This window comes from Dreissena polymorpha, chromosome 11 (genome assembly GCF_020536995.1).
Source record: "Dreissena polymorpha isolate Duluth1 chromosome 11, UMN_Dpol_1.0, whole genome shotgun sequence".
NCBI lineage: Eukaryota > Metazoa > Mollusca > Bivalvia > Myida > Dreissenidae > Dreissena > Dreissena polymorpha.
The window spans coordinates 52076057-52137781 of NC_068365.1; the positions used below are offsets into that span (position 1 = coordinate 52076057).

At 33.9% G+C, this 61725-nt stretch overlaps 1 protein-coding gene and 2 long non-coding RNA genes across 5 annotated transcripts; 2 read left to right on the top strand and 1 right to left on the bottom strand.

Annotated features, from left to right (window-relative positions):
• The first annotated feature begins 11837 nt into the window (after positions 1-11837).
• On the top strand, positions 11838-14763 carry LOC127850101 (uncharacterized). Its single transcript, XR_008035056.1, has 2 exons — positions 11838-11969; positions 13001-14763. It is a non-coding gene; the product is annotated as an uncharacterized LOC127850101 (long non-coding RNA).
• Positions 14764-17519: 2756 nt separating this feature from the next.
• Positions 17520-27011, top strand: LOC127850100 (uncharacterized). Its single transcript, XR_008035055.1, has 2 exons — positions 17520-17648; positions 24416-27011. It is a non-coding gene; the product is annotated as an uncharacterized LOC127850100 (long non-coding RNA).
• Positions 27012-27890: 879 nt separating this feature from the next.
• On the bottom strand, positions 27891-49198 carry LOC127850099 (uncharacterized). Of its 3 annotated transcripts, XM_052382874.1 has the most exons (4): positions 49084-49190; positions 48522-48716; positions 32117-32221; positions 27891-29399 (listed from the first exon to the last, which is right to left on the bottom strand). In XM_052382874.1, the coding sequence occupies exons 1-4, from the start codon at positions 49097-49099 to the stop codon at positions 29110-29112; spliced, it is 606 nt and encodes a 201-aa protein (XP_052238834.1). In that variant the 5' UTR covers positions 49100-49190; the 3' UTR covers positions 27891-29109. The 3 variants fall into 3 exon arrangements, with proteins under 3 accessions (XP_052238834.1, XP_052238835.1, XP_052238836.1); XM_052382875.1 differs by having other exon boundaries at positions 48522-49198; XM_052382876.1 differs by lacking the exons at positions 48522-48716; positions 49084-49190 and adding an exon at positions 42027-42400.
• Between the last annotated feature and the right edge of the window lie 12527 nt (positions 49199-61725).

Genomic DNA, 61725 nt, shown 5'->3' on the forward strand with positions numbered 1-61725 from the left:
TCCACCTCTTTAAATGATTAAAATATGTACTTTGAATGTAAAAGGGCTTAATAACACAAATAAACGAATAAAAATATTGAAATGGTTAGACGAAAAAAAAAATATAGTGTATGCCTACTACAAGAATGTCACTTGACACATACTCTTGAACAAACCTTAAAAGATGAATGGGACGGAGACATCTATCTCAGTGGACAGCATAATAATAAACAAGGCATTGCCGTTCTAATTAAAAACAATATAGGGATCACAGTCGAATCTTTTAACAAAATAATAATTGGCAGACTAGCAAGTATAGATATCAAAATACATGAAACACAATTAACATTAATCAACATCTATGGTCCTAACATAGATGATTCCACATTTTACGAAACATTACAATCCTTTATAATTAATAACCAAGATAAAAACATTATAATCGGTGGTGATTTCAATACTGTCCTGAACCCATTAATAGATAAAAAGAAAGGAAACCTTTATACCCATCCTAAAAATAGAATCATTTTAAATAACATAATTGAAAACTACAATATGATAGACATCTGGCGCACAGTATATTCAAATGAAAGCAAATTCACCTGGCACTCAAACACAAAACCAACAATATTTTGTAGATTAGACTATTTTTTAATTTCTGAGTCTCTTTGCAACATTATTGACACATGTAACATAAAACCAGGATTTATGACTGACCACTCTCTAGTTGAACTTAAACTGCACAATATACAACCTGAAAGAGGCCCAGTATACTTAAAAATTAACAACAGCATCTTATTAGATACACAATATCAAACACAAATAAAACAGGAAATATTGAATACAGTTCAAAATAATAAAGATGCAAACCCAAACACCTTATGGGAAGTAATTAAAGGAAATATACGTAACACAACAATTAGATACACATCATTTAAACAAAAAGAAACACATAAACTTGAAACTGAAACCATCAAAACCATTGAAACACTTGAAAAACAATTGCATCAAACAAACACAAATGATACCACCGACATTGAAAATGAAATAACATTAAAAAAACAAATATTAGATGGAATCTATCATACACAACTCAATGGAATACTACTAAGAGCGCGTGCACAGCATGTTGAACACAATGAAAAAAACACAAAATACTTCGCAAACATTGAAAAACGTAGAAGTGAACAAAAAACTGTACACAAATTAGTAGTCAATGGCAAAGATATAACAAACAGAACTGAAATACTAGAAGAACAACGTTTATTTTTCGAAACCCTCTATAAACGAAAAAATGTTGAAAATAACACCCTTTTTAAAAATACACAACACGCTTTAAATCAAGAAGAAAAACTATTGTGTGACGGATTACTAAATGAATATGAATGTGGATTAGCACTAAAAGAAATGCAAAATAACAAAAGTCCAGGTTTTGATGGTATCACCATTGAGTTTTATAAAATATTTTGGAATGATATCAAAACACATTTAATTAATTCACTAAACTATTCATATAATAATGAAAACTTAACTACGCTTCAAAAACAAGGTATAATATCACCCATTCCAAAACCTGGAAAAAACTTAGAATCCTTATCGAACTGGCGCCCAATTAGTTTACTAAACAATGATTATAAAATTGCAACTAAAAGTATAGCAAACTGAGTTAAAAAAATATTACCATCAATCATTTCAAAATCTCAATCTGGTTTCATAAAACGACGTTATATTGGTGAAAACGTTCGTCTTATCCAAGAATGCATAAACTATTTCAACAATTCAAATAATCCTGGTCTAATATTCTTTGCAGACTTTGAAAAGGCATTCGATTCGCTTGATCACTCATTTATGTTCTCTTGCTTAGAAAATATGAACTTTGGTGAAAGTCTCATTCAATGGGTCAAACTATTCTATACCGATATTAACAGTATAATCATTAACAATGGCTTCTTTTCAAACAGTTTTAACATCGAACGAGGGGTTCGACAAGGATGTCCACTCTCATCATCGCTATTTATTATTTGCATCGAGTATCTATCACATCACATTCAATCAAATAAAAACATAAAAGGCATATCACTAGAACCTGACGAAGAAATCAAACAGTCCCTATTTGCTGACGATGCAACTTATTTTTTAAACGACAATTACGATTCTTTCCATAACCTAATAGAGTCGCTAACCCTTTACGGAATGACATCAGGTCTTAAACTAAACAAAAGTAAATGTACTGTGCTACGAGTAGGTAAATTAAAACAAAGTAATGTCCAATATAAAAAAGAAATGAAATTTAATTAGACATCCGATGAAGCCACAACGTTAGGAATTACTTTCACAAATAATGAAAAGGATACAGTTCTTAAAAACATACTTCCTAAATTACAGAATTTTAAAAACTGCTTAAAATCATGGCATCACCGTAAACTTACACTAATCGGAAAAAACACAGTATTAAAAACGTTTGCACTTCCTAAATTAATTTATGTATTAACAGTTCTCCCAAATCCACCAAATGAGGTTATTAACGATATAATATCAGCAATATTTAATTTCATATGGGACGGTAAGCCTGACAAAATAAAACGAACTCAGTTAATTCAATCCGTAGAAAATGGAGGTATCCAATTAACGAACATTGAATCATTCTTGAAGGCAATCAAATGCAGCTGGGTCAAAAGATACCTAGATAATACCAATACGAGTAAATGGAAATTATTCTACCAGAAAATCCTAAAAAAATATGGTGACTCCTTACTCTTTGAATTTAACATCAGCAATACTATCTTACACGAAATTGCAAACGAAAACATATTTCTGTCTGATGTTCTATCAGCATGGAGTGATGTCACTCATAACCTAGAAACCAAAACCAGCAGTAAAACTATTTTATGGAACAATAAAGACATAACTTCAAACAATAAGACGTTTTTCTATAAAGATTGGTTTGAACGAAGCATTAAATATGTCGACCAATTATATGACTTCAGAATTAAGGATTTTTACTCTTTTGATGATATATGCTACATATACGGAATAACTCCAAATAATTTCCTGAAGTATTACACACTAATCAAAAGCATACCCATACATATTAAATCTGAAATCAATACAAATAATACACCATGTACCCAAACAAAATTCGTAGAAAACATACTTGGAAGAAAAAACAGAACAAATAAAATATTTTACACACTACAAATTAAAAACCCTACAGAAAACTCCAAAACCCAAAATAAATGGCAAGTCCTTTTCGGAGTACATGAACTTAATTGGAAACACATATTTACCATGCCATATAAAGCAACTGTTGAAAGCACACTGAGAAATTTTCAATATAAATACATCCATAGAATTATAGCTACAAATAAATATCTCTTTAAGTGCAAATTATCTAATTCAAATCTGTGTGACTTCTGCAGTGAAAACATCGAAACTATAGAACATCTTTTTTGGGAGTGCAAACACATCCAGCCTATTTGGAATCAATTAGCATTTTTTCTTGAACAACAGCAACTAAACGTAAAACTATCTTTCTTAAATGTAAGTTTCGGAATTAACTCATTGAAATCAATAGCCTGTAATAATATTGTTAATTTTATTCTTATAATGATGAAATATTTTATCTTTATTATGAAGTACAAAAAACAAGTACCAAATTTTAATTGTTTTGTCCATAGTCTTAAACTAAAAATCAAGATTGAGAAAGAAATAGCCCTCAGTAATGACAGATTACAAATCTTTTAACAAAAATGGAATCGGATTAAATTCTCATAATGTTTGTCCACTTATATACATTTCACTCTTATGTTGATTTATCTTTCTAATATATATATATATTCAATCTTATAAGATCAGTGTGAATGTACAACAAAACACACAAGTCCAGTATGCTTTCTTCCGACTTTATACAACTCATCATTTTTCATAACTATTCTTCTGTTGTTCTTTCCTTTTCTCTTTGAAAAAAATATATACATATTAGCATATCTTGTATAACATGTCTGAATTTATTGCTTTGTACAATCACTATACTATGTTGTATGATCATATACATGTATACATGGTATGTATTATATTGAATAAAAAAAAAAGTTAAATTCAATCAAATCTTCTATTCTGACTTTTATTTGGGATGGGCAGAGTAAAATAAAGTTTTCAACAATTATAAAGGAGTTTTGTGAAGGAGGTTTTAAAATGATAAATTTGGATGCATTTATTCTTGTATTGAAACTTACCTGGTTGCAAAAAATTCAATCCTTAAGAGGAAATTGGATATATATATCACAACTGTACTTTGATACTTATAAACTTTTTAATTGCAGTTATCATTATGCTTTAAATATATCTAACAGAGTTTCAAACCCTTTTTGGGTAGATGTTTTAAAAAGTTTCTCACTTTATTGAAGTAAATTAGATGTAAAAGCAGATGAATTGTTGAATTATCCACTTTTTTATAATCCGGATCTATTGATAGGAAATAAAAGTTTTTTCTTTAAGTCATGGTTTGACGCTGGAATTAACCCTATAGGTAATATATTCGAAAATGGAACCTGTATTTATGTTGATGATTTGAGTGAAACATACAATTTAAAAACCAATTTTATTAATTATATTGGGGCAATAAGAGCAATAGAAAAAATTGTTAAAAAATATTGTGTACCCTGTCCCACTCAACACATGATTAAACCTTTTTTGCCCCCATTATTACAACTAATATTAAACAAGAGCACCGCCTTGCGGGTGCAGACCGCTCATCTATTTTCTTTTTAAAGGTGAACGGACTCTCATTTTCAATCACAAAGCAGGGAGGAGTGGAGTGAAGAGGGGTGTATAGTGTGGGGGTGTGGAAATTTATTACCTTATCTTCCAAAAATGCGGGGGGGGAAGGGGGGGATTCTTTGGTGCGATGGTTGGACTGTATTTCAAACATAAAATAATAAAAATAAATATTTGTGTTTTTAACCGTTTCAAAAAAAAATGTGGGATGAGGTGGGGGGGGGTATAGTGTGAGGGTGTGGTGGTAATTTGTGAGATGATCTTACAAAAAAAAAATAGATGGAGATTCGGGTGGGGAAAGGGGGGGTGGGGGGTGGATTCTTGGGTGCGATGGTTGGACGTCATTTCAAACATAAAATAATAAAAATAAATAGTTGAGTTTTTTAACCCTTTAAAAAAAAATGGGGGGGTGCGGGGGGTATAGTGTGAGGGTGTGGTGGTCATTTGTGAGATGATCTTTAAAAAAAAAAAAAAATAGGGGGGGGGGATTCGGGGGGGGGGGGTGGTTTGGGTGGAGTCTATTGTGGTATGTCAGGTAAGAGTAGTTTTGTCAAAGTATCAATCAAATCTAATCATAAATAAAGAAGTTATGGCAATTTTAGAAAAAATTAATAATTTGACCTTGAGAGTCAAGGTCATTCAAAGGTCAAGGTAAAATTCAACTTGCCAGGTACAGTAACCTCATGATAGCTTGAAAGTATTTGAAGTTTGAAAGCAATAGCCTTGATACTGTAGGAATAAAGTGGACCTAAACACAAAACTTAACCAAATTTTCAATTTTCTAAGTATAAAAAAGGCACATAATTCTGTCAAAATGCCAGTCAGAGTTACATTACTTTGCCTGCACAGTCCCCTTATGATAGTTAATTAGTGTTGCAAGTATGAAAGCAATAGCTTTGATACTTAAAGAATAAAATGGACCTAAACACAAAACTTAACCAAAATTTTCAATTTTCTAAGTATAAAAAGGGCACATAATTCTGTCAAAATGCACGCAAGAGTTATCTTACTTTGCCTGCCCAGTCCCCTCATGATAGTAAGTAAGTGTACCAAGTTTGAATGCAATAGCATTGATACTTTCTGAAAAAAGTGGACCTAAACGCAAAACTTAACCAAAATTTTCAATTTTCTAAGTATAAAAAGGGCACATAATTCAGTCAAAATGCACGCCAGAGTTATCTAACTTTTCCTGCCCAGTCCCCTCATGATAGTAAGTAAGTGTACCAAGTTTGAATGCAATAGCATTGATACTTTCTGAGAAAAGTGGACCTAAACGCAAAACTTAACCGGACGCCGACGTCGACGCAGACGCCGACGCCGACGCAGACGCCGACGCCGACGCCAAGGTGATGACAATAGCTCATATTTTTTTTTCAAAAAATAGATGAGCTAAAAAGGAATCCGGTGCTAAAACACTATACAATATTGTAAATAGAAACAATGAACAACCTTCAGTTATGGGGTATAAAACTCAATACCATAATTAATGAAAATGAATGATACTGTATTTTTTAACTTCCCTTTTTAATAACAAATGATGTGAAGGTTCAGTGGTTCCAATACAGACTAATTCATAGGATTCTTGGAACAAATGGTCTATTGAACAAAATGAAAATGACTGATGACCCATTATGTTCTTTTTGCAAACAAAGTGAGGAAAATTTAGAACATTTATTCTGGGAATGTCAGATTTCTAAAGCAATAATTAATGATATATTACGAGAACATCTATTTCCTTTCATGAATAAGAAAACTTTCTCCTTGGGTATTTAACAAAGGCAGCTAGAGTCCTAAATAATGTTATTTTGTTTATTAAACTATACTTATACAAGTGTAAAATGAGAAAAATAATTCCAATCTGTACAGGAGCCAAAAATACATTAAGTATGAATATGATAATTTAAGACAAATAGCAATTTCAAAAAATAATTCAGAATCCTTTGTCAGTGAATGGGAATTGTTTACTACCATTGTAGAGCAAACTTAGTATTACAATTTTATGTTTGCTATTGTTGTCTTGTTTACAACTTTGTACAAATACTAGGTTTTAATTCAAAGAACCAAGTGGTAATCTTATAGGTAGGTTAATCACAATTACATGTACCTATTTTTGTTTGTCTACTCCTTTATCTTTTGAATATGCAAATTCTATTTGCTTGTTACATTTAATACATATTTGTATACATTCTGGAAAATGTTTTTTTTATTAATGGTACCTATTATTGCTTACTATGCTTTTTTTTCATCATTCCTTTTATCTTTTGAATATGCAAATTCTATTTGCTTGTTACATTTAATACATATTTGTATACATTCTGGGAAATGTTTTTTATTAAAGGTACCTATTATTGCTTACTATGCTATTTTTTCATCTGTAAATGCATATCCTATCTGCCTATTACAACTTATAAATACTTTAGTTATGTATACATACTGGAAAATAACTTTTTTTTAATTCTGTTCTTATAAAAACTTTTTTTAGTGTTTTTCCAACACAAAATTACATGAAACTCACTTTTCAGAACATTTCAGAAGATGAAAACAGCAGCCATCAGGAAAAGTTCCCTTTAATTCGGGTTAATTGTTTGTGAAGACAGGGATAAGCACCGACACGATGTGACGTTTATATTAAGAATGATATTCATTACCAAACAACACAATGGTTTTTATGAGAGCGTTCTAGTAGATTAAGGAAAACAAGTGCAACTGTCTAAACAGTGTATAAGAGCCGACGAACCATGTATAAGCGTATGAACTATAATTGAACAAGTCAAACAAGCTGAAAAACTAAACGACATCTCGTTTAAAATTATTTGTATTTGACTGACTAATACTTAATCGCAATCGATTCAATAATAAAGCCTTCGTAAAGTTTTTCAGCGCTTATTTAAAAAACATATAACATTAATAGCATTAAAAATACAATTACGTCATCTAGTTACAAACCTGACTAGTCAAATGCTTGCACGTAAGATCCTTGTGAAAAGCCGGTAAAGATAATGTTTTTTTTTCAACGAATACTCATTCTATCATAATTATTAAAAATTATTCATTATATCAAAACATACGAATTTTTATGTCCCAATAAGATCATACTATAAGTCATAATATCATAATGACGACGTGGTAGATTTTGATCTTTCTTTCTTTTTCACTTTACTTTTGTACTATTTTAAGGATGTTTAGCCATTTTCAACGAACATTTTCTGCTTATAGGATAGCAAATATAAAGCGGGAGGGCGTTTTTCCGCGAAGATGGTAAGGCGAGCGGGCGGGAGGGAGGGCGGTTGGGCTCGAAGGCTTTTGGTTGGGCGGGAGGGCGGATTGATTAGCGGCCTTATTGACGTCGTGAACAATTTTACATTTTCAATTACATGTTCATGACATTTTACAGAATTATTTCATAGACGGACACAACATATACGTATGAGTACGTATCGTTTTACCATATAGCTGCTTTAGCTAAAATTGTGTAGAAACGCCTTTTGTCTAACCCTTAATCAGATTAGAAAGTTTACACAAATATTCCATTGCCAAAAACTATTCCAAAGAGGGTTTGCTCTATTGCAATAAATGACTGCTTGAAATAAACACAATTCACAGAGGCTTTGTACATTTGCCAAATTTTCCAAAGCTCTTGCCGAATTTTTATCAAATGCGCGTTTCTCGGGGGCAATTCGCTTCACTGCATAACATGACATTCTTATTTCGAAATAAAAAAATATTTAGAAGCCAAGTTAATAATTTTAGCTCCAAGTTGGACATGCACGTTAATTGGCTACATAACAATACCGACTTTGTTAGTTTCGCACTGTTCTCTTGTTGTTTATGTAAAGCTTTATGTATATTGATTGTATATTAACTTATGGCAACAGTTTTAACTAGTTCGTGTGACGTATAATTGTAAAAGTTGTAAAATTGAATATTGTAAATTCGTGTATATACGTGTTGTAAATATTACTTAACATGTCGTATTACTGGTATAAATGTATATTTCTCTTGATATGTTCATGTTATTTAAAGCATAATCTCTATATATAGTTTAAAGTATCATTAAATATTTATTACATTATCGTTTAATGCTGCATCTTTATATAGAAACAATGTTATTTCTTCCAGTATAAGTGTCAAATAAAAAATGGATCGAGATATTTAACTTGTATACATCGATTCAAATATTATTAATCTATTAATATTAATATAAAGGACATTTTATGTTGCTCTTCGGAAAATCGCCTACAAAGCCACGTGATGTATAGTACACAAGAAGTAAAACTGCTAAACGATGTGTAAGTGAAACATTTGGGTAATTGAAAATTTATCCAAAGATTACTGTTTTTCCGAGTCGGTTATAATCACATTTCTCTATCATTCGAACATTAGTGTACGAATTCCACTAATATTTCAATGAGTTGTTTGTCTATGCTTAAATTGTAAACATTTGTACCAGCTTTATTCATATATATGGGGTTTGTGCTTGGTTTTTGGTAATTTGTCTTACTTGTTGTTGCGGTTGAAGTTTGCTTTTTATATTTGGTGCGTTTAATCACGTTTATTGTTTGGTTTCTTCACGTATTATGGATTCTATGTATAGATATAACATTTCTTAAAGTAAACAAAATAATACATGTGTTGGCTTTAATTTGTGAAAAACGTGTATAGAAATCTCTAGACAACCAAAACATTATTGTTAACAATGAATGTATCACATGTATATAATAAGATTCATTATAACCAATTGTTAGTTTTTAAAAGTAACTATTTAACTTGCAGTTTTTATTGTTGTTACTGAAGGCTTATTGCAAGTGTACATTTAATTAAAATGGATGATTAACTTGCTTTCAAAATGTTTGCAAAAGAAGGACAATATGTTTAAGTTGAAAATATGCGATGTCATCACTTATTGGAGAACTTTGTGTATAAGTGATGGGTCTTATACAATATATATATGTTGAAATGTTAGTTAGGAATAAGCCATACGAACGATTGTATAAACTGCAACTTAATCACAGGAACACATCTCGAATCGAAAATAAGGACCATAGAATTTATTTTATATTATTATCTGCACCTGATCGCATTATATACTAGATTATTCATGTTTGATGTGCGAGTTTACGTATTTGACTTTGTCACTGTTATGTTTTTCCTTTCAGATTTGTATAAATTTTCGTTGTGGACGCTTGAAAAATAAAACAATAAAAATAGGGATGAGTAAAATTTAATAAGTAAGCAAATAATTTATGTCATTGCAATAAGACTTGGCGTTTTTTAAATAGTTTTTAAAATTAGTTAATGTATACATTAATGTACTATACATCGAATACTTCATTTAAGTTGAAGATACATATGGTACATAAGAACCTGAGCAGACAGATAAAACATAATTTTATATTTTTGCAATATATCCACCACAAACATGACAAATAAAACACAAAATGTCATCACCTCCAATACAATTTACGTGGGTTTTTCATAGTATGATAGTGTTAATAGAAAACTTTATGCAATAAGTTTAGTTTGCTGTGATGCAACTATAGACCTCGACCAATAATACTTGACGACAGTTACATAGTATAAATTAAGAAACACCAAGCAGGAGTAAAATTAAGTTGTCGCTTTGTTTAAAAATTTATAAGAGATCGTTTTACTACAACGTCGTGTTTTCCGAATACATTGTACTTATCGCATTTGCATAACTATACAATATGCATACACATAGTTTGCTGTGAATTATAATTATATTTTATGTTATCGTATTTTGTAATAAAAAGTGATAAACACAGTACCTAAATTTGCCTGCTAAAATCAATGGAACTGACGTACACTTTAAGCACGGAATAATGTCTACACATGTATGTGCTTTAGCCGTGAACATTAAGATAATATTCATCATACAAAAGTCATAAGCATTTTTATTCTCGCTTAGTTGTTATAACAACATGGCTTTTTTAAATTTCACATGTGTTAGCAATTTTTAGAGTATGTAGAGAAGATTACGAAAATGTGACCCATTTTATATATTAAAGTGCTTTGTCTGCAGCTTGGCCAAATTATGATGAATATTAGGAAAAACAAGCGCTAATGGTTGTTCAAACATAATCTAGGTAATTTCACTTTATTTAAGATAGGTTTGAATCAATTTTAGATGCCCTTCTGTATCTCCATTTAGTCAATTTCATTCCATTCTCATAAGTTATTAATATGTAAGATTAATTATGGATTATTTTCAAAATATAGTAATGTTGAACCTCCAGAACTCAAGATCAATTCTTTTGCACTAGACTTGTATTTATGGCAAAAGACCAATCGCTTAAAACATACAAATTAAAAGCTGCAATACGACAATAAACTTAATACAAACATACACTACAGGCAGGATGAAATCAATATCGAGTTGTTATACAAAAATATGTCTTCACTTCTTTAAAACAGTTTTGCAAGTTAATCATACGGACACATTTAGAATGTTGATTTTCATGCTATTAGTGGTCGCCTACTTTGCCATGTTATATATACAAACTAAAGTAACTATCAATATGCTTAATATGTATGTCGTAGCAAAACTACACATATAAACTAACATCCTTTTTATTATATTGTGTTCTTCTGTTAGTTTGTATATTATGGGTTGTTAACGCTTCTCAATTCGATTGTTTATCAATTAATTTCATGATATGGAAACAAATTTTAGCGCGAAAACGATACAAATATTTAATTAAAAAGGTTATCGTTTAACAGACGAGTAAATATGTACATATGAGTAAACCAGTCACAGCAATCCAACTACACTGAAATTGCAAATTCATGTATTATTTTGCATGCGGAAATCACGCAAACAACAGATTATGGTAAATGACGCGTGCGTATAGATCTATAAAATCTTACTGCACAAACTCGTGTTCAACTTGTGTGATGTTTCTACGCATTATGGAACGTAACAATGTATGACTTTATTCTTAGCATTCGTGCAAAACAAGCAAAAAATCCCCCTAAAACAAAACATCTCGCAATCGCAATCGTAACATTACATTTTCAAATATCTATGGGATTCTTAATGGGTTTTCCAGTCTATAAATATCTGAGGACATGCGATCGAGCATAGCTGACACGAAATATACACAACTATATGTATCATCAAATAGACGCCAGGACATTTATTGAACAAATCAGTTAAACATTGAGCCATTCTAACAAAGCAGGAGGCCTTTGGGGTGAGTGTATTTTCTTCTTATTTGCGCATGGTGTTTTTACTAGTTTGCAGTGTAACACTGAGATGTAATCAGTTGTGTCGGATTTGAATTGTGTAGTTGAAAGGTAATGCATATCATACATTCATAGGTTAAATTCCAATGTTCGTATAAGCCTTACGTTAAATTTGGTCTTATTTGTGCTAAAAAGAACATATTGTTAAAACAAAGTTGTATTTGTATAACAAAATAAAAAATGAAATTGATTGTTTGCTTTGGTGTTCATAAATAATATATGATTGAACGTACGTACCGTAAGGTAAACGTTCAAATGGAGTTGTGCTTTATTAACAACTTAGTGTATAAAGTTAAAATCCGAAAAAGGTTCTCAGGGATTGTGTTACATGGTAATATTCATAGTAAAACAATCATAGATGTAAACTGGTAAACCCTAATGTAAATTTGGAAGGACGTTTAACGGCTCATATATATCAAAAGCAAAATAATAAGCGGACCGACGGGACCTCAATTTTAACCTTTCGACTTTTATCTTAAATGACATCATTATGTTAGTGATTCAGTCAGCTTATTAGCCGATCGTTCGGTTTGTTATTCCGATTATCAGTGTTTTGAGTTCAGTCCGTCAGTAAAGTAGTCAATCATTTATACATCGACCAATTTATTCGTAGACCCATCCAATCACCCATTAATGTATCAACTAAGCAACCAATCAAGCCATCGAAACTGTTAACATCACTAAACTTATGACATTATTAAAAAACACACTAACCACCCGATATATGAATATATTTATTTTTTGTAATATAAACATCAAACATGTACCCATCTCATTTTGGCTCAAACATGATCTTTCTATAGGACGATTTAATGCGATTGCATTACCAATTGTTATTGAGCTGTCTTATTTGTAATATGGAAAGACAACGATCAACTATTTTAACCTTACACGCCGTTTCAACCTCTCTTCCAAAAAGGACTTGCATACGGACAACATAAACATCTTCAAAACAAAATTACATGTTCATTTTTTTCAGGTAACCATGGTAGTGAAAGTTCATTTCTGGAACGCTTCCTCGTCCAGACTGAATTTTGGCCACGTTGCATTAGAATTGGACGACGGTACATACATAAGTTGGTGGCCTGGAAGCCGAATGAAAGATCCATTTCATGCTTTTAAAGGGACGTTCGCGAAATGCTACCCTAGTCTCGATGCTGAAGTTGAGGAGCAAAAATGTGAACCAGAGACATATTGGCTGTTGTATTTAGATGAAAATAAAATAAAAAGCTGGTTTTCTGGACATCTTGAAGGCTCCTGTCGGTGGGACATTATATTTAGGAGTTGCGCTGTGGTAGTTCATAAAGCACTTAGTGAAGGGCATGATTTCTTCAAACAGAAGTCATCCGAGTTTATTTCACCTGCGGAAGTTATTGAACTTGTTAGGAGGTACGCATTAACGGAATAAACTAACAAATATGCACACACCTATCGAACAGGTTATGTATCGTGGTTCATCTCTCGAGAGACAGTGATAATGACCAAGTAGTCAATCGTTTGAAAACAAAGTGGCGAGTATTGTGCTTCCGAAATGTTCAGATATCGTCGCGGGAAATTCATATGGAATATATTGTGACACAAAATAAATAAAAAAGTGCATTGTGTATCTCGTTAAATGTATGTTTCCATATCACATCAAGCGTTGAAATGTTTGCTATTGCTATGAGAAACACTTATTTCTAAGTGTTAACTTTTTTTGCGAAATATTGTACGAATTATTTGTTGATGTTGAGTATAAAGTGGCTTTGAATAATATATACAACGATCACAAATGTCATCGCATTTTTACACGTGGACATATTGTTTTGTATGTGTGTAATCCATATTATTACTTTTTACAATCAATCAAAAATGTTTAAACAATACTCCTATGTAATACTTTTTTACGCAATACTATTAAAATAATTTTCACATTTCCATCCTAGTGTAATGTAATACAAGTTTTATTGAATGGTTAATGTCCCGGACGTGACCAAAAATAACAGTGTAGAAAATCGAGTAAACCGTGTTTGAACAAACATTAAACAATCCATTTGCCAAAATCAAAGCGCTGTAGGCGCTAAAGGCATGGGGCTAGGTTTAGTGTGACGTAAAATTCATTTAGGATGTTTTGTCCGAATTTCTCCCTTTGTCCTAATTTATACGGATCAACCCTAGCGGTTGAGTGCAGAAGCTCAGAGACTGTAAGAAAAGACAATAGTTGTGTATATACTACAGTGTACATAGACGGTGGAGGACAACACGATACTGGCTGTGGGAACGATGCTTATTTTCATTCAAAATGATGTTTTAGTAATTAATATCATAGCCGCACGCTTAACACCTGTGAACGTAACAATTGCCTATACATACCGAGATACCACCGGCGTTTCCCGATACGCGAAACGAATTTACACATGGGCGAGTTGGAAAAAGAATTTGACATTTTCATTTGTTCATATGTTTTGTGGAAATTAGTCTACGTTATGTAGACTTGCCGGTGCTTTGTGGTTAATTGAAAATTGTGTTAACATGTGTAAAAATTATGTCAAAACACGTCTAATACTTAATAGTGTTATTGAACGTATGTGATGATTTGTTTGTAATATTACTTGAGTATATATCGTTCTGTGAATTGTGTATTTCGTAAATTAAACATGTTATTTATAAAATGTTAACATTGATGCGTAAATTTGTGTTGAAAGAAAATATGCCTGTTTTGGGATCCCACGTGAAATTATGTAATAATTATGAACAAAAATACATTTGTAGTTTCTTTCTTCATACACATTTATAAAGTCACCTTTTTAAAATTACATTAAATGGGTCATGCGGCATCATACTTGTAAAAACTCGTATTTAGAATTAAGACGCAATAATGGAATACGGTGTTCACAACAATTATTATTCATTATTTTAAACCTTTCACTATTGAATTCCAATTTGCCATAAATAAAAACAAAGGGTTTTTGGTGAGTAACATAAATAACCCCTTAAATTTAAATTAAAAGCAACACTAAAAATATTCACTCTACAGTACATTTGTAAAAATGACAGAAATATATGAAGCAATAATGAGACGCATTTCGACGGAAAATGTCGTCTTTAATTAATCATAACGGACAACCGCTTATATAAGGCGGACGAGAATTCGTGCGTCGATAACAATTTGCGTGTAAGTTTCGCGGCGTATTCCTGAGCTATTGTCAACTTGTCAAATTAATGAAAGGCTTCGTACTGTTTAAACGGGCATTTACACTGATTTTTGCATGTTTTGAAGTTTGCAATTAAATACATTATATTGATAATTGTAAACATTGGAAATAAAAAGCTCCAGTAAAACAATCGAGAATAAAATAAAAAAAAAAAAAAGAAAAAAAAAGTAAACCACAACTGGGTTCGAACCACTGACCCCTGGAGTCCTGGAGTTAAAGTATAATCCATTTAGACCACTCAGCGCTCAAGCAATGTAGAGAGTATTTAATATATTATATAAGCTATCCGCGTATATTCCCAAAATATAACGACCACGATAGAACTCTCCAAATAATTCAATCGTTTCGCGTTGCAACGCTTTATTATTTTCAGGTTTTTAAATCGTCAAAAGATGCATATATTTGCTTTTAGAGCTTGGCAAATGTTTAGTATTACTTTTTCCTCACAAATATCATAACTAAAACGAAAACGTGCGAATTTGAAACAACTTTTTTTTAATTTTGTCAATTTACCAAAACGTGAAAAGGCCCCTTTAAGGTTTGGTCTGATATTCACTTTAATAAAAACTCCTAACTATATTATGTAACTATCTGGGGTAAGAAAATATGTCAAAATGATATTTTCTTCAAATTATTTTAATAGATAAAATCATGATTTTACGCAATTGATTGTTTAGTTTTCTGCAAAAAAATATTCCAATACTCAGCTTACACCCAAGCAATGTCCACACGATCAAAAACGCCATATGTGTTTTAGTTTCGCGTTTCTGTCTTATTATCTGACGGTTATGTTAAATCTCTATGACATGTACATAAAGGTTACTTACTTGGTCCACGTACCAGCACAACCCATAATAATATACATATACACATATAATACCATATTTCATTTACCTGATGACCTATTCATTTAGAGAGTTAGCTAAAAATAGAATTCAAATAAAAAACGTTTTTTATTTTGAACCGATGCCTTTTCACATTTTCATCGACAAGCTGAAAACAAATTACACCATATGTTTCTAATTTTTAATCAAGTCATACATTGAGGCCGAGACATATAACGAATATAGAAATTAATACGTTAACAAACAAGCGATTATGCGGAAATGATTGCGGCGGTCAAGCGGCTATTCGTATAATCGCGAGTCGCTTGTTTATCAATGTGCATGTACTATTTATAAGCGGTGTCTGATGTAAGTTCAATCAAAATTCTTCTTTTTGTTTGTCCCCGTAGTTAACCGGTAGGCTAATAAAATAAAATGAGCCTTTATATAATACACAGACAGATACTGTAAGACAGGGTTTGTATTACAAGAGTCTGGTGTTAAACATATTTCACATGGCTTTGTTGTAACTATACTACAACTGATCGTACAACTTAAAAAATATTCAAGACGCTTATGGAGTTTTTCATCGACTTACTTTCAGATACATCTATTATATTCAATATTATGATTTACAATATTATGCATATTAAGAGTTAGACTTTATTAATATGCGCTATCTTCATTGTCAGATCTGTAGACTAAGAAGTTACATGTTCGTATTTAAACATTGAAACTTGTTGAAGTTTAGAAAACTGTTAATTAACCTCCAGTACCACATGTGTACTGTGAACATTGATTGAATTCAAATGAAAATATCTGTATATTCATAATTGATTTATTTGGATGTCGATTTTGTATAATCGGAACATAAAGCGTTTTACACTTTACCGTTGTACAAAACAGATATTTAAATCTTGCATGTGAGCATTTAAATAATGCTCTGTTAAACAACTGAGCTGAATATTCATCACGTGCAACATTTCTGGTGATGAATATTATTTGCGGTCTTTCCCTTCCATCAAGACAAATGTTTTTGTTTCTGTTTGTTTTTAAATAATATTCTTTACGGTTTTCATCTTTGTTCATCGTTTTATTTAGCCCATAATACTTACTTAAATACCAGAGTGATAACGATACAACAAAATAAAATTCACTATTTATCGTACAACTGAAAAGTGTATTCGTGAGTAAACTAGATCCCAAAATTCAAATCTGCTGATATTCCAACCCTTTTTGGCAGACCGTGCAGCATCAAGCCTACGTGTCGCGTGCATATTGATCAATAATATCTTACTGCGCATGCTCTTGTTCATCGTTTAAACGTTTTGCTACGCATTATGGAACGTATAAAGTAAAGCTTCACTCGATACAATCATGCAAAAACAACTATAAAATCCCCCATAACAACGACACTCGCAATATTACATTTGAAAATACGTGGAATTCCGAATGGGTTTTCCAATCTATAAATAGAAGAGGAAACGCGATCGAGCATAGCTCAGCTGAAACGAAATGTTGTAATTGTCAAGTGCTTGTCGGGCGTGTTATGAAAATACACCACGAAGTAGAACATAAAGTAATTCTTACAAAGCAAAAGGACTATAGGGTGAGTGTATTTTCTTTTTCATGTCGCATGATCGTAAACTAGTTGGTTTCACTCTACTTTAGTGAAAACAAATATGTGTGTAGGGTGAGCAATGTTAAGCTGAAATATAATGAGTATCGTACATCGTTAAATGTCAGCCCGTTGTTTTGTGTAAGCATTACGTTAAAGTTTATGTTCTTATGTAAAAGGGAAAACTTGTGTTAGGACCAGGTAATAAAAGCATTACACAATAAGAAATGGGATGTATTTTGTTATCTTGGTGTCCAGTTACAGTAAACGGTTAACAAGTGTCAGGTAATAAAAGCATTACACAATAAGAAATGGGATGTATTTTGTTATCTTGGTGTCCAGTTACAGTAAACGGTTAACAAGTGTATACGCACTGAAACGTATACGTACAAAAGGTGTTTTGCTTTGCAAACAACGCAGTGCAAAAAATTAAAATCCGACAATAGCATATGTATAGAACGTATTTGGGGAGTTTGTAACATGAACATGTACTAACTGAAACAATTCAGTATAGATGTATTATTCCAATTGTTAGTGTGGAATAAAGTTTTTAATATTGGTAGCTATAAAAAACAACAATGTATCAACCATCTATCGATACACGCATTAATTAATCATATAATTTAAAGAACCACTTAACTAACCAGCAATTCAATTTGTTAGCTTTTATTTCCATTATTTACACATGATGTGATTTCCTTGGATATTTGTTCTACCGGCAAGTAGGTGAAGGAAGGAAACAATAAATTACCGTTAACTATTGCATCCACGATATTGTGATTACAGCTATTTATGAATATACATAAATATACATGACAAGCCAAAGGTCTAGAGGGAAACACAATTATTAAGTATTATGTGTGGAAAAGCTTCATTCCACTAAAATATTATTCAATCCATTAATTTCTTAAAGGCAGCATTTTTATATGCATATTTGTTACGTAACTGAAAGCGCCACACTGCCGCCCCATACATTTGCCTCCCTAGGCGGCCGCCTAGTTTGCCTAGTGGTTAAACCGGGCAATCGTACACAACAGTTTTTGAATATTTCGTGTAAAATGTCACGTTGCCATGTATAGATCCATAGGGAATTTGGCGAGTGCAATAAGTAGCCCTTGCCATTAGAAAGAAAATCACCAATGCGCTGAGGGCGCTCAAGTTGTTTAAAAAGATGAAGATTGTGTTTAACAAATAGTACAGTCATATACAACCTTTTTGGCAACTGAAAGGAAGGGAATCTAAATAGACTGGACATTAAACAACTGCGTTTCATCAGTTTGATCAATAATTTATTATTAGGGTAAATAAAAAAGAAACATATAATTACACGCTATCTATTAATTGTAAAAGCATTCATAAAGGGAACGTGCATTTATCAACAAAGAACTTGGCCTAAATTGCACATTGGTAATACCAATTAGCTTCAAAAAGTATACACATGTCTCCGATAGGTGAAATGTGCTTTCAAAATATTATTTATAACAATAATTAAAATCTTACATTTGTTTCACCATGCTGCTATTATTAAATTTCATTCTGAACGTATACCTCTTCAACCACTGACTGATGTCTGTGTCGTACTGCCAATGAAATGTCCCTACTGTAATGGAGTAACAAGTTTACAGAGGTATGAACACTTGCTGACACAAAATTGTAACTCTTTTATGCGACTATTGAAAATAATTTACAAGATCTAGTGATCTAAAATAGAACACATAAAAAGTAAAGCAAACAGACTTCAGTGTATGCAATTTTGTATATATATAAAACTAATTTTATTTCTATACTTAATGCAACTTTTCCATTTTGCTTAACACATATCATCGGAGTGACAGTAAACATAAATACTGTCTATCAATGAAAATACTAGTACGTGAAAACAAATGCAAGTATTATAATGTACTTCTTACATAATATAAAACATTATAGGGATAATACACGTTTTCGAGGGCATGATCATCTGCGGGCGCTCGAAAAATCCGTTCCTGACCGAGTGCGCAGCACATATTTTAAATAAAATATATTTTCTAAGCAGACAAAACAGCGCATGAATCATTCAGATCAATTACAATTGCTTTGTCTTAACTTAAATTGGGAAGTGAAAATTAAAGTTATTTAACAAAATTCTATTGATCAAGTGATAGATCTTGATGAGAGGTGCACAAAATGATGAGCATTATTTAAATATTAATAATATATTTTAAATATTGTTTTGTGAAATCTTCAATTGTGAGTTTGTATGTCCAATCGAGGAAACATGCACACGTTTTTTCCATTAGGAATAGTATCCTCTGCCTGCCCTTAATTTGAACGAAAAACAAGACTGCATCAGGACATGACTCAGTAATCTTTATGCAATGATGTGATATATTAAGACTATAAAATCAGCCATTTGACAAAGAAAACAACAATAAATTTGCCCAAAAGTTTTTAGGCTCGTCATTCATTAAAATACTGTTGTTGTTGTGTGTTTCAAAGCTTATTTATCAACATTGCTTAAATATTGATTTTTGAGTTTTGTAAAGAAGGCAAATCATAATAGACTAGTACACTCTCTTTGACTTTAATATTCTCTAAAGTTGGGCTATACGGGTGGCATCTAGAGTGTTAACACGCTTGTTTCTTTTATTTTACCTGGTGACCCACTTCTTTACCACACAAGACCCAGTTTCGAAGTTAGACAATATATAATTAGGAAAATTGTTCTGAATAATTATCATGAAGAAAAATGTTGTCAATTAGTGTGGCCTCTAGTGGTTTAACAAGGTAAATTTTGACGACGCACGAAAGAAAAAGGCGATCACGGCACAGAACAGGACACGCTACATTCAAAATGTTTGCGTCCTCTGATCGCATCATAACAGAAACTCTGCATCCCTTGCAACATTTGTTCGAGCTCGACGCAGAGATAAAAGAAGTCACTGATAGTGACATATTATCCTCAACAAAACAGTTAAATGATTTTTCATTGTCTGTTTTTTAGAATGTTGCGAGGTTTGGAATAAGCGTCAACATCTTCCATAAACCGTCGTGTCGCATTTGCCTTCTAGAAACCGATGCCACTAAACATATAACACCATTTTCCTCTGAAGTTGCTTTTTGATTACTAATAATATTCAGGTAGTTTAACAGGTTCTTCAATATGTTTCAGTAAAATAAAGTTATGCAAAATACCTTTAGTTAAATATAATTTTAATAATATTTATTAAGTTAATCAAAGGTAATACATTATTTCTGAGATCACACAAGAAGTGCATAGAGCTTTTGGGAAAGTAGATACTTTTATGTTTGTTATATAGGCAAACAATATAACTTCGTAATATAATATAAAGCATATTGTAATTCTTGTTCACGCATTTGCAAAACTAATATTACACACACGTTTTTCTTTCTTTGTTACTTTTCTTTAAACATATGTCAGCAAATAATGTATGTGTCGCTCAAGTCTACGAATGTTTTAATTAAGAAAAACGAATTGCATCATCCAAGTAACCTTCAACACGGTACTCTCGCGGTACTGGAGGAATAATCATTCGCTTGTATACACCAACATTATATATCGGATGAATTATTGAATAAACAATCATATTTAACTTTCCCTTTTGTTCAGAATTACTTATGACGAAAATATATAAATTTTAACTGTAAAAGTCACAACAACAACATCATCAACAACAACACTGTCCAGTATTCTTATTTATTATCACGTCGGGTATTTCCATGGTAAATAGGTTAGATAACACTATAATTAAATAAAACTTGAATAAACAAAGAGCTTACATGCCATCAAAAACAACAATCAATGATATTTATATCATTTTAAATAACTTGAATTTAAGACACAAACATAAATAAATATCACAGTTATTGTCAAGCCCTGCTCAATTTTTATTTCAGTATGGTTTTTATTGTTTGTGCTTCAAATTATCAATCTATATTAGACAAATAATTACTAAGAATCGATTGATATTGGCAGCGAGCGATGTTTTCTTCCAAAATTATCCAGGTTTGTTTGTAAACAAAAGCCAGGAGGCATAAACGATATGCCGCTAGAATACCGGGTTTGGGTATATGTATGCTCCGAGCTTTGGGTCGATATCACACAAAGCAGTCCTTTCCATATTACGTGATGAGTTTTGCCCGAGGATTCATGGTTTACATGGATACAGTGAATTTACAAGAAGTCTAACGGCTCCATACTGTGCATTTTAATCTGCAACTTTGAAAGACCAGTAAATGTGGAAACTAATGCCGTAAAGGTCTAGAAAGTGACCAAATCTATTAATTTTTAGAACGATCGAAGTGTGTTTTTATCCAATCTTGACACATCGCTATATCCGGAATCCTCCGCAAATTTGTGCAATAAATCGTCTGCTGATCCAGAGTGGTTTGTATCCTCAACTTGTATTGTGCACTTATAAATTTCATTCATAATCAACGAATGAAATTTAAGCTATCTAAAAACCATATGTAAAGAGTTAACCTCTCGGTGAAGTAAATAATGCACTTGTTTAATGATGTTAATAATACTCTTCCGTTGAAATCTTTATCGGTGCGGATGTGGGCTGAGTGTACACAATTGTATCTCAAAGAAAATACTACAACAGTTTGCATTCAGTCTTCGACTTTTGAGTGATTTGGGTAATAGTATTACTTATTCAGACAGATTTTAAGAAAACCACTATTAACCTTAAACCAAAAATATCGACTATATATTACATTTGTCATATAACATCGAAGATATGTAGAAATAATTCATCATCATCATCTTGACCGTTGTTGTAGTTTTGTGTTGTTTTTTTTTTGGGGGGGGGGGGGTGAGTGGGGGCGGGGGATAAGGGACAAAAGCAATAATAAGCCGTATTTTAATGGACAATTTCGGCTTTAAGTAATGCTTGATTGGTCATTGTCGGCTCGGGTACTACTAAAAGTATCCCGTGTACTCTTAAGTATACTTAAATGTACACCGGGTACGGAAAATATTCTAACACGTACCCGGCTAATTTTGATTGTACCCGAGTTTTATTCCTCTGAGGTCTTAAATCGCGCTAAGGAATACGAAACACAATTGCCTTTATAGGAGGAGTTTCGATAATAAATATGCCATTGTACGGAATATTGACATAAATATGAAGATAATTAATTTGAACAAAATAGCCGACAACGACCAATTAGGGGTTTTAGTATATTTTCCGTACCCAGTGAACATTTAAGTATACTTAAGAGTTCCCGGGGTAAATTTAAGTAGACCCCAAGCTGGCAATGACCAATCGAGTAATAATCATAATGAGCAACCGGTTATAATGTGCGGGCCAGCGAGCGTGCGTCAATAACAAGTTGGTCTCGTAATAACCATTTTTAATGGTTGCGTGTCACGGAATTAGACGACAATTTCGAGCTAACAAAATACTTTAAAATGCCATTGTATCTTAACATATTGCTAGATTTAAAAAAAAAAGTCAAATAATGAATAAGTAGCTCCATCGCGAACGACGGCCCCTCAATCAACAATACAATATGCTCAAAAATTTCGTTTTTTTTTTTTTTGGGGGGGGGGGGGGGGGTAAATATTGATAAGATTTGCATGTTTATATTATTTACCGTAGTGGGTCCTGTACTAACTCTGAAAACAGGGATCCCTTATCGAAACAAAACAATAATTACGTCGAAATGTACCGTTTTTTTTAACCTTGTCTGGATTGTCAAGTATTTACATAAAATCATGTTATACCATAATTTATTAATATGATTTTTTTTTAAAGCTAAGTGTAAGTAAGCTTTTTACAAAAGCTAAGTGTAAGTAAGCTTTTTACTTCAAAGTGCAGTCATCCAAAAGGTTGTTTTTTAAGTAATCAGGGTGCAGAATAAACGGGGTTTTCATTGGTTTACACACGGGATGGACGGAATGTTATCACGACGTTAAGAACTTTATTTTTTTCTGATATTCTCAAGTTATTTAAATACATTTGCAAAAAACTATAGTGAATAAAAGACAGGTTTTCTTGCAATTTGTGCCGATATCCTAAGTTATAAGAATAAATCATTGAATACGTCTGAAATCGGTGATAAAATTTCACGTACGTGACACATAATCATGTACAATAAATGCAGTAAAAATGGATTTTTTTAACAAGAACACATGCTTATTAAATAAAGGATCTCTGATGTATTTCAAATTTTCATAAGCAGCATAAAAAGCTGTCTTTTATGCACTAGTTGAAATTCTTAAAAAAAACTTGTTTTTTAAAAGTTATTTGAAATAAAGCACCACTTACCGTCGTTTAAATCCGAAAAGGTTAAAAGTCGGAACCTCAAAAAGTTACGTGATCACGCACCCTGGTAATGCCATATTATGTTTCTTCAAAATTGAAAAAAAAACGCCTGATGTTTATAATCATGAGACTTGTCATACATCGACGCCGAAACATAGCATTAATGTACAAAGTTATTATTTGCATAAAAGCGATTAAACGGGAAATAAGATGAGTTAAGTATTTTCGGCGGGCAGTTGAATCAGGAAGCGACTGTTTATTATTTACATGTGATATTGATAAACTGTGTTTGATGTTTATTGAATCAAAATACTTGTTATTGCTATTTAGTTTTCCGGTATGTGAAATACAGTTAATGCATGTTTATATATACATACACAGAAATGTAATCTAAAACATGGGCTTAATAATCCATGTCTTGGTTAATTCAAATGACAAATGTATTTTTTATTCTTGTAATTATACTCGTTGTGTAAATAATTTCAGGTCATCATGGTAGTAAAAGTATTTCTTTGGAAAAGTTCTTCGAAGAAAAGCTTTGGCCACATCTCAATGGAGCTAGAAGATGGGACATACATAAGTTGGTGGCCTGAAACTCGGATGGAAGATTTAGTCCAAGCGGCAATAGGAACTAATGCGAAATGGTTCGAGAGCCTGAATGCCGAGATAAATCACAACCAAGCATCGCCAACCGAGACATTTTATCTTCTTGGCCTGAATGAGGGAAATATTAAGGTTTGGTTCCAAGGGTACCTATCGGGGTCATGCAAATGGGATATTATGACAAGGAGTTGTGCTGCGATTGTGTACCATGCGCTATGTGAAGGCGCGGATTTCTTCGCGGGAAAAGCTACGGATATTGTGACACCTGAAGGAGTCGCCGAACTTGTTCGGAGGTACACAACAGATAAGAAAGTGGACAAAGTCGTTGTTTCCAGCTGCAAGCCGAAAATTAAATAAACTGCGAGTTTATTGTGTCAATAATGAAAGTTAAGTGAAGTAACATTGAAAGATACTTACTATTTTCACTTCGGCAGAGGTTATAGTACTCACAACTAAATTTTAATGTAATAACGTTTGAAATATTGAGTTGTTCGAGAATATGTCTTATGTAGCCTTTACAAAGTATTTTTATCGAACATATCCACAAGGCGAACGTGTTTACGAATATGACCGTTTATATGTTCTGTAGTTTGACAGACTATTTTATTTAAAAGGCCAGTAATCGGCTCGGTATACAGACCTCTTTACGTATATGAACAGTAATTGGCTTTTTATGTCCCCCACCACATAGTGGGGGATATATTTTTTTTGCCCTGTCTGTTGGTTGGTTGGTTGGTTGGTTGTAGGTTTGTTTTTTTGCTCCAACTTTAACATTTTGCCATTACTTTTGCAATATTGAAGATAGTTAGCAACTTCATATTTGGCATGCAAGTTTATCTCATGGAGCTGCACATTTTGAGTGGTGAAAGGTCAAGGTAATCCTTTAAGGTCAAAAGTCAAATACATAGCTTCAAAGCGGCGCAGTAGTGGACATAGTGTTTCTGACAAACACATATCTTGTTATTACCTGTTTTCGTATATCACTAGTAATAGGCTCGCATGTGTGCCTTCTGCGACTATTAGGTAGCTAGTGATGTTTAATAATACATAAAACATTAGACATTCGCACATGTCTTAGTTTGTTTGAAAAAGTTGTGATATTGATTTATCTTCCGATTCTCTTTTATTTAGACGGTCATTCATTCATTGAAATGAGCAGTCGGGTAGGATAATGTACTTTGAAATTGATGTTCAGGGGTGTCTAGTTAATACAGTTTACATATTTCTACGCGATTTATAGCTCTTTGCCTGTTATTATTTCGCATAATATGCTCCGTTACTGATTTGAAATTAGCAAAAGCTTATTTGCGTGTAACGCGCAACAAACTCGGCTATTCGATGCTTATTGTAACATTTAAAGGGGCCGTCCAACAGATTTTGGCATGTATTGAAGCTTGTCATTAAATGCTTTTATATTGATAAATTTAAACATTTGAACTAAAAATCTCGTGTAAAAAAAAGAATACAATTTAAAAAAAAGGAAAAAAGTAAACCTCACCAGGGCTCGATCCACGGACCCCTGGAGTCCTGGAGTATAAAGCCTCCGCCTAGACCACTCGACCATCCTCGCTCATGTTTTGAGCGGATGTATTTTATAGCTTTATAAGCAATCCTCGTAGTTTCCCAAAATATCGTTTCGCGTCGATACGACGCTTTATCTGTTGGACGGCCCCTTTAATAATCATCGTTAAATAAAGTAATAATGCTCACTGCGGTATCGTACTTGTTTCAATTCATCTATTCAACTGACTTATTCTTGCATATCATATTCATTCATGTACTTGTGCATAGTCAATAATGATTTAATATGGTCAACATGTATTCATATAATTATAAGAGACCAATAGCAAACAAATGCTTACATTGATTACATAATCTTATTTATTCACATTAAATAAACGACACTTTTATACACATTACATGAATTATGACCGTAGTTAATATAAAGTAAAACACACACACTATGAAACCAAAACCACTTTTGATCTGCGGAATTAAACATATAACTACAGTATCAAACAAAAATGTATGAACATTAACTAGAATCAGTTTTAAAAACAAATAGATCTAATGAACTTGCATATGGTGATTAAAGGGGCCTTTTCACAGATTGGCATATTTTGAAGTTAGTCATTAAATGCTTTATAATGATAAATGTAAACATTGGATCTTAAAAGCTCCAGTCAAAAATCTAGAATAAAATTTAAAAAAAGGAAAAAAAGTAGCCGGTACCAGGGCTCGAACCAGTGACCCTCGGAGTCGTGGAGTTAGGCTGGAGTAAAAACGCAATAGCCCTCTCGGCTATTCCGCCGAGTGTACATGTGATAGGTATTTTATACGTTATATAATACATACCTTACTATATATAGTAACAAATTTGTACAGTTGTTCATGCTATTATCACCATTGCGGGGTCATTATAAATATTCTGCCCTAGGGCCGATTATTTATATTCGGCCCTCAGAATGTGTGCGCGTGACGTTCAACTGGAAAAAAATGGCGTCTACATCCAGTCTTAGCCAATATCTAGGTTAGATCTATTGTTCTACTCACCGAAGTTGTGTAATAACTATGTTTATTTTCGTAAAGTTTAATTTGCTTCCATGACCAGTTAAAATATTGGACACATTTCTTGATCACCATCCACCTTTTCCATTTTAAAGCACTGGATAAAAGCAGGCAATACCTTGTGGATAGACATTCTTTGATCGACCGACAAAGGAACGACTTATTCATCACAGAAATTACCCTTTTAATTCAACATCAATTTCCTTTGAACAGTTAAAGAACAATTCACTTACTCTTTTCTTAAATTTAATCAATCAATTATTCAACAAAATATCGCGTTATTCGACATTTTAACGAAATCGAAAATGCAGTCTCACCAGTTTCATTCCAGTTTTATATCCCAACACTGTTATTCACATTCATAATATTATAATAACCCATCGTAAACACACACACACACTAATCGTTCAATGCTTGAAACATATTTAACTGTTAAAATAAAAACAATCTAAGTCCGATGTGTTGTTGTCCTTAAATCCAAAGCATCTAGCTAGTTTCGTCATTTAAATTACGTCACATGAGATACGTCATAAATTGCGTAATCAATTCAATGAAAATATAAGTACGGAAAGCTGGTTCTTTATAAATTTTAGTGAAGGACCAAAATAGTATGATTGAATGACTCAAAAAATGTGTCCATCTATAATTTAGTATAAAAGTAAGATATATATTATAGACGTTAATACACGGCTGAGCCGGGCCGGGCAGTGATATCGGCCCCAGGTCATACATATTGTATGCTCCCTGCGGGCCGATTATCACCACCCGGCCCGGCTCAGCCGTGTATTATCCTCTAAATAAGCAATCTTCGTAGTTTCGTGAATTTCAACTACAACAACAGAACTCTCCAAATTATTCAATCGTTTCGCGTTGCAACGCTTTATAATGTTTAGGCTTTCAAATCGTCAAAAGATACATATAATGGCTATATAAGACTATGGTAAATGTTCAGTAATACTGTTTCCTCACAAATATCATAACTAAAACGAAAATTTGCGAATTTGAAACAACTTTTTTCAATTTTGTCAATTTACCAAACCGTGAAAAGATCCCTTTAATCTCTATAAAAGGACTATATGCTACATAAAATTATACATGACGAAAGTTCAATGTACATGTGTATGACAACAATTGTTAATTAATTCGGGCTTGTATCGCTGATGAATATAGTATCAACATACCATACATAAATAACCTTTGCATCGAAATAATACTAGAGCAACATCAGTTTTTATAAATATAAACGAACAATCAAAAACCCAGTGTACAATCTTTAACATTATTTCGAAGTTAATCATTCCAAATTTCTCATCAACAATGTCCATCAGTGTTTTTCTATTAAAAAAAGGGCACGGCTTTGGTGACCATTCATTGTCAGCGAATTGCAATTCATACACGATAATTTACTATATTTCGTATATATCCTTCTTGTAAATACGCAGTGCGTAGGATTTCAAGCACAATGTATAGTTGTATTTTATAGTATTTGCAAACACATCAATATGGGTGAATTATATGACATGTTGGTTGTAAATTATTATTGGACAATCTTATCGGTATTGAGAATAAATAAGGTTAACAATGCCTATTATTTGACGCGGATAAAATCCCAATGTGAGTATCATTGAATGTTCCAATGCGTTCAGCCCAGATTTAATATTTTGACTTGTATTTGATGTATTACAAAAATGTAATGGCTTGTATTGTAAACGATATTTGGAACTTGCTTTAAATAAGCGATTAGGGGTTGTTGACAATAATGTGTCATCATTTCAATATAATTTTACAGATTTGATGACAGGAATACTGCTATTTCTTAGACAACGCATAGTTGTGACTAGTAAACCAGTATATTGCATTCACGGTGTTTGTTGCAAGTGCTTATAAAACGCAATTTGTAGCTTTGATTGTTAAATTAACAGTTTAAACATGTGTAGTCAGACGTTTGGGTTAATACTTACTAATTAAATTTTACAGTTCCAATCAATACGGGCGTTTGCTGTCTTTTGTTATTTATTATTGGATAATGTCCGAGCCACCGGAGCTTTTGACGTTTTAGGACTTGACGCTCGTCCTGTGACCTTCTTGAGTGATCCAACCCGCTTCGAGTTGAGCTGAGGCTCTGTTTGTCTCTTAGTTACGGGCTTCTTGTCACCTGTCGTCGAAGACGATGATTCGGTTTCTTCTTCGTCTTCGTGTAAGCGTTCCAAGTTAAATTTTCCCGTGGATGCACTAAGGTGGAGGTCTTCTAATTCTCGCGACCTTCTACGACCCTTACCCTTGGCTTTTGACATTTTGACTGAAATTTTAAAGAAGTTTATAACACGCAATAAATGTTATCACTTAAACACCATGCCATTTATAAATATGTCAATTTTCTGAACATATAAATATGTCAATTTTCTGGACATATAAATTAGCGGGCAGTATGATGAAAGCTGTGACATAAACCCATTCTTAACCCATTCGTGCCTAGTGTCTAGAAAAAAAGGCCTTGGCAAACAGCGAAGACCCAGATGGGACGCCGCAGGATGCGGCGTCTCATCAGGGTCTGCGCTGTTTGCTTAAAGGAATTTATGTAAGAAATATTCTAAATATAGATATAAATATACTAGACATCCTTAATTTTGGAAATAAATTCATCCAATTTAGAAGGATGGGAGAGTCCACTAGGCATAAATGGTTTAATTCTAAGAACGTCTAGGCAATAGCATCCTTGAAGCATGCAGATATTCAAAATTTAGAAATAACATGTAGTCCCGAGTTAACATTCCCAATGAAATCGGCAACCTCGACATTTGCGGTGACATTCAAGAATATGGTATACACCATTTGTTACTATTTTCAATATAATCTACCAGTACGTTAAATAACTTATTTGTTGTTATTACTTATTAAACCCCTCCAAAATATTTATATCAAATTAACATCTTAAAGGAGCTTATTCACTGCTGATATCAATAAGCACCTTTTTCAACGGTATGTCCGTATGCGAGAGAAGCTGAAATGGCTGACATATACGTTACGTAAAGCATTAACGTTTGGAAAAGAACACGCAGAATGATTCAAGGTGCCGAGTGAAAACAAGGCCGTTGTAAGACTCCATTAATCTCTCCCCGACCGCTAAGGGCTTTAAACACAGTTTTAGCTAATGGATTGGGAATCAATCATACAAGTAGTAATTTTCCCCTGGGCCCTTCTAACGACAATACAAATTTTATGGCAAGCGGTTCGACGCATAATCCCCAGAAACTAGGTTTCTCATGAGAACCTAGGTTCTCAGAATGAGAACCTAGGTTCTCATGAGAACTATGGTTCCCAAATGAAATCTTGGGTTCTCATGAAAACCTAGCTTATCAGAGAGAACGACGCGAAAAGCTGTCGAGAACCTAGGTTCTTGTAAAAACCTTGGATATCAAACGAGAACTTAAGTCCTCAGAATGAGAACCTAGGTTCTCATGAAAACCTAGTTCCTCATGAGAACCTAAGTTATATGTGTCTATGAGAACCTAGGTTCTTATGAAAAACCTAGTTTCTCATGAGAACCTAGGTTCTCTAGCGTAAACCAAGGTTTTCAAATGAGAACCTAGGTTCTCATGAAAACCTAGTTTCTCATGAGAACATAGGTTCTCATGAAAAACCTAGTTTCTCATGAGGACCTTGGTTCTCATGAGAACCTAGGTTCTCATGAAAAACCTGGTTTCTTGGGATTTCAAAAACCTAGTTTCTCATGAGAACCTAGGTTCTCATGAGAAACCTGGTTTCTTGGGATTTCATAAACCTAGTTTCTCATGAGAACATAGGTTCTCATGAGAACCTACATGAGAAACCTTGTTTCTTGGGATTTTGCGTCGAACCGCTTTCCATAATTAACCTCAAGTTGTCTCCCATTGCTTGGTACACGCTTGCGTCATATGTGTAGAATGATAAGAAATAGACGTGAAACAGTGAATGTTACTCCCCAAGAACATTTTTTTAACTATGTTCAGACAATTCTAAGTAATAATCAACGAAACTTGTAGGAATCTTCTTGAGGAATGAAATAAGTAGAGTAATCGGTCGACATTAGTCTGAACACGTTAATAAAAAATTAAATGTATATGAAATACATCTTTTATGGTTAATATTATTTTGAGACTAAAAATTGAAACCAATTCAGATCAATCGTTACATAATTCATTGTTACAGCATTAAATGAGTTTCAGATATTCAGTTCCCTTGTTCGGGCCTCAAACGACTGTACGGTACAGTTTTCTATTTTAGTATGTCTGTGATATAGTAAGCTATCATTATGGTATAAATAGAAGTTTAATCTCTATTGATAATGTGTAATAATGTATTATTCAATCGTAAGATATCGGCCCACACTGCAAGAAAAACTTATGCACTAAAGACTTTGCAAACATATTTCAATAACTTGAGATGAAAAATAACGGCATGTTTTCATTCTGTCCAGCCCGCAAATAATCATATGTAAACCCCATTGATCCTGCGCCCTAAATAATATGTGTCTCGTATTCCAAACGAGCAAGTTTACGCCGTCCGACGCGTAATTCTGGAAACCTAGGTTCTCATGAGAACCTAGGATCTCATGAGAACCTATGGGTCCCAAATGAAAACCACGGATTTAGTATTAAAGACGCATAATCCCAAGAAACTAGGTTTTTCATGAGAACCTAGGTTCTCATGAGAACTTAGGTTTTCAAATGAAAACATAGGCTTTCATGAAAACCTAGGTTCTCATTTGAAAACTTGGGTTCTTGAAGATATGTGCAATCTTCAACGAGAACCTAGGTTCTCATTCTGAGAACTTTCATTTTGAGAACCTAGGTTCTCATGAGAAACCTAGTTTCTTGGGGTTACTCGTCAAACCGCTTGCCGTAAAATTTCTACTGCTAACAACAGGTATATGCAAATACGGTTTATTCTACATGTACTATTTAAAAATAGAAATCGAAAGTGGTTTTGGTTTCTTTCATAAACATACGCATGTTCTTCTCCGTGTACAATAATTACCATTTTCATCCGCCATGTCGGAAAGAAGCTGTTCAGGTATGGGGATGCCGTGCTTCTTCCAGTATTTTACAAGATCCCGAAATCCTGCTGCATTGACGTCTTCAGCTGAAATAGGAAGTTCAGATGGTTAATCTACCATAGAACCGTAACATCATTAAACCAAAACGACTTCTGGTGCTACACCTACTACAACAAGAACATCATCAACAACAACAATTACTACTACTACTACTGCTACTTATCATACTACTACTACTACTACTACTACTACTACTACTACTACTACTACTACTACTACTACTACTACTACTTCTACTACTACTACTACTACTACTACTACTACTACTACTACTGATTCTACTTCTACTACTACTTCTACTACTACTACTACTACTACTACTACTACTACTACTACTACTACTACTACTACTACTACTACTACTGCTACTACTACTACTACTACTACTACTACTACTACTACTATTACTACTACTACTACGACTACTAATACTACTAATACTACTACTACTACTACTACTACTTCTACTACTACTACTACTACTACTACTACTACGACTACTACTACTACTACTTCTACTTCTACTACTACTACTACTACTACTACTACTACAACTACTACTACTACTACTACTACTACTACTACTACTACTACTACTACTACCTCTACAACTACTACTACTACTATTACTACTTCTACTACTTCTACTACTAGTACTAGTACTACTACTACTACTACAACTACTACTACTATGACTACGACTACATCTACTTCCACTACTACTACTACTACTACTGTTACTACTACTATTACTACTACTACTACTACTACTACTGCTACTACTACTACTACTACTACTACTACTTCAACTACTTACTACTACTACTACTACTACTTTTGTTTTACTTCTTATTCTACTATTACTATTATTACGGGCAAAAGCCGGGCGTTGACCGTTCATACATATGGAAATTTAGACATAAAATAACACATAAGGATGAATCTCAAAAAAATTTGCCACGCGACATATATTTTCGCGATGCTATTTATGACCTTGAACAAATAAAACACACTTTGACATTTGCTAAATCACATGTAAATACATACCTCAGGAAAAAATATACAAATGACATCATAATTGTGTAGTGAATCGCACTATTCTCGCATTGTATATTTTTCTCCGCTACATACACCGTTTAAGAATTAAGTCATTACCGAATTATCTCCCCTGAATACTTATCATGTCCATGTTCTCTCTCATAGACTGGTTCACAGTCACTACATATAGTGACAGTCTTTACAAAACAAAATTTTTTGTAAACATAACCCGTCTTAAATGTATTGCCCAAATCTCCGATTTCTTTCGAATTTATTTGCTTTGATCTTTTCGATATCTTATCTCGATATCCTGACAAATCACAAACGCATGTGCAAAAATTATTTGTTTTACACATTTTAGTTGGCATCTGTATTTTTGCAGAATTCTCGCGGTATTTCAATAACGACACCCTACTGTTTACTTGTCAGAATTCGTGACGCATTTTCCATTCGCTCTCACAAAGCAGTGTTACGTGTGATCATAAGCAAAATTCTAGGTAAGTTGTGGTTGTTATCCAACAGAAAAACATTAATTCACAAAATTCAACGATATTCCGATGTAACTTTTTTGTCTTTTAGCTTATTTTAAGCGTATTTACACCTCGTCTGCTCGCACTTTGCCGATATCCCAAAAGGTTACATATCGCTATATAAAGTTTAGGCCTAAAAGCACAAAATCTAATACCACTGGATTTTCGTAACAAAATCTTTTGTAACACATCTTCCAGATTCGAAATAAAAAACAAACAAACAAACAAACAAGACATAAATTGTCTGCATCATTTAATGATTTATCAGATTTTAAGATATTTGTTGGTTTTCCGTTTTAAGAAGTTGTTCTGCCAATGCAAGAATGGGCATCACACAAGCCATTCTATCGAGCAAAACTGACAGTTTTGGTTTCCAGAAATCAACAATGGAGGGATTCCTGAATTATCAAAGTTTCCAAGCTATGCACACAGTTATTAGATGTGGTGATCGTGTTTATTGGGTCTGTTGCTTTTAGAACTTGGATGGAACATGTGTGAACTTTTATAGAACTTTGAAAAGTCTATATCTCTGTATCTATTAACACAAATCAGCTATGACATTATAAGATCAGATGTGCAAACAAATTTACAATTTGAAGGCAATTATGCTGAAGAAATGTGAAGGTTCCCATGCAAATTTTGTCTGTATATCGAAACGTGTTTGCCATTATATGTCAAACTAGTAATACAAAACTTACCACAAGTATTTAAAAGCACTAAGTACCTGTTGTGATAATTTTTAGTAAGACAGTGTAATTCTAAACAGTAGCAAATAGATTGTTTAGTTTATGCATCATGCAATTTAGATGATTTCCTTTCTATTATGTAATTAATAAATCGGTTGTTACTTGTTGTTCCACGATAAATGTTTTATGTGCTAGTGCAAAACCATCATTGTTTATTTTGTAAAAGGTAATAAAATGTTGCTTCATTGATTTCACAGTTTTTCAAAAGATAACATCACTTTGTAATTTCATATACGTAAATATTCTTGTAAGTTGATGACAGTGTTTTAGTATTACTTATTGTGAAACTATTATTTTATGTGCAAATAAATGATGTGAAGTGTTTTGTATCTCCACACAATACCACATACCTTTTTATGTATTTACTGAATATATATATATATACTAGAATCATTTACATGCTTCATGCAGCTTAGCCAAGAAGGACAATGACTGACATTTAAATAGGCTCATATGATTACTGATAATCTATGTTTTATTGTATGTGTTATTTGAATGTTAAATTTAAAAAATATGCATGATATAACATTATGTTTATTTGCATTCAAATTGTAACTATACAACTCGAACTAAGTATGCAGTTTAGACTGTGATTTATGAATTGCTACAAAATGGCTAGTTTTTTAGTGGCGAAACAATTTAAACTATTCGACATTAGTTTGCGAAAGAAAATTAGAACCCTGCAAGATACAATATCATACTTGTATTTATTAAATATTTTAATTGCAAAACAAGTATGCTGTCATTCTGTTCCACATAATTATACATTGATAATCAAAAACAAGAGCTGTCACCATAGGATGACTTTTGTCCCCTATAAACACTTGATAGAAGTTATGAGCTTTTTTCGAAACCTAAACGCAGATTTCGAAACCTTAACACGGACCCTAAGTTCAAGGTCAAGGTCACAGGGGTCAAAACTTGTGTGCGTATGGAAAGGCCTTGTCCATATACACATGCATACCAAATATGAAGGTTATATCTCAAGGGACATAGAAGTAATGAGCATTTTTCGAAACCTAAACGCAGATTTCGAAACTTTAACGCGGACCCTAAGTTCAACGTCAAGGTCAAAGGGTCAAAATTTGTGTGCGTATGGAATTAGCATTTTTCGAAACCTAAACGCAGATTTCGAAACCTAAACGCGGACCCTAAGTTCAACGTCAAGGTCACAGGGGTCAAAATGTTTGTGCGTATGGAAAGGCCTAGTCCATATTCACATGCATACCAAATATGAAGGTTATATCTCAAGGAGCATAGAAGTTATGAGCATTTTTCGAAACCTTAACACAGATTTCGAAACCTAAACGCGAACCCTAAGTTCAACGTCAAGGTCACAGGGGTCATATTTGTGTGCGTATGGAAAGGCCATGTCCATATACACATGCATACCAAATATGAAGGTTACATCTCAAGGGACATAGAAGTTATGAGCATTTTTCGAAACCTAAACGCAAAGTGTGACGGAAAGACGGACATACGGACAGACAGACGGACGGACAGTCCGATCACTATATGCCCTCCTACCGGGGGCATTAAAAGAAGACATTTAGCTGTGTTAACATTTTCCCAACAGTAGATATCATTCTGCTGATTATGTCTGTAGTACACTGACGAAAGCTCCAGGTATGGCTTTTAATACTTAGTCAGTGGGTGTAATTTGACAGTCTAAAACTTATTGGCTTAAAAAAATCCTGTCAATCAAAATTGATTTGACACATCACATTATTTTTATTATGTTAAATCAGTGTATGCTACATTCAACTGCCTTAGCAAGCTGTGAAGTTGAATTGAGACATTTGATGAAACCAACTGTTTCCTGGGTAGGACCAGTACTTAGTGTCGTTAGGGCGATCTGAAGAATGCTCCCACTTAAGGGATCAATAAAGAGACCTCCCAGTGACTAAGACAGTAAGCAGACACCATATCCACTATACCGCAGCCACTGAACCAGCTTTAAATTCATGCGGCTTGAAAAAAAAAAATTATACGATGCTATGTCTTAAAGAACATGTAACTTATTTGAAGATTGAATTTGTTGGATGCATTACTTTATTATTGAAACAGTTATAATATTTTGAACACAATAATGTCCATATATTTATTAAAAATATATGGTTATCAAAAAAGCTTTTGCCCGTAAATTAGGTAGCACCTATAATCATATTATTGCTATTAATGTAAGTTCTATGTCTATTACAATTTCTATTACTAAACTTTAATTTCCAACTGTATGTGACTCATTGTTACACATCGTAATCTGTGCGAACACGGTCTGGATTGTATAGCTCTATTACAAGAAATTATCTTAACAAATAGTGTGCGAAATTTCTACATATATTTTAATTACGTATAATATTCACTACTTACATATGCAGCATTTCACTAATTTTAATAAAGTTAAATAATTATTAAGGGAGGCCACTCTTTCCAGATTGCGAAATCTCGACTATGATAGTCCGCCCCTTTTGGCGCCTTTTCAGTCGTTAGTTAGTATTTATCCGGAGCGGACGTTTGTTTTTTGTTCTTCTTTGTTCGATAAAAATGGCGGATACTTGTGCGCGTCCTAAAGAAAAATCGTCAAAAAGCCTTACTATACAGACATATGCAGCATTGATATGTATATATGAACGTTTCCTCAAATATTTTCATATTTTCACATACATTAACAGACTTCAAGTCAGAAAACAACAGTTTGGGGATGTATGTATTTAATACTTTCAAACCTTTGAAATAGTTGATCTTAAAATATTTAAATATCGACTGGTAATAATATTGTTCGTTAATAACCGTATTGCGCATGAGTATTAGTACTAAAAAGGCGTAAGCAATAACAAGCCGTTTAAATAGGCTGTCTTTTTGTTTTGAAGTTGTTTCTTAAACGGCAATCAGAAGAACACACGTTTATTGCTTGGGTGTGTGGTATTGTATCATCGATTTGTTCAACGATTAACGCTGCCTCGCACGAGCCTGCACGTTCCCTACGACAAAGTTAAGGTAGGTATGTCAACATGGGCGTCATGTGTGAAATGCGCATTCATCGCAGTGGCAGACCAAAGTATGCTTTGCAACACTTTATTGTTTATTATGTTTGCTATCTACTGGTTTATGTCCTAATCGGAAAGTACAATATTTGCTTAGCCTTCTTAATGCATTTATCCATGTTTATCCTTTACGTCAATACAGGTCAACAAAATCCGGTGCATTTCAAATGAAGGATATTGTATTCGTTTGGGATTACATTATCGCAGTCATTTTAAGGCTGTCGAGCTTTTTCAAATGCCCACGTTTACATTTGACGCATTTTAGTCCAACATGGGCTATATGAGTGCGATTCAGTACTGGTGGCTCTTGTTGTTACCAAATGTGATATATGCAGCCCATATCGGCTGCTCGTCATAGCCCCATAACTTGTTTTACTGTAGTATTCGAAATAGACACACTCTTAACATGTAAGATATTATTATTAACGTACACGTGCCGTGCAACAATTCTGATGCGTTAATCTAAGTCATTGTAAAAAGGTTACTCTTACAGTCATTACTGAACTCAAAAGCGCAAGATTTACAACCTAAAGGGTCCCATGTCGGCCTCGTTTATCGTGCATGCTGGTAAGGTCCCATATATTGCATCATTGATAAAGAATACGCGTTGTGTGGGTGCGTGTGCGCGTGCGTGCGTGCGTGTGCGCATGTGTTTGCGTGTGCGCATGCGTGCGTGTTTGTGTGTGTGTGCAGAATAAAATTGTAAATATGAAGCTTCTCATAAAGCCATATAAACAGAAGTGAATCAATACAGGTTTGAACAATTGTACATGAATATTTGTATATTTAAAATTATTATTACGATATATCACAATATAAATATGCGATATACATGTAAGTGTGCAATCGCTTATTTAAAAGTTGTCAGCTTATAAAAGATGCGACACTATTACTGCACTGCTTATATGTCGGAAAATGGTTCTAAGTACACATCATTAGAGTGTGCTCACGTTTATCGATTATTATATGTCTTCTAGGATGTGTAACAAATAAATTGAAACCAGAAGGGACATGTTGACATGTGAGTCAAAACATGGAAAAATTGCTTCATAAAACCACTATGAGGCTTACTTGTTGATGTTTAAACAAAATTGAACATCTTAAAATATGTCGTTGCCGTTTTTTTTTTTTTTCAAAGCAGTTATCCAATAGAGCTTCAAACGGATTAATAATGAGAACTCGTATGCAGAGTAGTAGCAAACATCCAATGTAGCCTATGTGCGATTAGGACAGGACCCAAATGCAGAACATATTGGTCCATCGTAGATGGCGTGGGCAAAACTCTTAGGGGGACCCAAATGTATTGATATTTATGATAATTTTGGCTGCTGAATATAACACTCCAAATGAAGTATTTAAGATTAATCAGACTTAAACAAACGATGGAAAAGAATGAAATACAAGTAATTTGAATTGGTTTCGGTTTTACAGATTTTTTATTTTGAATAAAAATACTCGAAAACGTCGGTACAAAATTTATCTGTATACAATTATAGTCGCATTTAAGTATTTTGAAAACAAAACTATAATTGTTGACGCGTAAAATAATATTGACGCAAATAAAAACGCAGGCTACAATGCACAGACAGCCAAGTACGTCACTTCTATATTGGCATTCCTTATTTTGACGCAAATCACAATTGACTAGTACAATAAACACGCCGCCTAACGCGCCATTGTTAGCTATTGACTGTACTAATTAGAAGACTTAATTAATACCTAATTAGCCCCATTGTTTTGAATGATTTACGATTTACTCGCGGTTTTCAATTCAGGCCTGTGTGTGCTTGAGAAATTCGATCGCCGCAGACTTGCGCTACGTGCGCTAGGACTGGTATGAAATATCATTTATACTTAAACTAGCTTCTAAGTGTTATGCCCATGTCCTGGGGCTAAGATCAAGATGCATCGTATCGGTAATAAAATATGGTTACGACGTGCTTACCAATTGATAGAAAGCGGTTAAACTAGGTGAAATACGATGGTAATATTTTTACATAAAACTTGAGTCATCGTGAACAAGTAGCGAACCGTTATTTCATACGCAAATATAATGCGTTAAAGCCATGGCAATGCCCCAAACTCATTACGGGAATAAAATACAAACAACCTCGTTTAGAGTTTACAATTTTCCTTATGTTTTACACCAATTAATTTTTACCCTCAGCACTCAGAAAATTTTGCAAGTAGGAGGATGTATATCGAGAGATTATTTTAGTTAAGCGTTTACATATTTATAAGAAATACTTTTATACAATTACTCAATTTAAAACACACCTCACGAAACGCATAGTCTATTCTTCAACTATTGAATGCATTTTACTTGTTGTGCGAAGTGTCGTGTTTTAGTAAGTTGATGAGAGAATGTTCGATTAAGTATCGCACTAATTGACAAACAATATCAGGAAATTGCAAGAAGTAAACCAATGATTGCTTTTGAAACATTTCGTGAACGATTTTTGTATAGTTATCTCTCTCATTTAGAAGCAAATACTGACCTATGAGATAAAAATAAGGTAAAACTAATGTTAAATTCGAATAAACGTGTTTTAATCTGATTTCGAATAATTGTTTATGTAGTTTTATGTTGACATGTTTAATCGCAAAACTGATTTGCAAAATGGACAAGTAATCATTTTTTCTATAATCTCAATCGAATAATGAATGGAGTATCAATACTCTTAACCAAGAATACGCTTAATCACTTGGTAAAAACTCAGTATAGTCAATTTACTCCTGAAACATGACTAGCTACCGCCTGATAAAAAATATATAGCAAAATTTAATAGATCACTATGTTTCAACATGTAAGATGATCAGTAGACACGATTTCGCAGAAGATTATAATGGAATTAATCGCATAAAAGCAGTTCAATCTATAACCAATAAAGAATGTGTAACCCCTTTAATTAAATACACTTACATTGTTGCATGTTCGGTATTGATCTCGTACGTGTGACATGAGTTTATATCATATGCACCGATTTTGTTTGATCATTTAAGCATTACATGCGCTGCGTATTGTGATCAATTCATGCATTATTATAAATGTTCCTGGTTTAGCTTTCTTAAGAAAACTTATCCAGTTTTGTATTTGTCTGTAATACGCTTTGCACATGTCAAAACTGATACCACTAGATAAAGGTGTGAATATATTTAGAACAAATGTGATTGTCCAAAACGCGTGTAGGTCTTTTGAAAATTATCTACTCATTTTGATCGGTCTGTCTAGCATTTACGACCCCATATCAATTGACTTTCTTCGTGCGTTGACCTGTAAAATCAGTAATGCTTTTATCATGATAATATTCATATCATATACAATTCAAATATTCAAGATTTTTTTCCTACATGATATAAAATACGTCGGGTGGCAACACATGCACACATTGCACATGCCTGTACTGTAAATATTGTAAAAAAAAATTCTTAATGCAAAAACAAAAAGGAATGCTAAACATGCGATTCATGTTTAAACATTAAAGTCGTCTAGCTATGTTTGTTCCAATATTGCCTAAGCCTGATCGCCACATTCGCCAAAGAATAAAACGCACACAATACCTTATTTAGCTCCTTAAAAAGAATTCAGTGGTGTTCATTTTAATTTATATATTTATGTTGATCTAGTAACAATTGTATTAAATTTACATTGCCTTTTGAATGATTCGCGATTATTACAAACCAATGTGTTCTTTCGTTTATCAGGGGTTAAACCCGATTAAAATACGTTTTTATCTCCGATAGTTAATGTCGAATATCTACATGCATGGTATCAGACAATTGACAGCTGTCTTATTTTAATTGTCTTTTTTAAGATAACTCTTGATGCACAGCATAGGTTAAGCGTGTCTTTTTCATGCGATATTGAAGGATAAACAGCAAGGGCAGACCAACTCGATGGCACAAGGATACATTTACAAAGGGGATCTCGTCTTAAGTCTAACACTTGTGCAATTTATAAACAAAACTCGAATTCCTGAAGAATTTTAATTGATTGCTCGGCCTTTTTATCAGCGCTACTTTTTACCCGGATTTGTGTGTGCAAACATACTTCAAGTGATACATCTAGGTATAAATTGCATTATCTGATATAGCGATAATTAAATTGAACCATTTTTAAGTATTAAGTTATAATATGAAGGGAAAACATAAATAATGACTTTTGTTTTCGAAATTATTGGGCTTGCAGCAAGTTTAAGCATGTTCTGCTGAACATGATAAATATATAAATCCTAATAATTATATTCAAGACCTGCAATAAAATAAATGCGTCCGTAATTATATGATCGTCTGACAATATTAAAAACACAGACTGACAAAAATTATTAAATTGATATATCAGCGGTTGTGTTGACCAACTTAAATATATCCAATAAAGAACAATCATTACTATGACATGTATATATATATATATATGTATTTAACATGTTTACGAACTTTTCGGTGTCAATAGTAAGCATCGCGTAAGCGTACCTTCCTGCGATCCTTTTCCACATCCCTGAACTCTCAGGCGACTCATTCGTCGCCTCATGGCCACGTATTCCGTCGAGTTCGACATCTAATTTGACGTCAACCAAATCTTTATGTAATGGGAATCTAACGTACACGCTTGCACCAGTTGCGTTAATTAAAGTTGTAGCTTTACTGTCCGTTATATTCAAATACGAATTTTATCGGCTCAAAATGTCTTATTTTTCTTTATAAAAAGTAATTTAAAGGTTCTACTTTATGTGTCTAATTTAAGTAAAGAACTGTTCTGTTTATATAACCTCTTAAGTTAAATTTACTATTACAATATTCAATAACTATTTTTTCTCTAAAATTCTCCGTTAATGTGTTGTACAGTCTGAGAGATAAAACACAACTGTTGAGACACAAAATGATTTATGACGTTAAAACACTGGTATTACATTTCACAAACACGCGGTATTGAATTTCATAAACACGCACCTACCCTTTTAACCCATGTTTTTCACTTCTTCCGTTTATTGAGTTAAAACAAATACATAAAAACGATTCATTCGAATTGTATTGCGTAGCCAATACGTCCTTCCATATTTGCAACAAAAACTTAAGCTATTTTAACTGCAAAATTATTGAGCCCGACTCACATATACAACTAAAGTGATAAATTGTCTATTTGCCTCTGTTTTCATTTATATTTATTTACAAATCGTTTATAAAAATCGAGTGCACAAATTAAAAGTGAACATGTTTTTAATTTGATGCTGTATCGGGAATTTCACGTGCGTACCTGGCAAATAAATCTGAAAGCTACATAACATTTAACCTTCTTATTGTTAAAGTGCATATGTTTTGATATAAAATTCTCTATTATTTACATTTACGTAAACGTAAGGACTGTTTTTATAACGCAGGACCCATTGATATGTTAATACTATTTTACTGTCAAATAGTATACGGTTGTTTCCTAATTGTTTCAACATGATAATGAAATATTTGATAATCTTCGATCCCAGCATTACAGTTGTGTAACGAAATATTGTAAGGATTCCGATAATAGACTAAACGTTTTTGAGTAAATGCTGGTGCTATTATGTTATTACTTGACATTCTTTTTCATTAATAATTACGAATTCACATAAATAAATGTTTGCAAACATTGCTATGCATGCAAAGATTTTATGGAATAATCCTTCATATATTTAATTAACGAAGTGCATTGTAGAGTGCATTAAATAGACTTCAGAAATCCCCAAATGCTAACAACATGAATATGCAAGTATACGTGCATAAAAATCATTACATTTCTCATTAAACATTCGATAGCCAACATGTTATGTTGCCCGTTTCATTCTGTTGGCTTATATTGTGAACTCTCAATTGATTAGACTTGGGCATTGATACTTTAATGACCCTCTGACTGTCGTAAATTGTTATTGAGCACCTTGTAATTATATCCGCCATTATCAGCCGAGTGGATGGTGATGTCTTAATCAGTAAAACCCGTAGTAAATGTTGACATTGCTACTTACGCACGTTGAACTTTTTGAAATGTAGTTCAAGAAACTTAAATAAAAGTTACATACAAGCAGTTTAAACACCAAATGCTTTGCATTGTTAGTTTTCATGTATATGCGTAGGTTGTGCACATGTGTGTTTTAGTACATGTTTGTAATTGTTTTGCATCGATTCATTGACATTAATATTAAATGAACGCATCAAATAAAACGGTGTTTTTTTTAAAACGAAGACTAAAAGTACGCCAATTTATTTCGCCAATTTATTTTTGTCTGTAATTTCGCAACGAACGGTAAACTCGTATAATGTCAAAGCTGAAAAATGTAAATATCAATAAAACTCGTGTGTTGAAAACGCACTCAAATAACAACGTCATGTATTACGACACATTTCAATCTCTAACCCATTTATGTCTAGTGGACTCACCCATCCTTCTCAATTGGATCAATTAATTTCCAAAGTTAGGGATTTCTAGTATACTTATTTCTATATTTAGAATATTTTTTTACAGACATTCATTTAAGCAAACAGCGCAGACCCTGATAAGACGCCGCATCATGCGGCGTCTAATCTGGGTCTACGCTGTTTGCCAAGGTCTTTTTTTCTAGACGCTATGCATAAATGGGTTAAATACAGGTAACAGACTATTGGCAGTTTTTTAAAGTTTAATCAAGTCATAAAATGTCATAACTGTACATATTGAGAATCTTGATGGATCAACGAATTACCTAAGATGTGAGTAAAGAGCTGCTTACGACCGACTACGCAAAAGCACAATTGAAATATAACCCGAGTCCTGTCATAGGTTATTCAACGTTTACCCTTACAACACGAGCGAAGTCTATTTAGTTGATGTACTGTATATTACTTTTTCATAAGCGTTGTTTTTGCATGGTTAAAACTTTCAACAATGATCGTAACAATTCTCATTTGCAAATCCGTGTGCAGTTTACTTTTATTATAATTGTAAACACAGAAGTCTAACTATTAGCCAACCTTAACCCATTTATGTCTAGCGTCCTGAAAAAGGACATTGCAAACAGCGTAGACCCAGATGAGACGCCGCATAATGCGGCGTCTCATCTGGGTCTGCGCTGTTTGCTTAAATGAATTTCTTTATGAAATATTCTAAATATAGAAATAAATATACTTGACACCCCTAATTTTGGAAATAAATTGTTCCAATTTAGAAGGATGGGAGAGTCCACTGGGCATAAATGGGTTAATAACCTTTGCTTTGGATAGTGTTTGTAGTGTTGTACTGGCGTAACCAGCAAATCGTGATTTGAGAGCTACACTATACCATCGGGGTATGTGCTATATCGGCCGATAATTCCTTTTCGGCTTTCTTTTTTTTTTAATAAATGGGCCATAGTTATTTCATTATTATTCACTAGTAAACAATAAAACTCTCAACCCGGAAGCTAGTTAATATGCTTAATAGGCGTGTATGTTTGTATGGGATCGTGATATTCCGTAGACGTTGCAATAAGTGTTTTATTGTCGATATTGTATGAGTTGTATGCACTATTTAATCCATCGAACGACATTACGAAACCAGTCTTAAAATATAATAACCTATTTAAGAATGTAGATATCTGAAGTCAAAGGTATAAAATTCAGAAATTACATTTAGAAAAAAACTTAGACACTGTCGGTGTGCCAAAATTTTGTACTTTGTACAGCAATGAGTTTAGTAAAGTTAAATAAATCACAATTTGGAGATATATTCCTTGATAGTGTTACAAAAAAAAGCAGTAAGCATGAGCATGCATTGTTGTTTCGCATAATTTCAGTTGATCGATAGACATCATAACTGTGTTAACTTCCCAGTTGTCTTGAACAAATACATGTAGGTGAAGCTTATTTTATCATTCTTTTGAACACTTTTATGTCTGATGAATGTGTTAGCCCAACGAAGATTTTCCATGTGTTTAACTTTTACAAGTACAATATTGACTGGATACTTCTATACATATTGTATTATTACCCCTTAAATAATAATTCAAATATAAAGTCACTTGGACGATGCTTAGTCAGAGAAAGCTGGAAGAATTGATACATGCTTACATTGATGTTGTTAATTCTTAGGCTATTTAAATTTGCATCTATATACCTATCATGAATGTTTGAGTACACGTACGTGCAAATGTTTAATTGACGCATTATACCAACGTTGGTTTTTTTATGATACATTTTTTGTCGTAGTTTTGTAAATAAAATTACGAAGCTTTTATTTTCTATATAATTTTACAGTTCTTGTATTCACAAGTCAACATTTTTAATTCATTAAGCAAAATCATACAGAAAGATTTGCGTAACTTAAACTTATTTTCTCGTTTTATGAACTGATTAATTTTAAGTTTGAACAGTCAAAAAATAAAAAAAGATATCAATTCACAAAGGCTAGATCTGAAGTGAACACCCAATTTAATGAATATGCACAGCGAGTCCATGCGTTTCAATGTTTATTCAAATAGCGATATTTAGTTATCATAAAAGGATTAATGTTTAACATTTACGCTTGCATTACCAACTATAACAACCAAACATGTTTGAATCATTCACCTCGCTTATCTACTATGAACACCAAAATATAAAATATGATATCTCCATTAGTTTACTCGAGTTAGCTTTAACATGACAGACGCCAGCTAATAAAGTCGCAATAAATTTACCTACCAGTAGGCTGACTATTAACCATAAAATGCAATTAACTCTAACGGTATTGTGCCTAAAAGAAAATTATATGACCTATACACTTAAACCATATAAAAAGTGATAGCACATGTATAGCTGTGCATACTTATAATGGCTATGTAAACCTGATATCTTTCGTTGACATTTGCTTTCCCACTGAGTGTCCGTTTCTGTCGTGCAATGTCTGTAGTAAAACGATTACATCAGTAATTTGAAAGACCATCATTACTGTGACACAGTTTGGTTCGTAACGGAGACACATCTTACAATCTGAAACGGGGGTTTAATGCATGTGCGTAAAGTGTCGCCCCAGATCAGCCTGTGCAGAAAGTATCTGCTTAGCAAAAATCCAGTTTAGGCGGAAAGTGTCGCCCCTGGTCAGCCTGTGTAGACTGCATATGCTAATCTGAGACAACACTTTCACAAACAAATATTCAAATATAATTTTCAGTATTCGTTCCCATCCCTTATGTTTACACCACTGGACAATGTCACTTTAAAGACATTTTAGTTTGGTATATTAGGCTATATACATCGTGCTACTAGTGACCAAATTCGATAACAGAGCAAGGATTTGAATAAAAATTCTAGATAGCAACTATTCGATGTTGTTTCTATATATTAAAGTTCTTGGCCTTAATGTTTCAGAGAATTTACTTAACAATAATTTGTTAAATGTAAATATTATGAACAAACCCTTGTAGCGTCAGTTTTCAAACAAGGGCCATGATTTGATTACTCAGTGTAGAGCACCTCTGGATGATGTTACTCTCCAAGATTTCCCGCATATAGGTAAATATTAAACTGATGAACGCCGGTGAATGGTATTGGTGACCCCAGATGCATAACTGAACAAATTTACTTAAGACTTAAGATGATTAAACATTCCGATTTTAATGCAAAATGTCTCCAATCCAAGTAAATGTAACACTGATTTACCCCGTGGAATAGTCATTGTTGATCTCAGAGGAGTAACGTGCAAATGTATGATGGTACCTTCAAATGGAACCATATTCTAAGAGTAGAAATCAGGAGATTGTCAGTTTTACACGGGGAGGTTTAAAAAGAGCTTCTTCCAATACAATTAAATGTAAAATTGGTGAACAACGCGGCATGGACGCTGATGACCCGAGGGTCATTATAAATACAAACTTTGAAAAAACACCTCTCTATTATGTTCCAAAATCAGTATGCAAGCCATTTGCTTTGCGGCTTAAGACGACGTTTAAAGATTGTGTGTACGTATAACTGTGACCCCCTGGGTATGACCACTTTTTACTATAGATAAAACTTGAAACTTAAAGATAGCAAAACTTGAAAAAGGTAGTGGCCCTCTAGATGTCTCCGCCAACCAAACATGAAACTTATTGGTTAAATGGCCTTAGACAGATTTTTTTTCATTTTTTTTAAATATATGAGTCATGTTCTGAGAAAACTGGGCTCAATGCATGTGCGTACAGTGTTATCCTAAATAAGCCTGTGCAGTCCGCACAGGCTAATCAGGAACCACACTTTCCGCTTTTATGGTATTTTAAGTTTCAATGAAGTCCCTCTTTACCGAAAATCTTGTTTAGGCGGAAAGTGTCGTCCCTGATTAGACTGTGCGGACTGCACTTTACGCACATGCATTAAGCCCAGTTTTCTCAGAACGCGAATCATATATGTATGTATTGCGAACACAGTGTTTAACCGAAAAGCATAATTAGAACTAATTTTGTAAAGAACGAGCTAACAAAACTAAATATTAAATAAACCTATTGGCGGTTTCAGAGAAGATGTTTAATGTTTTCATATTTAAAACAGAGGTTTGGGCATCGTGAGATAATTAATCAACAGACCGGAACTATTTGAACAAGTTTCGTTAAGATCGTTCAATGAATACCCATCTGACGTTTTGGATAATTTTCTCTATGGGAGGATGCGATGTCGTTGAATGACCGACGTACGGATGGACGGATGACTTTTGTCAATTAATCATAAATCTCGCTACATGCACGTTGTAGCTTATAAAACTGTACTGTTTATACACAATAATGTGTACTTGAAAACGCACAGCACAGTAAGCTCGTTTTGAACACCAATTACCATCGTACGCATGTATACTCAAAATTATTGCGTAGAATGACTTCGCAATCACGTAAGACTAGCTTACAAAGCTTACATATATATATATTACTTATTTATTTATTTATATTATTTTTAACGAGATCCGATACGATAAAGTGAATACATATTTTAAAATGTATACGAAATTCAACATATGAATAAAAAGCATCTCTAGCTTACCTTCATGTGACCCCTTCCCACATCCTTGCACTCTCAGTCGACTCATTCGACGCCTCATAGCCATGTATTCCGTTGAGTCAGACATGGCGTCAACGTCAACAAATTCCTCACTTAATTGCAAACTGGCGTAGACGATTTTTCTAGGAGCGTTAATTTGACGTGTAATTGTATTGTCCGGTATTTGCCAACACGAATCTGATCGATAATTTGTTAATAATTAGCAATCAATTTTCCTTACATCAAACCTTAACAGTAAATGTAAATCTTACATCATTCTAAAAATACTTTCTTTTAAAACTGGTGTGCTACAAAAGGTTGAAAGATTAAACACAACCGCACAGACAAAACAAATTTATGACGCTAAAATTATATATATATATATATATATAGGCATTAAATTTCGCAAAAGCACACTTTCCCTTGAACCCATATCTTTGTCGACTGTCCATATTGTCTTAAATCGAATACATACATGCAATGTACTTGAAATTCATTTTTATTGCCAATACTTAGTTACTCGTTTGCAACAGCCACTTAAAACGCTTGTTTCAACAGCGAATACCTCTTATCTGAATCATAGATATGAATGAACTATTAAACTATCAACTTTTCCTCAATATGTATCTTAATCTTTCTTTAAATTGTTTTGCACAATTTTTATGCACCTTTTAAAAGTGAAAATGGTCAAACTTTAGGCGTTATCGGGAATTTATAGTGCGCACTTGTCAACATATCTGAAAGCTGAACTATAAACTTATCACTTTAAATGCACTAATTATAACAGTCGGTATAAGAGACTTTTGATACTGTTAACATTTTAAATTGAATAACGATTTTTTTTCACATTTAACTAATTTAAATGATGGTTTAATATCATAACAAAATATCAAAATATGCACTTGTGTTTATTTGACAACAACGAGTTTAAATTATTTCAATAACTATTGGAAATCATGGTTATTTGAAAACATGACTACACACATCCTTCAAATGTAATTACACTGTATGTCCATCGTAGTCAACATATTTGATCTACTTATAGCAAAGATAGTATAGCAATACTATAGTGTATGCCATAGGTAATTTGTGCGACTGCTTATCAGTTAAAATTTGGTCATTTTCACACAAATAATACAATCAATGCGTGAGGGGTTCTAAAAGTCCTAAGAATATACATAATAATTATTCGGTTCACATAACCCGAAAGAAACAAAAGTGTCATGTTAATATATGCGTTACATTTCGATAATACCAATGTTATAAACATGTACTTATATTAAATGTAATAGTTAAGGTAGACATTACAATTAAATCAATGTAAGTTTGTCAGTTCATATTTTTTACCGCCAATGTTAACTGTCAAATAACCAAAGAATTATCCTATATGAGTTTAATCTGCGAGTACTTTCATTGTCTATTGGTAAATGTATGCAAACTAAAAATGTACACACGAATATGCACTGGTTTAAAAAATGTCCACATGTAACATGCGTCAACTCAAATGCGTTGTTGTTTTACTTTCTCAAGGAAACATGAATACGTCATTTTATTGGCCTTTACTCTGAGCACTAATTTGATTAAGACTTCGTTTCAATACTTAAATGACCCTTTGACAGTCGTAAATTGTTATTTAGAACCATGAAACACTATCCACCATTATCAGGCGAGTGTTAGGCCTTGATTTAATCGTAAAAACCCGCTGTAAATCCTCCATGTTGACATTGTTACTTACGCACACTTTCTCTTGATAAGATAGTTAAAGGAACTTGCACACGAAGACAGAAAATTCGCGAAGTCATTATTGATATTCAAGCAGCAACCTAAGGCGATCGAGTAATAATTTTACTCGTACAATTTGAAAGCCAAAACTGCAAGAGCAATGGTATTATTATTCGGATCCCTCTTATTGAAAACACATACTAATAACAAATAAATTATACAATGTTTTTTTGCTACCATGATATTGCAAATGAAATTTATACGCGAACACTGCCAAGTAAAAAAAAGTTATATTTTATATTTAATGATCATGCACTAATTCGAACAGGCAAATCGCCTTTGTCTGACAATTCAAGCAATTATGTTGTTAATTCAGAACTATTTGTTTTAACTTAACATTATACAAGCGGTCTCGAACGTAAAATGTTGAGTTTGACAGCCACCCCCTTGCCATTACAATCAAAAGTAGAGTATGTATACAGTGTACGTATATGAGTTTTATTACGAATGGATAATTCATTTTCGGGGTTCTGTCTGATCGAGGGGTCATCAGTTTTCAAATGTCTAAACACCATATGCAATCACAAGCCATATCTGAATGCGATGTATATACGTAAAACAAATACGAAGAGAAGCAAACTCTTAAATTATGTAGAGCAATGTAAAAGATGTGTGCATTTACTTTTTCCGTTATAATTTTTTGGCTGTTTAGGCAGGTGGTATGTTGTATGGTAAAACAAAAACATCACCGCGCAATGTGTTAATTCTTGTTTTGATGCTAGTTTATTAACAACTTTGTATGTGATAAGTGGTGTGTTAAAAATTCGAGATTTGATTCACTTTCGCGGTCAAGACCTTGTATTATTAAAGAAAAATATTGAGATAAAACAACCTTTGTAACTTGTATAACGTCTATCTCTAGCACAGATCCCATTGCAAACCCAACAGTGACATTAACGCTTCTTTGTATAATTGCTTCTTCACTTAAATCAGCGTTAACAAATAATTTATATCGACATCTTAGAAAGAAAACCACTTTCATTTAACAAATTTAACAAAGCTTTACATTCACGACACAATGCTAAAGATATGCAGTGCTAGTAAATGCGTTTTAAGTTTGTTCAAATAATCATTAAGCCATATTTTATTTCCAACGTTCACCCTCTTATAAAATACTATAATAGCCGAACATGTTCGATTCATTTAGCTCACTAATCTTCTGTAAACACTGATAAAATTATAACATCTTCATTAACTCACTCGGGATCTTTTTAAGCTGACTGGCAAATTCGTGAACTATGTGTCCGAAATTCGGAGAGAATATCAAAAACACACTTCAACAATCTGACTCTAGAATCGTGCTATACACGATCTGTATGTAGATATATATATATATATATATATATATATATATATATATATATATATATATATATATATATATATATATATATATATATATATATATAGAGATATCAAGAACATTATAAAAGCTTCGAGTTAAAAAAAAACTTCAAAGCAAGTGCATTGACGAGCAAAATATTTCTGCTAATCGTCTGTTGCAATATTATTCTTGTCTCTATGAATGCCTCGTCTATCAGTCCACATGCAAGCTTAAATGTCCCTGTTCATAGTTTGGCAAAGTAACAATTTCAAGACAAATTAATATGTTCACTAGTAAATATGTGATTATATTAAGACAAGCGAAAATCAAATACTAATTCTGACTAAGAAAAGCTGTTCAAAACTTATGAGTCGCGTTCTGAGAAAACTGGACATAATCCATGTGCGTAAAATATCGTCTCAGATTAGCCTGTGCGGACTGCACTTTCCGCCTAAATTGGATTTTTGCTGAGAAGAGACTTATTTTAACGAAGAATGTCATAAATCGGAAAGTGTCGTCCCTGATTAGCCTGTGCGGACTGCACAGGCTTATCTGGGACGACACTTTACGCACATGCATTATGCCCAGTTTTCTCAGAACACGACTCTATAATAGTTCGTTTAATCGTTTAATAATAATCATCGATCGTTATACACCGTAGAATATTTAATACTTTTGTAAACTTTTTCTTCGACATTTTAGCAAGAACGTGTATTACCGACATAATTTTGATTATTACTACTTTCCGGATAAAAAAGCTAGCGTGGTGTAGTCGTGACCAGTAAGCTTTTGCTTTTAGACGTCCCGAGTTCGATTCCCATGGCAGACAATTGTTTTATTGGATTTTTCAGTTTTAATAAGATGGTTTTTAACTATTCGAAATTATTTTTTGTATATTTTTTAATTCGAAAATCTGTTAACAAGAATCTTGAATTAACATTTCTAAAAATGTATTTGAAAGTTCTTCGTTTCATTAGAACTAGACTTATATCTGACAGTTGAACGTGATCCCAGAGGTCTGGTTTGTATGTTTGATACGCTGCCTCAATATTACAGCAGTTCCGGACATTATTGTGCTCAGGAAAGGTTTTAAGGCCTTAAATCGCAATTTAAACCAGTGATGCTGAAAATATGTTTTTATTGCGCGTTACATTTCGTAAGACTATGCTAAACAAAGTATTTTTTAATTGATTGAATGCTGCATACATAAATTGGCCGGTAAGTCTTAGTACATACTTACAATTTTACTTTGTTATTCACATGAACACTTACCCATGGGCATAGTGAACGCAAGAAAACAGCTCTCTTTACAAAATAAAGCTGTTTGAACATAAAGATAATTTTCATCAATATATTTCACTTCACACAAGTGTTTTCCTTTCCGACTTCCTTGGAAAACTCTTTAAACAATTTCATTTTGACATGCATGTTTAAATTCTTTGTCTTCAATGCCCTTTTGCAATAAAAAAAATCGTTAGACCTAACTCACGCCTTTCTGTACAAGCAACTAAACACACACATTTCTGAACGTTTAAACGGTACTTTGCATTGTATCAGATTTAAGTGCCTTGACGTCACGAAAGACAACTCCAGCTTAAAACGACAAGAGCCATGTCACAGTTGTCTTTATTAGAAATGTGGGAAAAAAACACATTAATTTAGAATAAGTTAGTACACAAATCTCGACGTATCATAATTTGTAAACAGAAAGCCGTAAATGAACACACATTTCTAGTTTTGCTAAAAGTGTCTGCCATACATTCAAAATCTTTTAAGTTCATGCACAAGCAATAAAAAATCATTTATTTCCAATATGCTTATTGATGGCTATGCAAAGCGTTGTATAACATTTTGTATGATTGGATATTTTTTGTCATGTTAAAATCCTAAAATAGAGTATGCAGGTTGACCTTTGAATTCTTAATTTAACTAATAGAAAGCCAAGTCGAAGAAGGCGAGCATTACTATATCATGATTTTCGGGAAGATCTTTTATCTTTGTCGTAACTAAACATTACACGGATGATAAAATTAGCTATGTTCTTACTGTTGGCGTGTTAAACGAATATATCACACACTGATCGTTAAATAAACATAGATGTATATGCTAAACCATAGCATAACTACTGCAAGTATACGGTAAATAAGTATGGGGCGGCGCTTGTGAGCCGCCTAATTGCTTGGTACGCGACCCGATGTTGGGCGGACAGTGGGTAGGAATGAGCGTCGTCATCTTGCTTGGCGCGCGACCTGATGTTGGGCGAACAGTGGATGCTAATTAGCGATCTCGTCTTGCTTGGTACGCGACCTGATGTTTGGCGGATATTGGGTGGGAATGAGCGATGTCGTCTTGCTTGTCTTGGTACGCGACCTGATGTTGGGCGGATAGTGGGAGGGAATGAGCGATGTCGTCTCTGGGCAGGAGTCTGTTCTACCTTCGGCTCGCCCCATAGCTTAATATAAATCGAACCAATTATAGAATCCATCGAAAGCAAACATTTGTCCTAGCCAACAAGAAGATAATAATTTACGTATATTTTAAGAATCTGTAATGATTATTGTTTGATAAATTAAACAACATTAGTAGTACCATATTATATTTTTTTCTTATAAGTGAAACAAAAACCCTGATTTTTGTCCATCAAATTTACCTTTGAAACAGTAATTAGATTCGTTTTCTATTCATTCCCCCATCCTAAATCAGTATCCTATTTTTCTTCGACCAAGTAAATGTTTAGTAAATAGCCATTTAAAAAATGGACAACCTGTTGCCACGGACACCAAGAAGGCTAATGCAGGGTCGCTTGTTTCATTATTTCCGCGGGCGGAGGTGCAGCGGCGGGTCGGTGTAAAACAATGTGTTTGCACACAGCTTAAAACATATATATTAAAGTCCTTCTTTCATTATTAGTAACACATTACATGAACACGGTTGTGTTGATTATGAAGATGAAGACGAGGACGATGATAATAATTATAATGAAGTTTATATGTGTGTGGGTGTGGTGGTGTTAATGTAATTGATGATAATATTGTCACTGCTGCTACTGCTTATGATGTTGGTGAATATAATAATGATAATTATGATGATAATGATGATGATGGTGGTGGTGGGGGTGATGATGATGATGATGATGATAATGATGATGATGATGATGAAGGCAATGACAACGAGGACAACGATGACGACGTCGACGATGTCGACGATGATGATGTCATAATGTTATTTCAATGATTATTGGTTATTGTTATTACGATAATCACAGCAAAAACGTATAATTATGGTGTTTGTGAAAGTGCTGATGCTCGAGTAAATGTTTTACTATGAGCATGAAATATAAAAAAGATGCATTTTTATTTTAACATTGTACCGCTACTCATTTTTTTGTTTGGATGGCAAGTACATGGTGTTGAAACCAAAGTTAAGTGCAGCGCAATCGCACTTCAAGATCATGTCGGCAAGATATGATTGAAATAATTAAACGATGAACCCCTTTAAATATCGCATACTGCCCGTATCAGATGGCTGTTCCATTTCATGTTGAATCCATTTATGCCTAGCGTCTAGAAAAAAGGCATTGGCAAACAGCGTAGACCCAGATGAGACGCCGCATGATGCGGCGTCTCATCTGGGTCTATGCTGTTTGCGTAAAGGAATTTCTGTAAGAAATATTCTAAATATAGAAATAAATATTCTTGACATCTCTAGTTTTGGGAATAAATTGATCCAATTTAGAAGGATGGGAGATTCCACTAGGCATAAATGAGTTGATGTCGAAATACAAAGCGGCTAATACGCGGCTAATACGGGGTGTGGCTAGCAGCCCTTCACAACGGTGCTGTTATCAATACAAGCAGATTTAAGTGTTTCAAGTTGGTAGGTTCCCACGGTCTGATAAGATACGCCGCAATGAAGTTGCTCATGTCATGTAATGTGTGTTAAGGGAGTCATGAAACGTGAAGCCAATGTGCTGGCATGATTTGGCATAAAGAATCCCACTGGTTGTTGAAATTGCTTAATGAAAGAAAAGTATTTTTTGTGAAAAAAAAAATGTATCAACTATTGATCAAACAGACGAATTGTTTTTTGTAATATATTTTTAGTAGGGATGGGATTCGAATACAAAAATGATATTCGAATATTCGTTTTCCCTTATTCGAATATATCCGGAGTAAAGTTCTGTTCCTCATTGCCACAAATTACACTTTCAATCGCTTTGTATATGCATCAGTCGAAAATGAGATAGATTTATCATTTTTGAGATCGATACATGATTATTTTTCTCTTAATATTCGCTTAATACATTTAGTTTCATAACACTTATTTATTTCACATGTTGCCGGTAAACATTACCCTAATTCTGATTTAATTCAATATCATTTTTGGATTACTTCCCTTATATTATGTTTGTTCTTTTGGTTTCGCATTTTTTTCAGTGCGGACTCCAGAACCACGACGATGTCAAAACTTGGATAGAAATTTAATAATATAACAATTATATTTCTCATTTGTACTTTAAAATAAACACAAACAAAAACCTTAGTGCACAAGTTGATTTTTATTTAAAAAATGATAACGTAGCAACAACATACTGGTACACATTCAGACAACATGCATATACGAACTAGTTTTCAAGCTTCGTAATTATTATGTACATGCAGTGTGCATTCACAAAACAGTTAATCGCTATAAACATATTTACATATATTTCGTATCTTCAACAATAAACAATACATTCATCTACGCTTCATCCACGTCAACGTCACAGACATTCACATGATTTCTGTTCAGAAACACAATGGCATCCACGATGCAACTTGAGAGTCTGTTTCTCAACTTACTGAGCAGTAAGCCGGTTGAACTAAACACCCTTTCGGATGGCACTGAGTACACGTCGGGCTACCACTGCCATCTTTGGGAATCGTGCCTCGTTCTCCCGCCACCACTGCAGAGGATCCATGCCAACGGACTTCTCGTTTGCATAGCACTGAAGCTCATCCTCCAGCGTTCTCTCCGGTGAGCAAAAGTCCAGGAAGTCCAACTTCCGGCGTTTTGATGGGGTCTCAATGTCACCGTTGTTTATTGTGAACCTAAGGGGCAAATCGTCCATGCGCGACTCCAACGAATCCTGAGTAATTTTCCGTTGTTTGGACGAGAAGAACGCCAGTTTCTTATAACGCGGGCCAATAGGGCACCCAATGCAGCCGTTGACCTTGCTGCTTCTTCCGATTCTGACTGGAAGCGATGGACCAAATCATCACGAATCGCCTTTTTCACTCGATGAGCGATGGAACTGTCCGTTGAGCAAGATACAAGGCTCTTGGTGACCAATCCACAAACGATCGGATATATTTCCGACACAGACACGTGACTCTCTGTACTCAGATATGCTGTCGTATCCGCTAACGGCTTTAGAATAATACACAACTCTTTAATAATGTCCCAATCCGACTCCCTCAAATTGAGTGCGGCGTCTTGCTTCTTTGTTAACTTTTAATCCAGCATGTCAGTAAGAACGCGCTGCTTCTCTACCAGGCGTTCCATCATCAGATAGATGGAGTTCCACCGGGTAGGGACATCCTGGATAAGAGTGTGTTTAGGGACGTTCATCGTCTTCTGTCTAACACCCAGTTCCGCCGTCAGCGTTGTGGAATGCTTGAAGGGCCGACGAGTTTTCTGCACCGACTGACAACCGTAGACACTGATGGCAATTACATCGCAGGCTTCAATGTCAGTTGTAGAGTATGGGCGAAACAACCCAGATCACCCCAATCCTCACACAAACTTGCAGCACACTCGATTGTTCTCGCATTGTCAAGCACACACGTGTCCACTTTACCGTCCAAACTAAATTCGGTCACGCAGTCCTTAAGGCGATGAGCAAGGTTCTCCCCAGTGTGACGTTCAGGCATGGCACGCGTGATGAGGACATTTGACTTGAGGTCCCATGCGTCGGTCATATGGTGTTCAGTGACGGTGATGAAACTCTCGGTAGAGTTGGAGGTCCAGGTATACGTAGTGATAGACACGGACGGAACGCTTTCTAATTGTGACATCAGCGCCTCACGCTCCACGTCATAGCGTCGCTAGATACAAGACCTCACTGTTTTCCTACAGGGCACTGTGTAGTCGGGGGCTACGATGCTCATTAAGTTTTTGAATCCTTCTCCCTCCACTGTACTAAGAGGAACATAATCAGAGACGATCATGTCGGCTATCGCCTGGGTGATTCTCTCGCTCTTGAGTGGCGCAGTGAAGAAAGACGTTACCGCAGACTGCTTTTTCGGCGTTTTATCTGCGAAATAGACAAAAACAATGATTATACGAAACGCACAATATAATTTTAATTAAAGACTGTCTGTATGTATCATTCTCCTTATAAAAGACATAGCGTTATTTATTTTTGTCTTTTGAATGAACATTTATGCACACATAATCTGGCTCTAGGAGAAGTGCCCCCCCGGAGAACTGCCCTTCCAAAGATTTTTCACTGGGCGGAGAACTGCCCCCTCACTGTTTTTGTATAGGGCGGAGAACTGCCCCCCTGCTGATTAATAAGGGGCGGAGAACTGCCCCCCTGTCAGAATTGATGACCCGGAGAAGTGCCCCCTAATTAAAGAAATAGCGGTGATATATAAAGCGAGTATTATAATGACAATAACGCCAGTAACTTTCTTGCTATTATGTATGGAAATTGAGTGAAATTTCAAAAGTAATATAAAGTTGTACAAGTAATAAAAGTTATAAAACGGCATAAAATACCTACCTCGGCATGGACGTCGTCACGTCGCCAACTTTATAATCACGTGATTTTCGTCAATGTGAACAAAGAAAAACAAATAACTTTTTGCTAATAAAAAGTTTTCGCGGCTGAATTATTTTATATTTTCCCCGTAATAAAAACAAACAATTAGCATGCAATTTAATCCATCCTTATGCCAGCTGAAAACAATAATTTATTTGTTTGTTTTCGCCAATTACGGATTTGGACGGTTCAATATAATAAACCCGTATGCGGCTTTATTCAAAGCTAACAAGTTCTTAACAATTAAGGTCGGTCCGGTCTACCAATTAAAAGATTTAAAGATCGCGGTACTTATCGTTAACGGTAACAAGTTCTCTGCCTGCCTTATTAGCTGCTAATTAAAGCAACTGATACCGATTTTGTTTGTTTGGCATGTCGACATGATCTGCTCAAAATGCAAACTGCGGACGACTCGACGGTCTGGCGATGCTACCGACGGATAAGGTGCTAGAAGACATGAATTAACTAAACAACATAAATAAATTGCTTATAAATTCAACTTCACTTCACTTTTTTCTTCAAGTCATCTAAATTATTGCCTTTGCCTTGCCTATTAATTTACTTTTTTATATGTCAATTAACTTTTTTTCCATGGGTCAATACTAGCTTTATAATGTAAATTAATTCCGATGTAACTTTTCCTCCATAAGTACCGAGTTGCACGTGTATATTTAGTTGCAACACATTGCCAGTATTAACACGCACGCGTTTCCTGTGTGGATCTCGACTATGTTTCGCGCTCTTATTAAAACACGACTTTTACAAGGCATTCATGTATAGTGAGTGGTGCAGATGCGTACCAATGGCCTTAAACAGTATTATCACATGCCTCTAGACAATTTGTGTTATTCAGTTCGATAAATGGTAATATACTTGTACTGAAATTAAATTGTTACCGGATAAAATGTGTACGGCGATAACGTAAAATTACCCGTAAGTATTGTTTTCACTACGTAACTAATAACTAATATGACACCGGGGGGCAGTTCTCCGCCCCTACAGATTTGATGGGGGGGAAGATATCCGCCTACTAAATTCTGACAGGGGGGCAGTTCTCCGCCCCTACCGATTTGATGGGGGGGCACCTCTCCGCCACCTTTAAAATAAGGGGGCAGTTCTCCGGGGGGCAGTTCTCCGGGGGGGCACTTCTCCGGATACCACATAATCTTCCTCACTCCGTCCGTATCCCCTGATGGTAACAAATCTCTATGCTAGTGGAAAGGCAATTCGTAAATTATATAATATTTATATTTGTTTGTTGATCATCAAAATTTTGAAAAGTGTATAGCAAAAGTGCATTAACAAATATAAGTGTATATGAAGTGAAAACACCAAAAAATAAACAACGATTGTGATAAAAACCATTAAACTGTAAGATGCCCATACTATCACTTTAATCAGTCAGAAAAATAATTATAAAGGTTACCCTTTTTTCCCCGCAGACGGATGCTGACCATCGAGATGGTTCAGCAAATTTGACGTTGTGGATTTGTACACGAACTCCTGCTTACACAAATTGCACGTTGCCTTCGACTTATCACTTGCGCGAAAAATAATTCCAAACACGAGAGGGAGGCATTATGAATTTCTTTAACTTAATAGTTGTTAGAATAGAAATTGTAGACGTATCTCGAAAATATTGCGAGTTTGAATGAACGATCTCGACCGTATATTAATTTATTATTGTTACAAAACATTTCTTCTTCATTATTTTTCATCGAGTGCACCGGGGTTGTCTCCCATATGGCCATCGCCCCCAGAAAGACGTGTTAGTTGGTTACGGGGGATAGTGCAAAATACAGGAGACACCCCGTTCCAGAGGTGACCCTGGGTCTTTTAGTGCCCGGTGTATAGCACCTCGGTTTAACGTCTCGTGCGAAAGACGAGTTAGTAGGTTAGGTGCAGCGGGGGATCGAACCAGTTACAAAACAAATGTAATTGGTTAATATTTTAGCAACTACATTCTGATAAGATGAATGTATATAACACTAAAATTGATTGGTCATTTAAAGGTAACGATAGTCGGGCTGTCTTAATTGCGAGTCACCGAACTGTAAATAGCACGTCAATTTTCTTCGACAATATATTAAACGCAGTGTATTAACACCCGTGCAAACTGCCAGATAAAATCAATAAAGACACTACCCCTCTCATGATATTCTCCAGTGTGCCAATTATCATCTCGTTAATTGATGGCAGCTGTTATGCAAACAAAGACGGATGCACTAAAGAAGTCTGCATTTCAATACAATACAATATTCGAATATGAATTTTGGATTCGAATATTCGGCCGATTTTCGAATATTCGGTCCCATCCCTAATTTTAAGTAATTATATATTTTAGAAAAGGCACTTAAGTTAGCAAAATTTTTTAAGAAAAGGCACTTAAGTTAGCGAAATTTCGGTTTCGCAAAAAATAGTATTTTTATACATAAAAGTTTGCGACTGTACATATCTATTTTTGTGGATTCTTATTACGCACTCGAAGTACGATTGTATTACAAACTAAGCTTGCCTGTCCATTCCGTTACGTTTTGCTTTACACGTAGTATAATGCTGATGAGTTAATGATTGTGTAGTCGTACTTGTGTTAAATCTCCTCGTATGGTTAAATCATAAATTATCAATGGCCTAGATAACATGACCTTGTTTACGTAATAAGGTAAACTATTGTAAAACCATTATCTAAAATCAAAGCGCTGATGGTACTGAATTGGTTCGCTGTTGTACAATCTTAGACGCAACTCAGTTTTCAAAATAATGTTATTGCTTTTTATATCGCAAGATTGAAATGTCCACAACCCATTCAACTTTATAAAGAGTGAAAAGCACATGTCCAGATGTGGTGTTTTTTTTCCCAAATCATTGATACAGCTAATCAGTGTACACAGGCTAATCTTATTTGACATGCATTAAGCCCCGTTTTCCCTAAAAGCAGCCAATATGTACAGTGTTCAATGATAAACACTAGACTAACAAACTGTTAAATACATGCTTATAAACTATTAAACCTTAATCCTTAAACCGCTATGTAGAGTACCAGTGAGAACAGGCAGATGCAGTGTTTAGAACAGACGAATTTTACAGGAGTTATCCACACAGGTTGTCATGGATTACGCTTCTTTCCGTAGCTAAGCTCATACTGATTTGCAAAATTGCGTCTGCGTTATTTGCTAACGCTCACAAATAATGACGGGGGGCATATTGCCGACTACTTCGGTATGACATGGTTGATATCCACGTTAAGAAAAACATACACGTTGACAACACTGAACACCCCGGAACCATTTTTCGCA

Coding starts and splice junctions, on each gene's coding strand:
- LOC127850099 (XM_052382874.1), bottom strand. Junction 32,222..48,521: donor TGGGAAGGGGTCACATGAAG/GTAAGCTAGAGA, acceptor TTCCTATTTCAG/CTGAAGACGTCAATGCAGCA. Junction 29,400..32,116: donor CGACATGGCGGATGAAAATG/GTAATTATTGTA, acceptor TTAAAATTTCAG/TCAAAATGTCAAAAGCCAAG.